At 36.9% G+C, this 72,089-nt stretch overlaps 1 protein-coding gene and 1 pseudogene across 1 annotated transcript; one reads left to right on the top strand and one right to left on the bottom strand.

The window, feature by feature from the left end:
- Window positions 1–11,912: 11,912 nt before the first annotated feature.
- On the top strand, window positions 11,913–15,169 carry LOC145119907 (uncharacterized). The gene is made up of 2 exons (XM_079055674.1): window positions 11,913–14,645; window positions 14,748–15,169. Exons 1-2 carry the CDS (start codon window positions 12,029–12,031, stop codon window positions 15,125–15,127), a joined length of 2,997 nt encoding a protein of 998 aa, XP_078911800.1. The 5' UTR covers window positions 11,913–12,028; the 3' UTR covers window positions 15,128–15,169.
- Window positions 15,170–36,492: 21,323 nt separating this feature from the next.
- Window positions 36,493–41,277, bottom strand: LOC145121380 (mannose-6-phosphate isomerase 1-like; annotated as a pseudogene).
- Window positions 41,278–72,089: the final 30,812 nt, after the last annotated feature.

Raw genomic sequence — 72,089 nt, 5'->3', positions numbered from 1 at the left:
ACATCCCCTAATTTCTCGGCCAGAAAAGACCGATTTAATTTATGCTTTTTAAAATAAAATCAGAGAAATCTTTTCAAAAGATATTGCGGAATAGGTCCCCAATATAAAACATGATAATGTTTATCAAAACCCTTCTTTAAGAAGGTATATATTTCCCATATATATATCAAAACCTCGGGATGTCATGTTCCGATACAGATCAAAAGCATAAACAAGACATTATAAGCCTTACAACAATTATTTATAACTACTGGCCTATAATCCATAAATCACTCATCATCATCATCCGACTATGCTCGGGGTCCACTACCTATAATCATAAAAAGCTGAGTGGGTCAGGCTTGGAAGCCTGGTGAGCATATAGGGTATTCAACCCACAATAAATAAATTTATTGTACTTAAACATCAATCAATCAACCAAATTACCCCAACCCCATTATCTTATTAATTTCTTAAGGGTTTACCCTAAGATTCAACTATCACTCCTTCCTAAGGATTCATCCTAAGGAATGCACAAGGTCACACCATCACCAGGGTTTATACAACAGGGGCTAAATTCATAGCTCTTATTTATTGACAGTATTCACCCCTGTCATACACGTCAATGGGTTTTTAGAGTACTCCAAATGAACATATAGTTCATTACACCTACAGGTTGCGGGCCTGGTAGTGTTCCACAGACCATCTAGAATAGTCCATGGTTGTCATCCCTACTCTGCTGAATGACGGGGGCCAACATTTTGGGTAAGTGATTCTCTCAAATTTCACCACTCACCCTCAACACATGATCAATATTACTGATCATCTCCTTTATCCAACTCACCTATCATCACACACCCATTATTTCATCTACCCATGTTTTACCCAACATTTTTGTAGATAAAAATACATATACAGTTTAAATTATTTAAAAACATGTATAAATCACACCTTCAACATCCAACTCAAATAAACAAACAATAAATATTCACACAACACGTATTTTATGTAAAATACTTCATATCTATGTGTAAGGTGAAAGTAACTACACACTCACCTGATTTGATGAAAATCGGGCAGCAATTCGTTTCCTAAAACGATCGTTTCTAATAAAACCGGGAGTTTTATTGAGAAACCGGGCTCTGCGAAAGGTCGGGCTTCAAAACCGAAAAGATAAATTTTCCAGGCTTCTCGGGCACTTCGTGGCGTATTCCAGGTGTTAGAATCGATACTGGGGCTTCGGGGAATGTTAAGATGAAGAAAATATGGAAAAAGGGGCTAAATATGGCAAAATCTCAAAAGTAACCGGGAGGGTTCGCATACCCTTCTATTTATAGGGTCCGAAGCTGCTGATCGGACGGATTAGAAGAGTCCACGCGGCAGCAGATCCGAATAGTAGTCACGTGGGCTGCGCATGCGAGGGATCAGGTGGCAGTCCCTGATTGGACCGAAGTCTGGGTCCGAAGGTCGGCTAAGGAGGTGGGGTCCGCAGGCGAGGGTGCGCAGGTGGCTGCACGTGCGAAGGCCTCGTTGTCCTCTCCTGATTGGACCGAGGTCTAGTGGTCCATCTGCGAGGCTCGGAGGCTAAGGCGGTGCGAGGCTCGGTCCAGCTGCGAGCTTCGGATTGGGCCTCCCTTCGGTCGAATCAGAATCCGACACGCAGCTAATGTTCATGCGAGGGAAGGCGACATGTGGCTTCGCATGGCTCACCAATTTCGGACACGTGGCACTCTTTCAGCGAAGGTGACGTGGCAAAAATGTGACTATGCGGATTTTCTCGGTTTTTGTGCAAAAACTTCTAAAATCCATAACTTTCGCATACGAGCTCCGTTTTTGACGTTCTTTATATGCACACGTAGGTAAAATTACGCTCTACAACTTCCGTTTAGACTTCGTCGGCTAGTTTTGAATTTAATTTTTATATTATTATTTTTAACAGACCGGGATAGGAAATCCGTTAAAAATTCATAACTTCTTCATCCGACGTTCGTTTTCGTCAGACTTTTTACCGTTGTGCTACTATTTACGAGACCTTCGATTCTCGTTTAGGTCATGTCGGCTAAAAATCACTCGATCTAAAATTCGAGTTTTTAGCTGTCTACTGCTAAGCTGAAACTTCGAAAAATCATAACTTCCTCATACGAAGTCAGATTTGGGCGTTCTTGTTATACCTACTCTCGGTTTAACGAACACTACAAGTTTCGTTTAGATTACTAAGGCTAAAAAGTAGTTTATCAAAAACTCACTTTTTACGACCTTCGGCACCGTGCCGGTTTGTTGCGAAACTTCGACAGGTCATAACTTCTTCGTTATAACTCGGATTTCGGCATTCTTTATATATCCGTAATCCTTGTCACGCCCACCACAAGTTTCTTAATAGATATCGGCTTTATCTAAAATTTAATTTTTGTCGCTCATTTTTATTCTTAATTATTTAAACCCTAATAATTAAGCATAAAACACATAAAACACATAATATTCACATAATTCCTTTTCATTTCTCCAAAATGAGTCACAAAGGTTAACCTAGACCATTATGTCAATATTAATGTCTAGCCTAGAAACACGGGCGTTACACTTTGCTTGCCAATAGGGCTTGAGTGACCTTGAACTTGTGGGTTAGGGAGAATAATTGGAGGAGGTGGAGGAAGTGAAGTTTCAAGAGATTTGGGAAGATCATAGATGTCTGAACTAGACATCTTTTGGGAGATATTCAAGATAGTTTATCTAAAGTCCTTAATATAACACCCAATTTGAAATATTAAGGCTAGGACCCAACACAATACTTTTATAACTTGGAAGAGGGATGTCGTAATCCAAGCTATAGAATATTTGAAGGTAGGTGAATGACGATTCACCAATTTCCACCATAAAAAAACGAAATAAATTATTGGATTTTTAATTGGATTTGAAACTCCTAGATCTTTTGAGATTCATTGAACTGTTCAATGGCATGTTTCAATCTCGAGTGTGCCCTTCAGGTTTTGTGACTGGGATGCCGAGGATCACAAAACAAGGTGTGAAGTAACCATGCAAATTACTTGGTACCCTTAATATTTAACCCTTAATCGATGTGCCGGTTAACCACACGCGCTCCACCGATACTATGATAAACATTAAGTTACCCTTTGCCTACCTTGTTAAGTCAAGCTAGTGTGTCGGTTAACCACACGCGCTCCACTAACTGACTTAAGCAAAGTGCAAAGTGTAATTTCATGGGTTAGCACCTTATTCACATTTTCCTAAGTAACTAAGATTGGGAATTTATAAGTGTTTAGTTACTTAGTATTTATCATTAATACTTTTAATGAAGGGAGATATATAGCCCTTGTCCTACCCGTTCGGCTAACGACCCTCCACCAGTCAAGGAAGCGGTGGGTGAGAGTAGACACCCATTAAACTGCCATTTTATAGGCAGTAACCTTATACCTCCCTTATAGATCGGCTTCGTGAATGAGGCCTACTAACGGTAAGACTGACTTGCTCTTATACATATATATATTATTAACTTATAATATTATAAAGTATAAGGGTTGGATTTTAACTTTTAAAATTCTAAGGGCTTAACTTGGAATTAAAGTATTCATAAGGGAAAACTTTTCAAATTCCAAAACTTGAGGGCAAGTTTTGAAACTATTAAAAAACTATTCAATTCCATAGCTTATGAGTTTAAAGTAGTTTTAATTAAAAAAAAAACTCTTCAAGTTCCATAACTTGAGGACAAGTTATGGAAGACTTTAAACCATTAAAAGAATGTGACTCTTCCTTATTCATAACTTATGGAAAACTTTATGAGTTTTATGAATCTTAAATGTTACTTTTCATATAACTTGAGGACAAGTTACAAAAACACATTTTAGAACCAACTCTTAGATTAATTTGGATTGAAAACAACAATTTCACATAACTCTTCTATTAATCTAAGCAACTCATAAGAACAAGATAATTTAATCAAACTTTTTCATGTAATTAACCTAACCATAAAACTAATACAAAACATGAATCTATTCACAATTATCTTTGAAATTGGATTAGCATGAACATTACCACATCAAAAACACGTTTATAAGTTGAAAAACAGCTTAGGGTAATGTTCCTAGTCCAATTCCAGCTAAAACAGTTGAAGATATGCTGTCTGGGGGTCCAACTCGTCGAGTGCACGAACCAACTCGGCGAGTTGGATGAGTTTTGCCTTGGACTCGTCGAGTCCCTTTATGGACTCGGCGAGTCTGCTGTTCAGACAGCAAAAAACTTCGATTTTTCAGCAATTTTAGCAAGTATAACAAGAAAACAAGCCTAGACTCTGATACCACTGTTGGGTTTTGAGCATTCTAACACTCCTAAGTGTACATGCAACCCTAAATACCTTGGATCTATGTTTTCTCTATTATACATGCAAATATGAATATTCCAAGGTATTACCCTAACTAGCATACAAAACATTGATACTTGGGTAATAAACTAGATAGAAATACATACCTTGTTGATGTAGCTTGACTCCATGTAGCTAGAGAGCCTAGTGCCCCAAGTGTGACACCTCAAATGGTTCACACAACATCACCAACACATGGAATAACCATGAGAAGAAGACACTCATGCTCAAATCGGCTAGCCCTCATATATGTATCACTAGTCCAATTTCTTGAGCTAAAGGGGTCCTTATATAGTGTGCACATTAGGGTTACACCATGTAACCCATGCCTTTACCCATTCCTTATGCTCAATGGGTTTTAATCTCCATGGAGTATCCATGGATCACCACATGGGTTAAATCCAACATAAGGAATCATGGATCATAAGCCCACAATATAAGAATGAATGATTTACACAATCAATCCCCATATATTTAATTAGTCTCCTTTTGATCACTAAATTAAGTCCAAATTAATTCTTGATCAATACTAATTAAATAACATGATTTCATATTAATATATTAGAACTTATAATATATTAATATGTCACAAAATGTCTTCTCCTCACAAACGGTCTATCCAAATGTTCCGATGCCATGCAACCCAAATGGACCATGCCGAGTCGGGTCAAGTACATACCAATTATAGTTATGGACTTAGACACTAATCCAACAGGGAGAACGCAGGGCGTACTGATGCGAAGCCGGTTACGCAAGGCATAGTGTTGAGAACGTGTAGTGTAAGAGCGAAGTTGGGTCGAGGTGCGAGTCCTCGTACGCTGGGCGTACGAGGTGGTATGCGGGGCGTATGAGGGGCGGATTAAAAACCCTAATCTTAGGGTTGTACCCTATATAATCATAATGTTAGCCTCTTTCTTCATTTCCCAAGTCAGCCTCCACCCTTTAAAACCCTAGAAATTATCATTAAGCTTTCATGGTGGCATCTTGAGCTTATGGTGTCCATTTTTGGTACATTTGGTTTATTTCTAAGAAGATGGAGCTTGGTACAAGAATGAGAATCAAGTAGGGGCTTATGGATCTTGATTATGTGTCTCATTTCCAGCTTATTAGAGGTATAAATCTTTGAACTTGATCATTGATGTCTTAGTTCTATCATTTATGAGTTTTGATTCATTTTGGTCCCAAGAATGAGATCTAGTGGTCTTAATTCCATTCTAGGAGCTTTGAGTTGCCCCTATTAGTGTTTCTGAGGTTCAAGGTCCATAAAGTTGGCACCTTTAGAGTTTAAATTCATCCATGCATGAGTTAGAACCATTTCCATGGTAGTAGAGTGTTGTATTTTGAGTTTGGGTTCATTTGGGGCATACAAAGTCATCAAGTCAGTGACTTTATGGTTCTAGACGCTATTTGGGACTCAGATCTATGGTTTGGACTTATGGGCTAAGCATTAAGTGACTAATGGCAGAAGTGGGATTAAGAGGGGAGTATGATGGGCGTACAAGCTAGTACGCACAGCGTACAAGTCATTAAGCGAGTACGCGCAACGTACTGCTGAGTACGCCATGCATACTCAGTCAGAGTGGACTTCGCAATTATGGGCCTTGGGTTGGGCCATTTCTTGGATTAAGTTGTTACGGGCCTTCGTGGACATCTGGAAAACAGGTTTTTGGACCAAGGAAATTATTGGGCTTTAGGATAAGGTCCATTGGAGAGGTTTGGGCCTAATTTAGAAAATTGGTCCATGAGTGGGCCATATTTGGGCTTTGAATGATTATGGGCTAATGGGCCATCGGGATGTCAAGTGTTTCGGATTAGGAAGTCGGTTGGACCTTAAGGTACGACCATGTAGAGGCTTGGGTCCAATTTGGAAAATTGGGCCATTGATTGGTTAATTAACCTTTTGGGCCTTTCAAATTTTAGTTTGGGCCATAGTTTTGGTCAAGGCTAGATTAGGGGTAAAATGGTATTTTTACCCCAGGTTTGAAGTTATGTTTGTGGATTAGAACCCAATTGTTAATTCGGTATTGTTTTGTTTTGTTATTGGTAGTTGAGGATCTGTCAGCCTGCAGCCAAGGGTGTTTCTGTATGATTCAGCAGTGCGAGGTGAGTCTTCTCACTATATCCATGGGTCGAAGGCACCAATGTCGGCCCATTATGTGTTATGTGGTATGCTAGTTGTTTATGTGATATGTGGTATGCTAGTTGTCACTGTGATACTTGCATGGAAGACCCCGGGGGGAGCCCGTGGCACGTGGATATCAGACCATGTGGGGGAGCCCAAGACATTCCAGGTAATGACCATGGGGGAAGCCCTTGGCACTTGGTTATCAGACCATGTGGGGGAGCCCATGTCATTCCAGGTCAAGACCATGGGGGAGCCCATGGAAACTCTATGTATGTTGCATGATATTCTGTGGTTATGTGCTATATAGTATTTGGGGAACTCACTAAGCTTTGTGCTTACGGTTTTCAGTTTTGTTTCAGGTACTCCAGTTTTCAAATGAAAGAGCTCGGGACGATCGCAACGCATACACCCGAGTTTTCCGCAATATATGATCTTTGGGATTAGACTCTGATATTTGTTTTAATTGAAATGTTTTTTAAATGTATTAAACAAATTTACAATAGTGTTTTGGTTATAATAAAAATGGAATTTTTACCTTGGATTTTTGGGTCGTTACACTGGTACGCTGGGCATACTAGGCATTCATGGAGTACGCTGGACGTATGAAATTAGTGCCCAAACCTTATTTTCGTGGTTTGATCCCTATTTAAGCTCCTTAACTTCCCAAAACCCATTCCATTCTCAACCTCCGCCTCTGCAACACCATCCCTTAAAACCCTAACTCTAGTTTGAGCCTTGTGAGAAAAAAGAAAGTGTTTTTAAGTGCTTTGGAGTGCTCATTGTGCATCTTGAAGGATAAGGAGCTCATTGGAGAAGTGTTGGTTGCATTGGAGCTTGTAGATCCATACTTTGTTCACCTTGATCTTTCTTTTAGAGGTATAAAGTTTGAATCTTTATGATGCATTTGATAGATCTAGCTACTCTTGGGTGTTATGAGCTTTTGGTCACTTTAATGCATAAAGTTTAGATCTTGAAATGTTTGTGACCTTGTTATGGATAAAGTTGGAAACTTTATCCATTTAAGCATCATATTGATTCAGATCTGAAGGTTAGAGACTTGGACTTAATGGATTAAGTTGAAAAATATGAACTTTTGGTCCCTTTGAGACTTAAAGACTAGATCTCGGTTGTTTGGACCATTCTAATGGATAAAGTTAGAAACTTTATCGATTATTGAGTTATTAGGAACCATAAAAATGTGATCTTGGTCCTTCTGTTCCTTCCATGCATGAGTCGGTGGTCTTTTATTGAAGTTAAAGATTTAGCGCTTTGGTTTGGGCGCCATTAAGCCATGCAAATTCATAAAGTCAGGAACTTTATGACTTGGAACGTACCATCAAAATCAGATCTGAAAGTTATGCATGTTTTCTTAAGGCATTAAGAGGTTTGGAGATGATTTTGGGCTTCAGCGTCGTACGTTGGGCGTACCATGTTGGTACGCTGGGCATACGCACCTGAAAGGCTTTTTGGCCATTTTTGGGCCTTGAGTCATTTTGGGTTTTGGGCCTTGCTTTGTTGGGCCAAGTATAGGAAGGGTAAAATATTCTTTTACCCATTGTTATGAGAATATATGAATTGGACCTTGAGATATGGAAACTTGTCCTAACTATTAATTAAGGATAATTTGGATGTGTTCAGTGTGAGGAACCCAGTGGCAGTAACATGTGTGTGTTTCAGTTATATCGGATTGAGGTGAGTCTCCTCACTGTGCTTGTGGGTCGAAGGCAATAGTGTCGACTCACTAGATTATGTTGTAGGATAGTAGTGGTCTTTGTGACACTTACTGGTATGCTTGTATGTGCTTGTTGTCTTTGTGACTCATGCTGATATGAATGTATGTTTTATGTATGTGAGGGTTGGTACGGACCCGACACAACTACGTGTTGTTATATAGAGTCATTATGGACTCGGGGTTGATATGGACCTGACACAACTACTTGCTGTCATATGGGGTTGATACGGACCCAACACAGCTACATGCTATCATATAGGGTTGATACGGACCTCACACGGCCACGTGTTATTTTATGTACAAATGTATTGTATGTGGCATTTTGGGGAAACTCACTAAGCTTTGTGCTTACGGTTTTTGTTTATGGTTTCAGGTACTTTGTTTTCAAAAGGAAGGGTCCGACTTGATCGCACTGCATCCCCTGGAGTTTATTTCTGCACTGAATGTTTACAAATTACTCTAAATTTTGAGAACACTTTGACTCTGATCGTCTTTTGGAACAATGAATGAATGGCTTTAACTTATAAAAAAATGAAATTTTTACTCGGTATTTTTGGGACGTTTCAGTAACAATAATCTATGGGTCGGTATTGGTGCCTTTGACCCGCCAAACACAGTAAGGAGACTCACCTTAAACTACAAATAACCAAATCACATGCGTTGCTGCTAACGAGCTCCTTACACTAAACACATCCAAAATATCCCTAATCATAATTAAGGCAATTCCCCATAATCCAATGTCCAATTCATATCTTCTTATACCAATGGGTAAAAGACCATTTTACCTTTCCCATTCCGACCCAACAACCCATGACCCAAAGCCCAAAATACCCATGGCTCAAAAAGGCCCATTAAGGCACCTTGGTGCGTACCCACGTGTACCACCTCAGTAAGCCCGACGTACAGTGCATAAGCCCAAACTCCATTTTTTGTTCTTAATTCCTTAAGACAAAACGTCAATCTTCTAGATCTGATTCTTTTGGGATGTCCTAAGTCCTAAAGTTCATCAATTTATGACTTTGCATGGCTTAATAGTGCCCAAACCAAAGCCCTAAATCTCTAACTTCGACAAAAGTCCACCAATTCATGCATGGAAGGAATAGAAGGACCAAGATCACATTTTTATGGTTCCTAATAACTCCATAATGGATAAAGTTTCCCAACTTTATCCATTAGAATGGTCCAAACAACCAAGATCTAGTCTTTAGGTCTCAAAGGGACCAAAAGTGCATCCTTTTCAACTTAATCCATTAAGTCCAAGTCTCCAACCTTTAGATCTGAATCAATATGATGTTTAGATGGATAAAGTTTCCAACTTTATCCATAACAACGTCACAAACTTTCAAGATCTAAAATTTATGCACTAAAGTGACCAAAAGCTAATAACACCGAAGACTAGCTAGATCTATCAAATGCATCATCAAGATTCCAGCTTTTTACTTCCAGAAGAAAGATCAAGGTGAACAAGGCCTGGATCTACAAGCTCTAAGACAACCAACACTTCTCCAAAGAGTTCTTCTTCTTCCAAATGCACCGAAAACCCACCAAAATCACTCAAAGGCTCAATAATCTTCCAAATGAGGCTAGGGTTTCGAGGAAATAGCTTAAGAGGGTGGAGGTTGGAGGTAAGGAGGGTTGGATATGAGTTAAGGACTATAAATAGGGTCTAAGACCCGAAATTAGGGTTTGATTCTGGGTCGCGTACGCCCAACGTACACGAAGGAACGTTCGCGATCACTTCAGCCAAGTACGCCCAACGTACATCCCTTGTACGCCCAACATACTCGACAAGCATTTAACCATTCTAACTTCCGAAGGACATAACTTCTTTGTTTCAACTCCGACTCCGACGATCTTTATATCCATGGGAGGATATTGAAGAGCTCTACAACCCTATCTAATTACTTTTGACTTAAAACACCTCGAACTAAAATCCTTAATTCATGAAAGGCCCGAACCATCACTTTTACCATTATACCCTTGGGCTCCAAAAACAAAACCTGAACTCTTGGATCACATAATCTACATTAACATCATCCAAATGGGTCTAAACCTCTCTTTCCCCAAAGCCCGAAGCCTTATGATAATTGATCTTCGGGTCACGGCCTCGAACTATGGAACGATTCCAAACAGGGTGTTACACGATATTGAGGGGTTTAATTGAGACTTATAGTAAAGGGTTGAAGATATAAAGAGATGTATTTAAATGATCACAACTTGCATTTATTCACCTAAACCTTCACATAATTAGGGCACCAGCCACACCCACCTCTGTTGGATCTCTTGTGCCCATATTGATGGGTCTGGCCATGGTGAGAGAATGACGTCGAGCATACACGGGGGCAAATCGTAATCTTCGTCTTCTTGAGCTTCGTCTGCAACTTCACATATTATTTGGAAGAGAAAAAAATAGGAGAGGTATATGGACAGGGTGTTGGTGGTGTAAATGACAAAAGGGGCAGATCGTAATCTTCGTCTGTGTCTATGTGAACCGGTCTTCAACGAATCAAAATTTATTCACAAAATCTGCTTTGTTGAAACGCCAAAAGGTTGTGTGATTTAGCTCTTGAACTTTGGTAAGGCGGTCGCCATTGGTGTAAGATCTTCAGACAAACTATTTCGAATTCTTAACTTGTTCGATCGATATCCCTCGGTATCGATCGATATTGAGTTTTGCTTTCTTTGATGTGTGTGTATGAGAGATAAGAAATAAATAGAGATAGAATAATAGGGCTTATCAACCCATCATTCTCTTTTGATCGAATGAAGGAACAAATAAAGGATAAAGGAAGGAGGAACGAATAAAGGAGAAAGAAAGAGGGAGGCGGTGGGTAGGGCTAAGTGGTGGGCCTATTTTTCTTTTTAAATAACAAAAAACAAAAAACAATAATTAAAAAAATAAGGGCAAAAAAGTAATTTCATATAGACTTAACTAGAAATTTTAACAGAGTTAATAAAAAAGACCATTAGTGGGGCAAATTTAAAACTAAAAGGGTCATTGGCGTGCAAGGTTTGCTCCGTAGGGACAGTTTCTAGGAAAAAAATTTCATAGAAATCATTTTAGGGACAAACGAAAAAGAAAAATGACCATTTATGAAATTTTGTCTTAAATATATAAAACACTTTTATTGAAATTTTAATTCTAAACTTTTTAAGGGTTTAAATATGCTAATTATAAATCGTATGAAAAAGAAAAATAGCTTTGTTTTTGTCCTATACTTAAACATGAAAAGTATAAATTATCTTCCATCCGTCCCATATTAATAGTACATGTTTCATTTTTGGTTTAACCCAAAATAATAACGTACTTCTAAAAATAAATATATTTTTTTATCAAAATATCTCTCATAATTAGTTAACTTATCATGGAATTAAATGCAACAAAATGATAAAATTAAATAGTATAATTATCATTTCATTTAATAAAGTTAATAATAATTAATGTTTTTTTAATCTGTATGTTTTTTTTTTGTGGACAATAATTTTGAAACGGAAAAAGTATTTAATAAAATAGACTAGACACATTTACAAACCCTCAAAAAAAATTTACGGGTTTGAAAAAAAATTCTTATAAACAAAAAAGAGAATCTTATAAATTAAGGTGTATCCCACTATATGGCAAAACCTTAAATCAAAATGATGCCGTATTTTATTAATATTATAATAGTCTAAATAAAAAATAAATATATTTTACATATAATGTAAAATTTGAAAAATTAACATAAGTTTAAGGGGAGGCACTTTAGGTTCCCAAAATGTTTACTCTGTAAACTTTTCCCGGCAACACTAACCACTGCTACCGCCGCCGCTTCACGGAGAAATGACAAGAGTGCCACGGCCACCGCCGCTTAACATATTCTTCTCCTTTCTTTTTATCGTAGCAGTCGAGTTTTCTTGTGCGAATTCACAACAGTTCTTGACATCCGAGCGATCCACATTGCTTAGCCTCAAGCAACAGTGGGGGAATCCGCCATCACTGAATACCTGGAACGCCACTTCATCTCCGTGTAACTGGCCAGGAGTTCTCTGCAACTCCAACAGCTCGGTTATTATTCTTGTTCTTCAGAGCAAAGGGTTAATCGGACGTATACCGCCATTCATCTGTGACCACCTACGGAATCTGGAGAATTTGGATCTCACTAATAATTTCCTCACCGGAGAGTTCCCTAGGGTTTTGTATAATTGTTCGAAGCTAGTTGAAATTGATATCGCATACAACGGTTTTGTTGGAAGGTTGCCGGATGACATCGACCGATTATCATCACGACTCAAAACCATTGATATCGGAGGTAATAACTTCACCGGCGATATACCTCCAGCAATCGGCAATTTGTCAGCGTTAATTTCCTTGTACATGTATGGGAACTTGCTAAATGGCTCTATCCCACCAGAGATTGGAAACTTATCTAATCTCTTAACTTTAAATTTGGCATATAACAGATTTACAGCGGCGGAAATACCATCGGAGTTTGGGAAGTTGAGCAATTTGACATATTTATTAATGCATCAAAGTAATCTGATTGGAAAAATTCCAGAAAGTTTGGCGAATTTGTCGAGTCTCGAATGTTTGGATTTTAGTTCCAACAGTTTGGAAGATGAAATCCCTTCCGGTTTGTTTCTGTTAAAGAATTTGAGAATTTTGTTCTTGTATTTTAACGCTTTATCCGGCAAAATTCCGGCCATGATAGAGTCTTTAAATTTGACTGAAATCGATCTCTCTGAAAACAAATTGAACGGTTCAATTCCTGATGATTTTGGCAAATTGCAGCAGCTGGAGGTGTTGAGTTTGTTCTTAAATCAATTATCAGGCAATATTCCGGCGGGTATTTCTCAAATTCCAACACTGAGAATTTTCAAAGTCTTCAGCAACAATCTCAATGGCGAATTACCTTCGGAAATTGGGCTTCACTCAAAGCTCGAAGCTTTTGATGTAGCGGGGAACAAACTCACCGGAAAGCTGCCTGAGAATTTATGCGGTGGAGGTACTTTGTTCACCATGGTTGCTTTCGCCAACAATCTCACCGGAGAAATCCCGAATTCACTCCAGAGTTGTGAAAAGCTTCGTTCAGTCCAACTCTATAACAACAGTTTCACGGGTGAACTTCCTCCAGGAATTTGGACATTATCCAATCTTTCAAGCTTGAGGCTCACTGGGAACTTTCTTTCTGGCGAATTACCGATTACAGTACCATGGAATTTATCAAGACTGGAGATCAGTGACAACAAGTTTTCAGGTCAAATTCCGGAAGGCATTTCTTCTTGGACGAAACTGAATGTGTTCAAGGCTAGTAACAACATGTTTACAGGTGAAATTCCGGCGACATTCACTCATCTTTCACAGTTGTCGGTGCTTCAACTTGATGGGAATTCACTTTCTGGCCAACTTCCGTCAGAGATCAAGTCGTGGAATTCACTAACCACTTTGCATCTAGCTAGAAACAAACTTTCTGGCCCGATTCCACCAGCCATCAGTTATTTGAAACGTCTTCTTGATCTTGATTTATCTGAGAACCAACTCTCCGGCAAAATTCCACCACAGTTAAGCCGTTTGAGGCTGAACACTTTGAATCTTTCTTCCAACAAACTCACCGGAAGAATCCCATTTACATTTGATAACCTGGCTTTCCAGAATAGTTTCTTGAACAACCCGAATCTATGTGCTTCATCCCAAATCTTAAACCTCCATAAATGTTACACCAAATCCTCCTCACGCCCCTCCAAAATCATCGTCTTGTCAGCATTTATCATACTCGTCACCATTCTTTGCACCTTATTTGTTGTGTTGTTCCGACGGCACCTCAAGCATAAACACATACATGATCTCACGATATGGAATCTGACATCATTTCATATATTGGATTTCACAGAATCTAACATTTTATCCTCCTTGACCGAGAATAACCTAATCGGTAGTGGTGGTTCCGGGAAAGTCTACCAAATTGAAATCGGTCGGCGGCGTGGGGAGTATGTTGCAGCCAAGATGATTTGGAACCCTAAAAAACTCGACGATACCCTCGAGAAAGAGTTTTTATCGGAGATTCATATATTGGGTTCAATTCGTCACTCCAACATAATCAAACTGTTATGTTGTATTTCGAGCGAGGATTCTAAGATTCTTGTTTACGAGTATATGGAGAATCGAAGTCTCGACAAGTGGTTACATGGGAAGAAGAGGAAATCACAAGGTGGTTTGGTTCACCCCACGATCTTGGATTGGCCCAGGAGGTTGCAGATCGCCATTGGAGCGGCTCAGGGGCTGTGCTATATGCATCATCACTGTTCTCCGGCGATCATTCATAGAGATATCAAGTCAAGCAATATTCTGTTAGATTCCGATTTCAAAGCGAAGATAGCCGATTTTGGACTCGCAAAGATTTTGACGAGTCAAACCAACACCATGTCTGCTATAGCTGGCTCATTTGGTTACATTCCCCCTGGTAAGAACACTTTGATTTTAAAAGTCAAACCTAAATAACAAGATCTCTTAAGTCAAACTTTTTAAACTAAAGTCAAGCCCTAATTTTACAAATTGATTGCAGAGTATGCTTACTCAAGTAAGGTAAATGAGAGGGTAGATGTATATAGCTTCGGTGTGGTGCTATTAGAACTGGTAACTGGAAAAGAAGCACATGAAGGAGATGAGGATATGAATCTAGCAGAATGGGCATGTAGGAATTACAGTGAAGGGAAGTACGTGGTTGAAGCTTTGGACCCAGAAATTAAGCAGGATGATAGTTACATGGAAGAAATCAGGATAGTGTTCAAACTAGGGCTTATTTGTACAAACACATTGCCTTCGAGTCGGCCACAAATGAAAGAAGTACTTGGGATTCTTCTGAAACTTAATCTCATAAGTAGGAATAAGGTGTTAAAGGAAGGCACTGATATCTTCGATGACAAAAGTGTAAAGGGTTGCTAATGATAGTAAGTTTTATGTTATTATATGCTTCTTCAGGTTAAATATGTTGATGTTTTGTGTGATTAGTGATAGATAGAACCAAAGATCTATTTTTGGTTAGATTGGCTTAGGTCTGACAATCGTGTCGTGTTCGGGTTGGCAGATCATGGGTTGGCGGGTCAAAATATACCAATCCGAACACAACCCATTTAACTATATATGTCACGAGTTGGCGGGTCACAGGTTGGCGGATTTGGAACATAAACTCATATATGATCCATCAACCCACTTATTTATACGGGTTCACAGGTTGACGAATTCGTAGGTCAGATTTGTGTTCGTTGGTCAAACTCCATAAATAAAATTGATAATTAAACTTTGAATAAATTATTGATGCAAATAAATCTAGATTTTAGAAACTTAAGTCTTAAACATCCAAATATAAAAATGTATAATTATCATTAAAAATAACTCACTAAACGTCAACTTAAAGTTTATTAGAACTCGTACCCTCTGTTTTGTCTTCGGCAATGTTCATATCCATGACGCTTGAGTTAGTTTATCAATATCAATATGGGTATCAACTGGATAAAGAAGATAAAAAAAATCAATAAAAAATAATAGTTAATATCAGTAAACAATAAATTATAAAATACTATCTTTTTCTCCAAACAACCAATCCATACTCCAAATTAAAGCTTCAACAATGTCAGGCTTCATGAAACTTCGATATTCATTCAAAACTCTTCCATCGAGACTAAATGTCGATTCAGATGCTACTGTTGAAACGGGAACACAAAGTACATCCATAGTTAATTTAGCTAATTCTGGATACTGTTGGGATTGCAAAAACTCAAGCATGTTAACCAAATGTCAAATGGTCAATGGTATCGGGTATCATGTCCTCTAGTATAAAGTATAAACTGTATAGTGTATAATACTTAATATATTTAAAAAATATATAATTTTTATTATTAAAATTCTAAACGGGTTGGCGGGTTGAAAAACTCAACCCAAACTCATTTATTTCGTGTCGTGTCGAGAATTGTCATGCCTAGATTGGCTGCGGTGTGTGTATATTTAAGAGTGTAGTAATATGATATTTTTTATTTTTATTTTTTTAGAGTTGTTCACAAAAATATCATATTATAGTATTATCTATTTACGTATTTTTTTTTTTTATCTTTAACGAGAAATTGATCATCATTCTCATGGTTATAAGCCCATGAATATGCACAAATCATTTTCTAATAAAAAAACATCTGTTTAACTTTTATGATATTCATTCATTTCATGGACAAACTTTAGTCTAATATGTGACGGATGACTGTGAGTTAAACCCGCAAATTTGCGATATGACTACTTATGTTAACCACAGAGTCAATTTCAGAGATATATGTTTTATCTTTTCACAACAAATATGCTCCTAGAAATAGCCAATGATGAAGACAATAATACTCTCGATATATGCTAGTAGACTGTTTAAAACCTCTAAACTTTCATCTATATAGACACTGACGAATATTATCTCTATTCTCAAAATTTTCGAAAATGGACTGCAATAGAATCACAAAATGGACCGCAATTAGAGAAAATTGTGTTTTGAATAGAATCACAAAAATTAGAGAAAATTGTGTGTTGTCATTAAAATAAAATCACAAAATGGACCGCAGTTAGAGAAAATCGTGTTCAGGTCATTAACATAGAATCACAAAAATTTCGAAAAAAGACTACACTTAGAGAAAATCGCGTTTTGAATGCTTAAATAGTGGAATTTGGAGTGAGGGGTGGGTCACATATATATCATACACCTCCAAATTTTTTACGGATCATAAGTTACGAGCAATTTATGTTGGACTTTTTGGCCTTGTTCCCATTTGCGATAAAGGCTTCTACAAGATCATCTATATGCTCCACATCACACTTTTTATTCATCTTCTCCATATTCTCCACATCACACTTTTTATTCATCTTCTCCATATTCGAGTTAAGGTTTAGAAAAAACTCTAATTACGAAAACCAATCATTTTAGGATTGTTAGATGGAAGTTTCAAACAAGTTTTGAGTATTAGGATGCTAATCTACTTCCACTTATTTTATTCATAACTTGATTTTAAGCATAAATCATAACTTGATTTTAAGCATAAATGAGACATAGCCTCAAAGCTCTAACAATGGTCGAATCCAAAATTAAACTTGTTTTCATGAAATCAATAATGTTTTCAACCTTATTTTAATGTGTATAATCTATATTTAAGCTAAGGAGTCCACCATTGTTTGATGATTACACTTATAGATTTGATTTGAGGATTTCATTTTGACTTAGTACATCAATGGTGATTCAAGCTCTACTATGACTCATTTTAACTTCCGATCGATTAAACTTTATGGAAATGTCATCAGTTTGATGCACTAAGTCAAAAATTGAATCTTAATTGCTGATGATATAGGTTTATAAAAAGATTGATGAAAAATTGGATATTGTATAATTTTCAAAACTAAACCAAGCTTTGAATGTTTAAATTATTGGACCATCAGTTTTAAGTCATGGATTCATGTGTAATTGAGCTTCAAAGGTCTAATAACATGTTCGGGATATTATCAATGATTATTAAGACAAGTAGAATCAACACAGTGATCATTTTTATAATTTTGTATATAAAAACTTGATAAAATCGTTGACATGTATGTCTAAATAAAATTTTACAAACTAATTTATAGACTATTGTTTGACTTATGAAACATTAACCTAGAAAAGTTTAAAAATAAATTAACTCACAAGCTAGAGACATGTCAAATATAGTGTGAGTAAAATTTTCAATAAAAACTTTTTCTTTGATTCAATAACTATTTTTAATCAACTATTTTTTATATGTTTCATTTATGTACTTTAAAATATAGATTATTAATAACAAATAACACATAAATAATAAACAATTCAATTAAATAATCAACACCCATCCTTAAATAACATGTTGTTCTTGTTTCACAAATTATAATTAGTTGACTTTAAATACTCATATATTAAAGAAAACAATGAGTTATCTTAAGTCTTATATTAATAGTCTCATAGTCCATTACTAGTTTCCTTTTTTAGCTTGGTCGTTTTCTAGTTAATTTGCAAAGTTAAACCCCCTACTTATTAATGTAACACTAGGTTTTGGATTTGCTTCATTATTCGGGGTTGCGACCCAATCTTCAGTTGTCCTGAAGCTTAGGGCCTTGGGGAAGAAAGGTTTTGGTCTTTTTGGATGTGGGTATTATGGTTTAAGTGATCCAAGTGTTCGATGGTGCCTTCTGTCACATCCCCAAACCAGAACGGCGGAAACGTTCGGGGGCGGAGGACGTCATGTACAATATCATAACAATTGAATAGTAAAGAAAGTACACACCACCATAATATATATTTGAAAAGTGTACATGATTGTTGTATTACATGATTCAAAAGTCAAATATAATATGATGTTACAAAAGATATTACTAACGCCGGAGCATTAGTCCCCAAAAACAATTGCTAACCTGGTTTAGCGATTTCCTGAGAATACAAGTTATTTCAAAGAAAAAGTGTCAACAATTAAGTTGGTGAGTTCATAAGTATATATTTGTATGCCATTCGAAAGTTTCGTGTTTGTTTTCCAGAAAATCCGATATTTTCTCATAAAAGGAGTTATGAATCTTTGTTTGTATAATATGGATGTATTGAACCAGGAAAAACCTATATTTTCCTAACAGTGGAGAGTTGTCTCAAATGTCCAAGACTATGATTTTGTAAGTAAATATGTCATACTTAGAATAATGATCCATAGTTTTATTAGTAAACAAAATTATAAGAATTTTGTAATTTCACACAGGAAAAACCTATATTTTCCTAATAGTGGAGAGTAGTCTCAAATGTCCAAGACTATGATTTTGTAAGTAAATATGTCATACTTAAAATAATGATGCATAGTTTTATTAGTAAGCAAAACTATAAGAAGTTTGTAATTTGGCGTAAAAGTAATTGTAATATTACTTTCCCCGCAAAAACATAAATACCATAATAATTGTCTATCCTGTGAGTTTTCATAACCGTACTATGATGGGTTTGCCTGCGGCGACGTTCTTCAGGCGTCGAAGCGATATGATATTTGTCACCCCGCGGATTATAGCTAACAGTCAGGGCGCGGGATCATCAGTCCCGTATAGATCTATACACACGTATCACGTTCTCACAACAGAGACTCTAGTTATAAAACAGGGCTTTCTAGTGGTACCTTGACAGGTATGGTGAAGACGATTGACTCACATATTCTCAATTAAGTCATGTATTTGGAAAGATATATGAATGATTTCTGAAATGATTACCCTATCTACAGTGTTAACATAGGCATAATAATGAGTTGCATTTTCTTATATAAACATGATGTTATAGTTGAAATGGTTACTCTTGGTATGATGTAGTATGCAGATATATAAATAAAACATATTTCTATTTATAAAACATATTGTACCCCATGAGGGTAAAGTTGCGATGTATGATGTTTTGCATGATAATAATTTCATAAGATAGTTAAAACAACAGTATGAAAAGTATAGCAAAAGATTTGTGTTTCACACGAGTTTAACCGTATGTTTACTTGTATCCCCCCCCCCCTTAAAAGCGTTTAAAAGCATTTGAAAACTTAGTGATAGGGGTATGAACTCACTTGGTTGAAGTGGTAGCTTGGAGAAGGTGAGACAAAGATCGAGCAGAACTTCGACTGGAGAAAGCTGATTTCTCGGGATTCTCGGGAATCTCGGGAATCTCGGGAGCGTAACACTTACTTCGAGACTTGGACGTGCAAACTGGGATGGCTTCGAGGGGTAAACGCAGAGCATAAGCACGAGGAAGAGAGGAATTGAGTATTAAACCCGGAACCCCTTGGGTTCTATTTATAGGCTGAAATTGGGGTCTCACGTCGTGAGTTTTGCTAATTCACGTCGTGAGTTTGTCCCGATTCGCTCATGGCATGCGTCATTGTCAATTGGCTCTGAAATGGTCAGTCAGACTGTTCACGTCGTGAATTTTAGTGTTCACGTCGTGAACTCTGAAAATTCTGACACAACGTCGAAACTCGTGCCTCGAACTTCAGAAATTCATATCTTTCGCATACGAGCTCCGTTTTCGACGTTCTTTATATCCACGCGTAGGTGAGATTATGCTCTACAACTCTCGTTTAGACTTCGTCGGCTAATTTTCACTTTTTTTTTATATTATATTTTTAACAGGCCGGGACAGGAAAAGTCCGTTAGAAATCCATAACTTCTTTATCCGATGTCCGTTTTCGTCAGACGTTTTACCGTTGTAATACCATTGATGAGATCTTCGATTCTCGTTTAGGTCATGTTGGCAAAAAGTCTCTCGATCTCTATTTCGAGTTTTTAGCTGTCTACTGCTATGTCCGAAACTTCGAAAAATCATAACTTCCTCATATGAAGTCAGATTAGGGCGTTCTTTTTATGTATGTTTACGGTTTAATGATATCTAAGACTTTCATTTAGATACCTAAGGCTAAAAAGTATTTTATTGAAATTTCGTATTCTACGCTTAACAGTGTTTTGCCGGTTTTGTTGCGCATTTTCGATTGGTCATAACTTCTTCGTTATAACTCGGATTTTTGTGTTCTTTATATTTTTGGAAACCTTGTTACGATATCTACCACCTAGTATACTCAAACTGAGCTTTTTGAACATTTCATTTTTGATGTTATTCCTATTATATTAAGATAGGTTACCAAACTCGACTTTGGATCGTTACATTGATTCGAAATATCGGGTTGTTACATCATCCCCCCGTTAGAGGGAATTTCGTCCCGAAATTATTTACAAGGTAAGTGTCTATGGACTAGGGAAGAGATGCGGGTACTTTGTTGCATTTGATCTTCTCGCTCCCAAGAGAACTCAGGTCCCCGCTTAACATTCCAGCGAACCTTAACTAATGTCATGCGACTTTGCTTTGATCGTTTGAATTCCCTATCCATGATCTCGATGGGTCCTTTCATAAAGTTAAGATTTTCATTCAGTTCGATTTCCTTGAGTGGAATCACGAGAGTTTCATCGGACAGACACTTCTTCAGGTTAGATACATGAAACACCGGATGTACCTGGCCAGGTTCGATTGGAAGCTGAAGTCTATAAGCTACTGGACCAATCCTCGCAGTAACCTCGAAGGGTCCTATGTAACTTGGGTTTAGTTTTTCACGCTTCCCAAAGCGTATCATGCCCTTCCAGGGTGAGACCTTCCGTAAAACGCAGTCACCAACCTGAAATTCCAAGGGTTTTCGTCTTTTGTCGGCGTAGCTCTTTTGTCTATCTCTTGAGGCTTTCAGTTGTTCACGGGTTTGGACAATCTTTTCAGTTGTCTCTCTACTGATTTCCGAGCTAGTGAGAGTGCTATCAGGGACTAGGCCTCTCGCCAACTACGTGTCACCCACTTCCGCCCAGCACAGAGGTGATCTGCACTTGCGGCCATAGAGGGCTTAAAAAAAGAGCAGTCTTGATGCTAGTGTGATAACTGTTGTTATACGAGAATTTCAACTAACGGTAAGTGGATGTCCCATGCTTTACCGAAGTCTATTAAACAAGCTCGTAACATGCCTTCTAGGGTTTGGATAGTTCTCTCACTCTGTCCGTCAGTTTGTGGGTGATAGGCTGTACTCATATTTAGCCTAGTTCCCAAGGCTTTTTGCAGTGATTGCCAGAATCGTGATGTGAATCGGCTATCTCCGTCCGAGATAATGGATATCGGCACTCCGTGAAGTCGTACGATTTCCTCGATGTAAGTCCTTGTCAGTCTTTCCATCTCATCGGTCTCCTTGATTGGTAAGAAGTGGGTAGACTTGGTTAACCTGTCGACGGTTAATGCAAAGGGTCTTTTCGTAGCACATGGAGATGGTATAGGTAGTAGGACTACTTTGGTAATTACTGGTGGAATATCGCAACATGATCCCTACAAAGTCCCTCTACCCTCGCTTAGTGTAAACAAATCGTATATAGTTAAGATTGAGACGATAGTCGACTGAGTAGCTCTGCCCTAAGTCCAAAATCAACCAATAAACAGGAAGTAAAGCGGAATTACTTACTCTAAGTCTGCAAAATCTTAACAATGTATGACCCTAATGTTATACTAAGCCATCCTAGCTCACCCTCATGGATCCTAAGTTTTTATACGACTGATGTGATAATTTATGATTTTGATTTAATTGAATAAAAATTTTATGAAAATTTGATGCTTAATTATTTTTATTTGGAAAACGTACCAAAATTCAAGTAGATTCCCTGTTGTTTCCTTATAACTCGTCGTTAAACTCCTCTCGTTCCTCCATCATTCCTCTCTGTCGGGCAATCTCTCTTAAAGTGCCCCTTTTCACTGCATAAATAGCATACTGGATCTACTCCAACATTGGGGATTGGAGTCCTACAGTGATCGTTTGTGTGCCCTTTCTTCTTGCACCTATCACAATACATCTCTCGACAGGCTCCGTAATGATGGTAGTTGCACCTTTTGCATTGTGGGAGGTTTCTTAAATATGGTGTTGTCGATGTTGAGGGAGTAGGGCTAGTGGGGGTAGGGATTGCTACCTCTTGTTGCCTTTTGATAGGCCCTTGAGTCGAAGTGCTCCCCTTTTCATTCCAGAACTTTCGTTTCATGTTTTTAGGTTTGTGGGTTGGAGTATTCTTGTAGGTAGACACTCGTTGGTTTCCTTGGTTGTTACTAAGATTTGAATTGTCAACACCATTTCCATGTTTACTAGCATTACTTGTATTCCGATGTGCCATGATGACTGTCACGGCGGCTGTGACCGCAGCTTGAAAAGTAGCTGAGTCTATATGCATGAGTGGTGTTTCGTTGGTTGGTTGGTTATTTCCATGTGAAAACATGATTCTGTTACATGATGTGAAACGAGTTGGTTAGATAACTATGATCGTTGTTAGCTGGATTCTATAAGTATAATTCCCCCATCCTGTTATTCGGTTTCTAATGTTTCGACTTACATCCCTATGATATATTTATGAATGAGGGTTGAAATAGGTATCGTATTTACGTTAAGTTTTAGCAAATTAGGGTATAGATGTTGAAATCTTAGGTCGATCTAGATTCATGGGTTTTGGAAGAGGGTATCTCTCTTACTATTTCTAGTTATGAAGAAGGATGTGATACACCTATCTCATAGCACGAGTAATATAATCACCAATTCACTGGGTAATATTAATTATTAATTATGCATTTGACGCATTAGGTTCTCTACCACCTCCCATGCTTTACGAGTGGTTTCCTTTGTTATCTGTCCTATTTTTGGTGGTAATGATTTGTTATCTCCTGGTGTCTATATAGGGTGTTCTTGATTTTCTCAGGTGTGTTGAATCTCTGTCAATGTTTTGATTGCCCTAGTTGAAGTTGTAGGTATTTGATATCCTATGGTAACTGTCTCTTTATCTAAAGGGTGTAGGTGATAGAAAAGTTGGATTTATCGAAGGATTGGTCTGTTTGGTTAGCGAGACGACATTTTCCTGCTATAGGGTTAAAGATGAAACGGTGGAAAGACTTCAACAAAGTTTCCAAGTTCAATAACATTGAACTTCCATAGATTAGGTCAACAAGGATAGTGTAGTGAGTTGCTAAAACAGTTTATGACATGAATTGTTTACATAGCCAAAGCATGGATTGATAGTGATGATCTTTAAAGGAAACAAGAAGTCTGTCATAATAGTTGGTGTAGAAGTTACATAGAATTCGGAAAACTTGAACTTGGAGTAGGTCTACAATACACCACACATGGAAAACTTGACAGCATAGAGATCTAGTGAAACAGCACTAGCTAGACAGGAAAGTTTACATGACAAGAGTACTATTCGGAGTACATACGAAGGTTATTCCATAACCCAAAATAAAGAGTGAGTAGAGTGCCCTCTACTCGTGATGGGAACTGCTTGGATGAGCCTTTTTTTCTGATAACTGACGCTTCATCCCGTGCATACGACTTTCATACATTGCCTGGTGTGCTCGAAGTTTTCTGACTGCAGTTTGAGTTGTAGTTATCTCTCTCTGTAGAGCTTCATTATGGTTCATGGTTCTTCCATGAGCTGACTCTAACTGTCGGATGCGAACAGTATTGACTCCGATGTTTGCATCATTCTCCACGATTCGTTGGATAGCTGCCCTTCCTTGCTCATCATTACGAGCAACCCGGCGAACCAGTATAGGAAGGATTCTGTCTGCTGAGCCTCCCTCGCTTAGGTTGTAGAAGCTTCGGTCCCCATTGTACGGAGAGAGTTGACCCTGTTCGAGGCTCCACCTATTCAGGTTTACTGCCCACAGAGGTGTTGGGCCTTGGAATCCTGGTCGAGGATTAGGATTTTGGATTGGAGTCACTAAGGTTAGTTTATTGGCTCCGAGGTCAGTGTTGGGGCCTTCTTGCATTCCTTCCCCGAATTCTTCTTCGTCCAAAATCTCCTCTGGATCCTCCTCTGGATCATTCCCAATCCATCCTCCATCGCTTTGGTTCGGGTAGTAGGGGTCTCCGGGTAGATGGAAACCAACCATTGTATCTGCGCGAGAATAGGGATAAGAGAATTGTCTAGAAATTAAAACATGTAAATCTGAACATGTAGGTTAAACTATTGCATTAACAAAATACTCCTATAGTATTCCAATGTTATGTTTGATTCTAAAGGTTTATGTTTGGTAAGTTTTAGACTTGTTGTCTATTGCAGCTACTCCCTGGCATACGTTAGTCGGCTCTCGGACAAATATAGTTGATCAGGCTATATTCATCCCAATTCCGATTACATGTTCCAAGGCATACCTGCACTGCACAACTTATCTATAATACTGCTATATTGTTTTCATTATGATACTAACCCTGATATATGTTGTATGCATGTATACTTTATAATAATTTCATTTTAAAAGTATAACTCTCAGTCAGAGTGTTTTTGCTCAGTTGTGTTTATAGTTGTATATCAAAAATGGTTTTGATATACTTAGTTCACTATAAACAATGCTCTGATACCAATCTGTCACACCCCCAAACCAGAACGGCGGAAACGTTCGGGGGCGGAGGACGTCATGTACAATATCATAACAATTGAATAGTAAAGAAAGTACACACCACCATAATATATATTTGAAAAGTTTACATGATTGTTGTATTACATGATTCAAAAGTCAAATACAATATGATGTTACAAAAGATATTACTAACGCCGGAGCATTAGTCCCCAAAAGCAGTTGCTAACCTGGTTTAGCGATTTCCTGAGAATACAAGTTATTTCAAAGAAAAAGTGTCAACAATTAAGTTGGTGAGTTCATAAGTATATATTTGTATGCCATTCGAAAGTTTCGTGTTTGTTTTCCAGAAAATCCGATATTTTCTCATAAAAGGAGTTATGAATCTTTGTTTGTATAATATGGATGTATTGAACCAGGAAAAACCTATATTTTCCTAACAGTGGAGAGTTGTCTCAAATGTCCAAGACTATGATTTTGTAAGTAAATATGTCATACTTAGAATAATGATCCATAGTTTTATTAGTAAACAAAATTATAAGAAGTTTGTAATTTCACACAGGAAAAACCTATATTTTCCTAATAGTGGAGAGTAGTCTCAAATGTACAAGACTATGATTTTGTAAGTAAATATGTCATACTTAAAATAATGATGCATAGTTTTATTAGTAAGCAAAACTATAAGAAGTTTGTAATTTGGCGTAAAAGTAATTGTAATATTACTTTCCCCGCAAAAACATAAATACCATAATAATTGTCTATCCTGTGAGTTTTCATAACCGTACTATGATGGGTTTGCCTGCGGCGACGTTCTTCAGGCGTCGAAGCGATATGATATTTGTCACCCCGCGGACTGTAGCTAACAGTCAGGGCGCGGGATCATCAGTCCCGTATAGATCTATACACACATATCACGTTCTCACAACAGAGACTCTAGTTATAAAACAGGGCTTTGTAGTGGTACCTTGACAGGTATGGTGAAGACGATTGACTCACATATTCTCAATTAAGTCATGTATTTGGAAAGATATATGAATGATTTCTGAAATGATTACCCTATCTACAGTGTTAACATAGGCATAATAATGAGTTGCATTTTCTTATATAAACATGATGTTATAGTTGAAATGGTTACTCTTGGTATGATGTAGTATGCAGATATATAAATAAAACATATTTCTATTTATAAAACATATTGTACCCCATGAGGGTAAAGTTGCGATGTATGATGTTTTGCATGATAATAATTTCATAAGATAGTTAAAACAACAGTATGAAAAGTATAGCAAAAGATTTGTGTTTCACACGAGTTTAACCGTGTGTTTACTTGTATCCCCCCCCCCCTTAAAAGCGTTTAAAAGCATTTGAAAACTTAGTGATAGGGGTATGAACTCACTTGGTTGAAGTGGTAGCTTGGAGAAGGTGAGACAAAGATCGAGCAGAACTTCGACTGGAGAAAGCTGATTTCTCGGGATTCTCGGGAATCTCGGGAATCTCGGGAGCGTAACACTTACTTCGAGACTTGGACGTGAAAACTGGGATGGCTTCGAGGGGTTAAACGCAGAGCATAAGCACGAGGAAGAGAGGAATTGAGCATTAAACCCGGAACCCCTTGGGTTCTATTTATAGGCTGAAATTGGGGTCTCACGTCGTGAGTTTTGCCAATTCACGTCGTGAGTTTGTCCTGATTCGCTCATGGCATGCGTCATCGTCAAGTGGCTCTGAAATGGTCAGTCAGACTGTTCACGTCGTGAATTTTAGTGTTCACGTCGTGAACTCTGAAAATTCTGACACAACGTCGAAACTCGTGCCTCGAACTTCAGAAATTCATATCTTTCGCATACGAGCTCCGTTTTCGACGTTCTTTATATCCACGCGTAGGTGAGATTATGCTCTACAACTCTCGTTTAGACTTCGTCGGCTAATTTTCAATTTTTTTTATATTATATTTTTAACAGGCCGGGACAGGAAAAGTCCGTTAGAAATCCATAACTTCTTCATCCGATGTCCGTTTTCGTCAGACTTTTTACCGTTGTAATACCATTGATGAGATCTTCGATTCTCGTTTAGGTCATGTTGGCAAAAAGTCTCTCGATCTCTATTTCAAGTTTTTAGCTGTCTACTGCTATGTCCGAAACTTCGAAAAATCATAACTTCCTCATATGAAGTCAGATTAGGGCGTTCTTTTTATGTATGTTTACGGTTTAATGATATCTACGACTTTCATTTAGATACCTAAGGCTGAATAGTATTTTATTGAAATTTCGTATTCTACGCTTAACAGTGTTTTGCCGGTTTTGTTGCGCATTTTCGATTGGTCATAACTTCTTCGTTATAACTCGGATTTTTGTGTTCTTTATATTTTTGGAAACCTTGTTACGATATCTTCCACCTAGTATACTCAAACTGAGCTTTTTGAACATTTCATTTTTGATGTTATTCCTATTATATTAAGATAGGTTACCAAACTCGACTTTGGATCGTTACATTGATTCGAAATATCGGGTTGTTACACCTTCGAAGGTCAAGGGTATAATCGTAATTTGATAAGTTGGTCCTTTATGAATTTTGGGTTTTTGTTCGGGAAGTTTTAAGGCGAAGATGAGTTGTTAGAAGCGTAGAGCTTCTCGCCACCTTTCTGTGGATATAAGTTTCGTTGGAAACGGACCTAAGATGAGGAAGTTATGGCAATTTGAAATAATTGACAGATTTGATCCTTAATGGAAAAGGCTTGCAATTCATTCCCATGCGTGCATGGTTAGTGACGCATGCCTGGGTGGGTATGCCCAACGTAAGCTGGGGTACGCCCAACGTAATGAGTAGAGTGACAAACCCTAAGTTTTAGGGTTTGGGCACTATTTAAGCATCCTTATGAGCTCAAGGCTCTTTCATTTCTCATCCTCCATTGATTTCTAGTGTCATTTCGGAAACCTAACCTCTTATAGAGTGTTCAAGAGACCTAAGGGTGCATTTTGGTGTGTTTGGCTCATTTTCAAGGAAAGGGTGCTTGGTGCTAGTTTGTGGTTCAAAGGAAGATTTATAGATCCAGACTCTTGGCTTCATTTCCAGCTCATTTAAGGTAAAAAGTTCTTATCTTGACTTCTTCTTATGCTAGTTTGAGCTTAGGGCAATATTAAGGGCTTTTATGGTGTATTAAGTTCTCCTTGTGAGTTTGATCCACTCCAGGAGCTTGAGTGATAGATCTTGCCTCTTCTGATGTTGTTAGTTCATAAAAATGCTTGCTTGATGTTTAAGAATGGTCCATGCATGTTCTAGTTGGATTAGAATGGGTCTTAATGGATTAGGATGGTTGTTGAGTCCCATTAAGTCATGCAAATTCATAAAGGTGCCGACTTTATGCATTAAGAGCTTTATTTTGAGGTTCTCTGAAGTTTGGGTGCAAAGTGCTTAAGTGATTAAGCCAGAAAATGAGTTTTGGATTAATCCAGGTTAAGCCCCGTGTAACTGGCCGTACGCCCATCGTAAAGATTTGAAGTCGCGATTTGGATTCATCGTGTATGCCCAACGTAGCTGAGCGTACACCCCGTGTTCTTCGTTCAGCTAGGTTTGGGCTTGTTGTGTTTTGGGATTCGCATCTTTGGGCCACCTTGTTGCTTTGGGCCTTTAGGGCCATCTGAGATCAACTGTTAGACTAAGGGAATTATGGGCTTAGGATAAGGCCCATATGGAGGTTGGGCCCAATTTGGAAAATTGGGCCATTAGTGAGCCTTTGTGGATCTTTTGGATTTGGGCCTCAGTTTTGGTTCATGTTGGGCTAGGGAAATGGTCATTTTATCATAAGTATGGATTATAGACCATAGATTGGAACCCAATTGCTAATTGGGTGTTATTCTGTTCTAATAGCTCGGGGAAGCGTCGGGGGAATAGTTAGGGATTTCTTTCAGTGAGCTTCAGCATTCGAGGTAAGTTTCCTTACTGTTCTATGGGTCGAAGACACTAATGCCGGCCCATTTGGTTTATGTATTATAGGAAGACTCGGGGGTGACCCTTGGCATTTTGTATGAAAGACCAAGAGACGGCTCCTGGCAATCTATATGCAAGACCAGAGTGTAACGCCCGTGTTTCGAGGCTAAGCATTAGTGTGATGATGTAATAGTCAAGGTCAACCATTGTAACCTATTCTGAAGTAATTAAAAAGGAATTATTCGAATATTATGTGAATTTATGTGCTTTATACTTGTTTATAATGATATAATAAATTAAGAATGAAAATAAGCGACGAAAATAAAAATATAGATAAACCTGATATCTATGAATAAAGTTGTAGTGGTCGTTACAAGGATTCTGGAGATATAAAGAACGCCGAAATCCGAGTTGTAACGAAGAAGTTATGACCTGTCGAAGTTTCGCGACAAAACCGGCACGACGCTGTGTGATGTAAAAAGTGAGTTTACGATAAAGTGATTTTTAACCTTAGCAATCTAAAAAAAAGTCATAGTATATGTTAAACCGAGAGCATGCATAAAAAGAATGTCCAAATATGACTTCGTATGAGGAAGTTATGAATTTTCTAAGATTTGGCATAGCAGTGTGCAGCCCGGAGTTCGAATTTTAGATCGAGCGATTTTTAGCCGACACAACCTAAATGAGAATTGGAGATCTCATTCATAGGAGTTCAACGATAAAAAGACAGACGAAAACGGAGTCTATATGTAGAAGTTATGAATTTTACACGGTCGTTTAACAATGTAATCTTCTTATACTGTTAAATTTAAAATCGGTCGAGAATTAGGCGACCGAGTCTAATCGAAAGTTGTAGAGTATGTTCCCACCTACTCGTGGATATAAAGAACGTCGAAAACAGAGCTCGTATGCGAAAGTTACTGGGTTTAGAAGTCGGCAGGGTGCTGCAGCGAAGTGGGTGACGTGGTGCAATCTGAGTCATTGCTTTCTCTCCACTAGATGACGAAACGTAGCACCAAGTTGACGAGTTGGACCAGCAAATCGACGAGTTGGAGGCCAGAAACTCAACGAGTTGGGCCAGAAACTCGATGAGTTCATCACTTTTTCAGCCTATAAATACCACCCGAAAGTTCCTTCATTTTTCACACTTTTTACCCTTTCTTTCCCTCTCTACTCACTCTCTAAACCTCCCAAAGCATCCCCAAAAGCCTAGGAAACTTCCCTAGAACTTGAAGAAAGCCCCGGAGTGCCCGGAGGCTCCGAAAAAAAGAGTTTTTCAGTTTGAAACTCTGCCGGCGCATAACCCAGTTTTCAAGCAAACCTCCCGGTTTCGTCAAAGGAAATCATATTTTTAAGGAGCGAAGCGCTGTTCAAGTAGGAATCACCACCATATCAAGTGAGTGCATAGTTACTTTCATCTTACACATAGATATGAAGTATTTTATATAATTTATGTGCTATGTATGCATATTATCTGTTTACTTGAGATCTGTGCTGGATGAAAGATTTAAACCTTGTTTTTCAGATCTAAACTGTATATGTATTTTATAACTTGAGATCTATATTGGATGAAAGATTTAAACCTCGTTTTTTTAGATCTAGACCGTTTTCTTCAGATCTGAACCGTATATGTATTTTCTTTTCGATTCTAAACTTTTTCTTCAAATCTGAACCGTATATGTATTTTCTTTTTAGATCTAAACTTTTTCTTAAGATCTGAACTGTATATGTATTTTATATCTACAAATATGTTGGGTAGAATATGGGTAGATGAAATAGTTGGTGTGTGATGAAAGATGAGTTGGAGGATGAGATAAGAGGTGATATATAACATGAGATGAGGGTGAGAGGTGAAAAATGAGAGAAGCCTTTACCCAAGCGTTGGCCCCATCATCTAGCAGAGTATGGATGACAACCACAAACTATTCTAGACGGTTCGATGGAACACTAGCAGGCTCGCAACCTGTAGGTGTTGTGAATGATATGTTCACCCGGTGTACTCTAAAAACCCATTGAAATGTATTGCAGGTGGACCCCTGCAAATAATATCGTCGATAAATGAGAGCTACAGACTTAGCGCCCGTTGGATGAACCTTGGCTACTATGGATTTAGTGCATGTTGTATAAACCCTGGCGACGATGGACTTCGTGCCTATTCCTTAGGACAATCCTTAGGAATGAATGAATAAATAGCAGCTGATTCTTTGGGTAGATCCTTAAGAGTAAAGAAGATAATGGGGATGAGTAATTGGGTTGATTGTTTGATGTTTAAACATAATAACTATATTATTGTGGGTTGAAAACTCTATGTACTCACCATGTTTCCCAACCTGACCCACTCAGTTTATTTGTATCACAGGTGTCGATATAAAGCTATACTACACCGAGAGATTAAAGAGATGTAGATCACTAGTGTAAATGAATGTAAGTTCTGTTTATGCTTATGTTTCTGTATTGACGATGACATCCCAAAGTTTTAAAATGAATAAAATACATTTCTTCGGAAATGCTTTGATAACGTATTTATCATGTTTTTCTGGGAACAAATTCCGCAACACTTTTCTTTAAATAGTTACTATGATTTGAAAATAAAGCATAAACAAATCGGTCTTTTCTGACCATGAAAATGCGAATGTCATAGTTGGTATTAGAGCATTAGTTTAAGCGAACTAGGAATTTGTAGGATTTCTAGACTTAAACTTAGAATGCTAAGCGATGATTGTGAGATGTGTGTATACCATATTTTAGACACAAGCACTAGTTTATTTTAGGAAAGATGCCTAAAATGTTTTTGTGTGCTAAATGATTTATATTATAGCTATAAAGATACCCTATATGCTATTATTTGATCGGATCTATGGTCTGTTGCCGACCGGATCTGGAAACTTTATGTGTTCAGATTTCTAAACGTTTAATTACGGTATTAGAATTGGCATATAAATTTTCTGAGTAATAAGGAGATTTATACGTCCATCATAAATAAATCCTTTCCATCTAAATTCTCGTCACTACACACCGAACGTTTGATTTTGGTGTATAGATCGACATGGTGAGCACTCGAAGCGCATTCGGAAACGGTAACCCACAGCCTGAGCCACAAGTGATCGAGCGTGCATCAGAAGTAGCAGTTGCACCTGAGCCAATCACGATGGCAGGAGTACAGGAAATGGTGCGGATGATGTTGGATCAACAGATGGAAGAGACAAGGCGTTTACTTCAACAAAGTAAGGACGAATTTACTGTGCCAGTACGTCAGGCGCCTACTCTTGAGGCAACCATATGGGTTGCTAAGTCTGTCGAAGAAATGATCAACGATAGGACCACCAACAATGTTGAAGTGGCCGGAAGAGGAAATTTGAGGCGTCTTCAAGGTCCAATAAGAGCAACATGTTCTTAAAGTCTGGCAAAGGAGGAGGTAAAGAAAAATGGTGCGAGAAGTGCAAAAATAAACACTCTGGAAGGGATGTGACTTGCTTCAAATGTGGAATGACTGGGCAATACGCCAATAAATGTATATTTAGCAAGAAGGTGTGTTATGGATGTCGGGAAGAAGGGCATTTATCTAGGGACTGCCCGAAGAAAAATGAAGCAGCAAGAGCGAATGAACCTACAAAGCCAAAAAGCATCTCAGAAAATCCTTGACAAAGAAGGCGACAACGCAAGGAATCACGAGTGAGGATTTTATATCCGAAAGTCAAGATATGAAGTAGCCATGTAGATAGTACCACATGGTGTAGCCTATTAGAGTCATAGTATAGGGTGAACTTGAACGCCTATGTAATCGTTTCAAGAAATAATATAAACCCTGGTTTTGTTATCTGATGTGTTAAATGATTATGTGAAATTCTGGAATGGTGACTTGGAAAACTGCGAGACAATACTTGGGACGAGTATGAGTAGGTGTGAATGGTAGTAGAGGCCTATACTACCGGAAGCACAGGACTCACACTTGGATCAGGGAAGGTCACAAGGTTACCAAGAAGCTAGTAATTGATTCCATTTTGTTCATATCTGTCGTTACCATCGATTCGGTAATGACTAAGAAGATGATTGTTATTCCGACCCAAGAGGTCATATTGAATCGAGTCCGACTAATATGAGTATGTTATGTGGTTCAGAGAACCAAGTTCGATGTAGTATCCCACTCAAACTAGAAGATTGAAGTATCGAAATCGTTGTTAAAGTAAGAAGCTTGTAGCTAGAAGTACTACATGCTAGAATGTGATATTATCAAATTGGAACACGAAGGAAGGTATAATTCATTCAGGAACTCGACTCTAAAAGACTTGAGTCTAAGCAGTACATTATACAATAAGAGGTCATTAGAACATGACCCATCAGTCTATTATGGAAATCAAAGGAAAGAACTTATCTTAAGTTGTTAAGGAGAAGGAGGAGTCTCAAATAAGGATCGAGATTATGACTTAAAGGTCACGATTGAAAGTCCAACATGGGATAGAGAGTGGGTGCAAGATCGAGCACCGCCTGCAGAAAAGAATTCAAAAAGTTAGATACTTATTCGAAGGAACATAATAGTTACGGCTATTACCTAAGATGAAGAGATAACGTATGGAGTCATTATACAAGCCCTGTATTGGTGATGATTCTGGGACAGAGTTGAAGACACCGTAGTTTATAGCGATGCATCTGGAGTTGGGTTGGTTTGTGTTCTGACCCAAAGAGATAAGGTGATAGTGTATGCATCTCGACAATTGAAAGAGCACGAGATGGCTCCTAGCACTTTGTCTGTAAGACCCTGGGTTTTGACCCTCGGTCTGGCAAGGAAGACCATGATACGGCTCGTGGCATAATGGCAAGACTATGGTTGGCACATAACACTTTTTATCGATTACTGGATATGTATGATATGTATGTCTCGTTTGATATGTATGATATGTTGTATTTAGGGAACTCACTAAGCTTTGTGCTTATAGTTTGTGATTTATGGTTTCAGGTAGTTCCGGTTCGAAAGGGAAGGGTCCGGTGTGATCGCAGCGCATACACCCGTGTTTTCCGCAATACGTGATTTTGGGAATGAACTCTGATAATTGTTTTTTTTAAGATGCTATTAAATGTTTGAATAAAATTTACATGAGTGTTTTGATTATAATAAAAATGAAAATTTTACCCTATGATTTTCGGGATGTTATAATTGATCCTAATGCCATATTAAAAAAATTTATGGTATTAGAGCGGGTCTAATTAATTTGTCTCATAGACCCTAATTGGCGACTTCAATATGGTTGCTGGAGATGATACAACAACATCTGAAACCGATGAAAACGCCACCGACACAAACTCCCCACATTACATACATGCTCCTGGATATTCGAGACGACAAATACACGTAAACGAGGTCCTTAGAGACAATAATTAGAGCGACTGGTCTCAAGATACGTTGGTCTTCCTGTTCCCCAAAAACGAAGAAGGTTTCGTTGATTGCTCCATAGAGAAATCAGAAGAAGCTTTGCCCAACTAATTGGCCTTGATGCTATGTGATGCAATGATAAAGGGTTGGTTGACCACGACTATAGAGAAGAATATCAGGAGCAACATAAAGTATGCAAATACTGGAGCAGAGATATGGTTGGATCTTCAAGAAATATTTGGAAAGGAAAGTGCATCAAGAGCCTATGAACTAAAACAATCCTTCCCCATATATGTTGGTTTTGATATATCCCACTAAACCACGTGGGAAAAAATTCAATATATCTCCCATCCCACATTGTACTTGCAACAAATATGCATGACATTGGAAAACTATTGAATGAAGCAAAAGAAAAAGAAAGATTGTATGAGTTATGATGGGATTTAATAGTGATTTAAACACTATTAAAACTCATAAATAGTGATTTCAATACTATTAGAACTCATATCTTATTTATGACACCAACCCAACACTTAGGACTGTTTATCACTTGGTGGCTGGAGATGAACAACAAAGGGAAAATTCTACACGAAGAAACCACCAACCGATCTCGCTGCCTTCCATACATTCACCCCTAACCATTGGGATAACATTACAAATAAACCACAATATAAACCAACCTAGAAAGACACAGAATACAATAACCATAATGAAGTAGAGCACTACAATTTTTTTGGAAAAGATGGACACAACCGTGAATGATGTTTTAAATGAATAGGTTATCTAGAGTGGTGACCAAGTAAGGAAAAACGCGTATAGGAGACACCCAAGGCAACTTGCATAGACCCAAAACCAATTCCTATTACTGGATTGTCCACTGAACAATAAAAGAATTTTGAAGTATTTCGCCAAGGATGAGAGAATGGCTAGGATCAAGGCCATGCCTACAGTAAAGTCCGATATGTTGATCCAAAGCGATGGGTTGTAAATTTGGGTGTTACCGAACACATAACTTGCAAGCTTGTCTCATTGTCTGGCTTAAAAACAAAACAAGAAGTATACTTGAGACTCTTATTTTTATATCAAATGGAGATACAATAATAGTTGACGGAGGTGGAATTGAGATAAAAAAGTCTTATGCATTCCTGATTTTAATTGCAACTTGTTATCTTTTAGCCGGTTAAGTAATGATCTCCAATGTGCAATGTGTAGCAACCTTCTTTCATGATTTTTTTTTGTGTTATACAGAGTTTACAATCGAAGAACCTGATTGGCATGAATAAGTGCAAGGCGATTATTGTGTTAAAGCTGAGCACACTAGGTTACATTTTCCAACCAGTTCAACAAAAACAAGTAGTTGTTTTGAGTTATTGCATTGTGACATACGTGTAATTAAAATATCGAACACCTTTTTTTTTCTATGTCAAGTTATTTTTTTGACAATCGGAGATGACTTTAGTAGAGGTGTTTGGGTCTTTCTACTTATACATAAGCATGAAGCTAACATGTTTAGTAAATTTTCATCATTATCAAGAATCAATTTGTGAGGTGTATCAAGAAGATTAGGTGTGAGAGACTTCTATGTCAGAGCAATGAATTTTATTGGAAACAACTTGTCCACATACACCCCAACAAAATAGTCATGTTGTGGAATGGAAACAAAAACATTAATTTTCTTGGGATCGCTAGGGCTTTTCGGTTTGAAGCTAACCTTCCCACTAAGTTTTGGGGAGAGTGCATCCCGACGTCTACCTACATCATAAATGGACTGCCCTTTAAAGTTATCGAAAACAAAACTCCATATGAAATTCTACTAAGTTATGATCACATGAAGGTCTTTGGGTGTCTAGCTTATTACAGAAGTATCGAGACAAAAGGAGCTAAGTTTGGAGTCTTCTTGACTCGTGAGTGATTACTGTCACATAACAACATAACCTTAAACATGAGTGATTACTATCACATAATTAGCAAAATAACCTTAAACATATACTCCTATATTATTGAGACATACACAAACTATCTGATCAGTCGTCCATCCGTCCATTCTCATCTCATGATCTCACCTCATCATATCAACCGGGTTGGGTTCATAAGAAGCTTATTATTCACTCCACTTCTATACAACTCCAATTCTGTTTCTGTACTCACACAAACCTCTGTCCATACAGGTGCAAATAAAGTCGAACCTTCCCACACTCTTTCTTCTGATGATGATGTCAGCATCAACCCCTCTCCTGATACAACCACAAAAACTGCCGGCCCCATGACAGCCGGAAAAACAACTGATGATCCTCCGGTCAACACACACCGATCAACCTCAAACTCCTCAAATGGGGGTGTGTACCTTCTTGTATACGGATTCAACGGCACCCCTTTCAAGATCTCAGGGGTTGCGTGATCATACATGCATTGCATGTTTAAAACAATAGTTTGTCAATTACCTAAAATGCCCTTGACTTGAGGAAATGTATGTGAAGTTAGGTACCTGGTTATATGTGAGCATGGAACTAAGGACATTTACGTCCATGTACTTTGGAGTAAGGCCAGCTCACACCACATTGTCTGAAGCCGCCATGCACTCCACACACTCACCGGTTAAATAAGCATGTGGATCGTTTGCTCCTATGTATAAAGCTTCACCCGGGTTTAATATCAAATGGTTGAGTAGTAGAGCTGCTAACACACCCACGTCATTAGGGTATTGCTTCTCAAGCTTCAACACTAGTTCTTCCTTACTACTTAACTCCCTTGTCTGATAATAAAACGAAAAAAAAATCATTTAATTGCAAATAAGACCTCGACAATTTAATAAAAATACAATTTATACCTCCTTTTCCCTGTTTAGACGACTAATCAATCTGGACAATGATGTGGAAATGGCGTCCCGGTCAACCGACATGAGTTTGGTAAATATTGACCTGCAGAGAACTCGGTCTTCTTTTACTTTTACCTCCCCATTTTCAATTTCATTAATGCCAACTAACTCATTAATCTCGGGGACACTTTCAAGGACAACATCGAGTTCCTATGATCATTAATCACATCACAGGATTCTTAATTTGAGTAAGTTATATATATATATATATATATATATATATATATATATATATATATAAGGCAAAGTTTAAACGAAATTGTTATAGGAAATACCTCGGAAGTAATAAACCCACATAAGGCTTGGAATTGTGTTAATGCTAGAGCCATTTCAGGCTTATGGTTTGCGTCTTTATACACATTTGGTTGCAGCTTGTGAAGAAGCCCTGCTAATTCCTTATCTGGATGGGCTTGTATTGACAAGGATCGACCCACTGAAAGGACCTGGTTGTACACACGTGTACTTATTCTATTAATGGTAAGATAGCAAGTATATACATGACAAAATTCATTAATTATAGTAAGAAATAAAAGAACAAATATTGGTTGTATTTAATTGCTGGAGGTGAGCTGTATTTTTTCAGATTTTCTAAACTTATCTTTCAAATTTTATAGATTTTGGAAATTAAGGTTGTTGCAGATCAAGCCATTCTTCATCATATTACAGATAAGAGAAATTAAATATCCTCCTACTTTTTGTTCCTACATATCCTCCTACCCAATGAAATGGTGACATGTGTAACATTTAATGCTTATTTAATGAGATTTAATGATATTTTAGGATACTCATACAACACATGTCATCATTTAAATGGGTAGGAGGATTGGTAGGGTTAAAAGATAGGAGGATATTTAATTTGTCTTTTAGTTGTTATGTTTTCTAAGCATTTCAAGTTAAGGTCCAATAAAACATAAGTCAAACACAAAATCATAATTGGTTAACTGCAAATTCCTTTAATACTATAAATAACTTTAAATGGTCATTATAACAAAAATAAATGGCGATTATATATATATATATATATATATATATATATATATATATATATATATATAGAAGTAAGTTCAAATAAAAACAGTAAGCAGTGTGAGAATGTAAAAACAATATGTTTATGTTATTATTCTGTAATGAATGTTGTATACGTGTACTGTTGAAGTAATTCTAATATGAATATTAACGTTTGATTATTCATATATTCATTAGAATATTATTATTCTATTATAAATTTATGTATGTGTATTTTTGTAGTAAATTCTAATTTTAGTTTTAACCCATGACTATTCATTTATTCATTGCTGAATAATGACATAAAATTGTGGATACAAAATTCATTGCAGAATAATAACATAAAAATAATATTTTTACGTTCTCACACTATTTACTGTTTTTATTTGAACTATCCCAATATAGAAGTAAGTTCAAATAAAAACAGTATATATATATATATATATATATATATATATATATATATATATATATATATATATATATATATATATATATATATATATATATATATATGAAACGACCAAATTTTATTAAGACTCACCCAAAATAGCAAGCGACTATCGAGGAGCGAGAGTCAAACATACAAGCATATTAGAGAAATTTAAAGGAGATCGGGTAAGAACAAAAGTCTTCCTAATTATAAATAACACCTTTTCCGCTGCACTTAATCTACATATATACCATCGCCTTGATGTTATCCACTACCCCATTTGGATTAGTGAATCTTGTCTGGAATAAACATTCATTGAGTGCTCTCCAAAGCCCCCAAAACATCCCATAATTAACAAATTACATTTAGTCACTCCCTTGTTTTCGAACACCAACCCCAATTTGCTGCGTATTGAACCATCTCCTCTATGTTTTGAACATTTAATGAAGTAATACCACACCAAGTGAATATGCTTTTCAAAACAGTGGCTACAAAAGGGCAGTTGACCAACACATGTTTCGCATATTCTAACCCGCCTATGCAAGAACTACATGAGCATGGTTAATCTTGACACCTCTATGTGTAAGGGCCATAACTGATGAGATTCTACCAAGCGTAGCTCTCCTGATAAAAGTTATGACTTTATGGGTATTAATTTACTCCATGTGATTCGAGTGTGGTTATTCGTGGCTGATGATTTTATTTCAATCTTCTTCCTTAACAGATGCATGCAATATACACCGTAAGGTGCTAGTATGCAGGAGGTTTGGTCCACCTGTTTGGATAGTAACTAACCCTGTAGCTACTAATAGGTTATCCACATGGGAGGCTAAACCAGTAGTCAACGGACATGACTTCCATTTCCCATTAAATCTCCCTGCCTTAATTCTTTCAGACACCTTACATGATTTGTTTCTTTCAGTCTCAAGAGTCTTGGATATACTATTTTTAATTTTTTAGAACCTGGCAATATGCCTTGCCAAAATTGCGTATTATATGCTGACTTTATTATTTATCGAAATATACCATTGAATCTAAAACCCATCTCCTTAATATCCTTTTTCACACCATCAATGTTATTCCATCCTCCTTTTATTTTCTTTTTAGCTAAATAATCAACCGGTGTGTTTTTCAAATTGTGTAGACCAACAATGAATTTGGCCAATAATGAAGATGATTCTTATTTGATTCTCCACCACCACTTCAATAACAACACCACATTTAATGCTTGAATTGATCCCACCCCAAGCCACCAAATTCCTTGGGAGCAATTACTTTATCCCATGCAACCCAGTGAATTTTGTTATTTTCTTTATTCCCTCCCCACAAAAACTTCTTCCGGATCTTTTCGAGTGATTCTATGATACCGATTGGGGCTCTAAAACATGACATGTAGTAAGTTGGAAGATTTCCCAAGACCGCCTTAATCAACGTAAGTCTCCTACCAAATGACAATGTTTTAGACTTCCATCTAGAAAGTTCGGCTTGGAATTTATCTATAATTGCTATCTAGTTCTTTATCAACTTCATATTTGCACCGACCGACACCCCAAGATACGTAAAGGGGAGGGAGCCAGCCTCACACCCCAGAATTTGTGCCTACCTTCTGTTTTCTCCTGTGGATAGACTAACACCAAAAACCATGACTTTATGAAAGTTTACCTTCAATCCTGCGGATAAATGAAAACACTTAAGAATAGATTCAAGATTTTTCAGCTTATTTCTCGACCATTCCCTTACAAACAATGCGCCATATGCATAAAAAAGGTGTGAGATTAACATACCATCACTAGGTACTTATATCCCTTTGAATATGCCTTTGTCAACTGCCGTTTTCATCACTGCATTCAACCCCTCCATCAATATTATAAATAGAAAAGAGGAGAGTGGATCCCCTTGTCAGACTCCTTTAGAAACGTTGAACTCTTTAGTTCACAATCCATTTATAGCCACCAATGATCTCGAGAAAGACAAGCAACCACGAATCTACGACCTCCATTTTACTCCGAACCCCATTTGAGAAAGAATCGAGTCAAAATATTCCCATTTAATGGAATCGAATGCTTTATCAAGGTCAACTTTAAAAGGCAGGATGTTTTTCTTGATGCTTTTGGCCCATCCACATAGTTTTGTTTACTAACAACGGTCCATCGAGTATACTACACGCCGCTATATATGTCGATTAAGCCTCTCCCGCTACCTTACTCACTATTGTCTTTATCCTTGTGGCATGTAATTTCGAGATTATTTTATACATACAACTAATCAAGCTGATTGGCCTATAATCACTCAGGGTGGATAGGCCTTTGACTTTTAGAGCGAGTGCTATGCAAGATGAGTTGCAACCTCTACCTAGGGTGTCGAACTAGTCAAAATGACGTACAAAATTCTTCACATCATCAACGAAAACAACCGAATATATATTTATAAATTTAAAGCTCAGCCCATCTGGTTTCGAGGCTTTGTCTCCACCACATGCCCATACCACCTTCTTAACTTCATCGACCGATAATGGGGCTTTTAACCTGATGGTGTCCATCATATCGATAGATTTGATGTTAGGGTTGATGAGTTTGGATCGAGATACCCATTGTTCTCTAAATTTGTTATGGAAAAAATGGAAGGCTTCATTTTTGATTTTGTTGACACAGTCGACCGTCTTCTGTTTATCGTTAGACTCGCAATTATGTTTTTCCTTTTATTCTTATTGACGTAGACATGAAATAATTTCGAGTTTTCATCACCATCTACCATCCATATTGTTTTCAACCTTTGCTCCATATCCATCACATTCTTCTTCTCGAAATCCAGAAGTTTTTGTAGACCGTTCTAGTTTGTTATTTATTGGTGGTGAGTTCTCGAGATTCAACCAACTTTTGTAGTTTTCTAATTGTTTCTTTTGTACTATTCAACTCCTGGTTCTCTTTCTTTTGTTCTTATCTTCTCTATTTTCTTATTTCTTATTTTAGAATGTTTCTGTTTCGCTGCCAAGTAAACATCAACACTACCGTACCCATGGAATCCTACCTACACGTTATGAAAAACCCGATATAAACCTTCTAACATCAGCCATGAGTTAAAAAAATTGAAATATGGGGTGATCGAAATCTCCATATTTAGTGGAGAGAGTAATTGGGCAATGGTTTGAGATTTCTCTAGGGTGAGCAGTAAATATCAAGGATGGAAAGGAATTAATGAAGTTTGCGCACGCCTGGAATCTATCGAGTTTACTGAGTTTCATATCAACTTTACTCATGAAAGTGAATCTTTCACCACCCATGTTGAAGTCTTTAATATTCACACATCGTATGAATATATTAAAATCAATAACACTAAATGGGTAGAAATGTGATTTAAACCACTCCTCATTCCTTCGCACCTTGTTAACGTCACTAAAGATTAACCATTTGTTGGATAAGGTGTCTAAGTCCATAACTTATTTGGTATATACTTGACCCGACCATGCATGGTCCATTTGGGTTGCACTTCACCCGGACTATTTATATGGATAATATTATGAGAAGAGTATATTTGCGGCTTATTAATATATTATAAGTTATAATATATTAATATGAAATTGTATTATTTAATTAGTATTCATCTTAAATTAATTATGAATTAATTTAGTGATCAAATGGTGACTAATTAAACATGGGCTATTATATTTATATAGTGTGGGCTAACACTCATTATGGTAATGGGCTAAGCTTATATGGGAGTCCATGGATGATCCATGGAGCTCTTAACCATGGATCCTTGGAAAGGAAAAGACATGGGTTATTAGGGTTTACCCTAATCATGTGCACTATATAAACAAGCGTGTGATGCATGAAATGACACCCTAGTGTGTGTGAAGAAAGGTGGCCGATTTCTAGAGCATAGATATACTCTCTCATAAGTTTTCCAAGTTTGTGGTGATTTGTGATTTCCATTTGAGGCATTCACATTGTTGGTGCTTGGCTCTCAAACTCCTAAGGAATCAATTCACAAACAAAGGTATGTAATTCATCTAGTTCTTTTATGTTTAAAAGTTCCCCTTGCCATGCTAGATAAGTTATAAACCTTGGAAAACAAATTTTGCATGTATTTTAGACAAACATAGATCCAAGGTTTATTAGGGTTGCATGTACACTTAGGAAGTGTTAGAATGCTCAAAACCCAACAGTGGTATCAGAGCCTAGGCTTGTTTGTTGATACTTGATGCAAAATTGTGTTAAAAATCGAAATTGTTTGCTGTCTGAACAGTGGACTCGCCGAGTCCATGGGGGGACTCGACGTGTCCAAGTGAAAATTCATCCTACTCGTCGAGTAGGTTCGTGCACTCGACGAGTAGAATGAACTGAAAGCAGATTTTCGACTTTTGTTGCTGGAAATGGACTAGAAACATTACCCTAAACTGTTTTGGTGTTTTAAAACCTGTTTTAGATGGTGTAATGTTTATGCTAATCCATTTACAATGGCTTATATCAAAATTCCATGATTTTATGTGCGCATATAATTCTTGAAATCTTGATGATCATGTTCATGTTCTTATGAGTTTAGAAAAATGATAGGAATTATTTGCTGAATTGTTTATCATTAATTCTTGATCATTTATGTGTTTTAATGGAGTCCATAATTTGTCCTCAAGTTATGGATATCCAAAGGTCACTTTCTTTTAAACACACATTTAAACACATAAGTTACATAAAAATGAAGAGTCTTCATTTTTATGAACCATTAACTCATAAGTTATGAAATGAAAAGTTTTGAAAAGTTTCAAAACTTGCCCTCAAGTTTTGGAATTTTTAAAGTTACACACACTTTAATATACTTTAATTCCAACCCTTAGAGTTTTAAAAGTTAAAATTCAACCCTTATACTATTTATAACATTAATGGTTAATTATTATATATATGTATAAGATCAAATCGTTTTACCGTTAGTAGGCCTCATTCACGAAGCCGGTCTATAAGGGGGTATAAGGTTGTTGCCTATAAAATGGCAACTTAATGGGTGTCCATTCTCACCCACCGCTTCCTTGATCGGTGGAGGGTCGTTAGCCGAACGGGTAGGACAATGACTTTAAATTCTCATTAAAAGTATAATGAATATTATAAAGTAACTAAACCTTTTATAAATTCCCAATCTTAGTTACTTTAGGAAAATGTGAATATGGTGCTAACCCATGAAATTCACACTTTGTACCTTACCAAGTCGTTGGTGGAGCGTGTGTGGTTAACCGGCACACTAACTTGGACTAGTAAGGATCACGAAGGGTGACTTAATGTTTATCATAGATCGGTGGAGCGTGTGTGGTTAACCGTCACATCGATTAGGTGATAATATTAAGGGTACCAAGTGAGTTTGCATGGTTATTCACACCTTGTTTTGTGATCCTCGGCATCCCAGTCACAAAACCTGAAGGGCACAATCGAGATTGAAACATGCCATTAAAAGTTCAATGAATCTCAAAAGATCTAGGAGTTTCAAATCCAATTAAAACTTAATAATTTATTTCGTTTTTCATGGTGGAAATTGGTGAATCGTCATTCACCTACCTTTAAATATTTTATAGCTTGGATTACGGCATCCCTCTTCCAAGTTATAAAATATTGTGTTGGGTCCTAGCCTTAATATTTCATATTGGGTGTTATATTAAGGACTTAAAATCAACTAACTTGAATATCTCCCATTGTAGATGTCTGGTTTAGACAACTGTGATCTTCCCAAATCTCATGGAAATCATACTTCTCTACCTCCACCTCCTCCATTTATTCTCCCTGACCCACAAGCTCGAAGACTTGAAAAATTCAAGGTCACTCAAGCCCTACTAGCGATGAAACATAAAGATGGAAGACCTGTGTGCACTCATGTCTTAGGAATGAAGTCACACTTTGACAGGTTGAGAATGTTGGGTGTCGTTGTCCCAAGGAAGTTGGCTATTGACTGGGTTCTTCAGTCACTTCCAGAGTCATATAGTGAGTTCATTCAGAACTACTATGTGATAAATCACGACATGACCATAATAGATCTATCTTATTTGCTTGTTGCTGCTGAGTCAGAAATGATGTGGCGCAATGGTCAAGCAAATATGGGTGGAAGGTCTATTCTCAAACTTCCATGGACATGGACAATGGTAACATTGGAAGTCCAGAAAAGCCTTTTCTTCCCAATGGAAAGGGATCGACCTTGGTCGACCCTGTTGACCAAAAGGCAAAGGGAAAGGCTAAGTCTGTGATAATCTCGTGTACCATTCCCAAAGAGTCTATATGTTTTTATTGTCATGAGAAGGGTCATTGGAAGCGAAGCTGCCCTGAATACGTAAAAGATCTGAAAGAAAGTAGAAACAAAAGGTTTGACTCTGCTTCAGGTAAGTCCACTATCTAACTCTGTTAAGTTCCTTATTGATGATTCTTAATACAAAATGTGACTCGGTTACATTTTTGTCACACCCCCAAACCAAGGATGGCGGAAATGTCCGGGGGTGGAGGACTTCATGTATAGTATCATAACAACAATTGTAATAGTAATTCAAGCAAACACAACCAACATATATATAATTGAAAAAGTTACATCATTGTATGAATTACATGTTTACGAATCAATTACAATATGTTGACAAAATATGAAATAGTAGACGCCTTAGCGTCCCATCCTCAAAAGCACTTGGTTACCTGTTTAATGATTTCCTGAGAATACAAGTTGTTTGAAAAAGTGTCAACACAAAGGTTGGTGAGTTCATAAGCTTTTGTTTGGTATTATTAAAAGCCTTTCGTTTGTAAAAGTAGTATTTGTTTTAGAAACATCCAATATTTTCCTTAAAATGTATATGTAGTCTTAAATCCAAAGACCGAAATGTATAAGTAACTTTTCTTACTTATAATAAATAATGTAAGTTTAAATCGACATAAACTCGTTTAATTTTAATGAAGTTCCCGTAAATTCCAATATTCATTAATACTTTATGTGAGTTTATTAAAGCCTTTTCTTGTAAAAGTAGTGTTCGTTCCAGAAAATCCAATATTTTCCTTAATGTGTAAATGTAGTCTTAAAACCCAAAGACCGAAATGTACAAGTAGTGTTCGTTCCTTATAGTAAAACAATGCAAGTTTAAATCGACATAAACTCGTTTGATTTTAGTGAAATCCCAGTAAATTCTATGTTTGTTAATACCACAGGTGAGTTATTATAAATTGAATCGAATGTCTCACAGAAGTCATTAACGAATTTACGTGTAGTGTAATGAAAACTTGGTACCGTATGGCCGTACCTCGCTTAATGAAAATATCCTTTGTATAAATGTACCCTTTTTAAATGTATGTGTTATGTAATGTTTCATAAAGTCATTAACGGAATTTCGTGTTATGAAAACTTGGTACCGTATGGCCGTACCTTGCTTAATGAAAATATCCTTTGTATAAATGTACCCTTTTTAAATGTATGTATTATGTAATGTATCATAAACTATACCTATTATAGTTTATCAACCAAGGGTAGTACGTAGTAATGTATGCAAACTATATTCAAAATAGTTTATTAAATGTTTGAATGTATCGGTTGTACTTTGATTATAATCACTTGTTATTCTTTATATTTTATATGTCCAAATCCATTTGTAAACTGATGTGTGTCTAAATATTAAGATAAAATGTCATATATTGCAATAACATATAATCACATAAAGATATACACCTTGCTCAACATGTTACAAGGTGAAATGAAATTGACAGCAACTTTTTGTTGTATACAGTTTCTGTTACTGTTCTTAGAAAATTTATAGAAAAATCATCAAAGCTCTAAATCCAAATCCGCAAATTCTGAGAGTTTGGAATATGAGTCTAGTTTGTTCGTAAATTTTATCATGATTTTTAGTGATCTCTAACAGAGGTGAAAATGTTTATAATCACAGACTGGTCCGGGTTTGCCTCTGAAATGATAGGCAGTTTTGTAAAAATCACCATAAATTGTAGAAAAATCATATGGAGATGTGCAAGTAGCCATTTTAAAGCTAAGAGTTTGATCTACTTGCACCTGGAACAGTTTTGAAAACTAAAATATTTAAGTTGACCAAAACAGTCCGTGATCGAAGTTCATTTTTTTCTGATGTAATCTGATAGAAAACGTTTAATTGTGTTCTTGATGATTTTACTTGTATTCCCCCCTTAAAACTTAAGAAAAACATGTAAATGTAGGGGTATGAACTCACCTTATGTGATTTCAGTAGATGAAAGTGAGATAGAGGAAGTGTTCAACCCAAGAACACTAAGAAGATGTCTTGATGATTCGAGAATCTAACACCGAATAAGATGGAATTTGTGTAAGATATCAATGATTTGAGTAGAATGGAGTTTAATAATTATGTGAACGATGAAGATACTTACTAATTGAAGAAAGAAATCCCTGGAGAAAGCCTTGAAGTTCTTGAAGTTGAGAGAAAAGATGAGAGAATTTTGGAGAGTGTTCTTGGTTGCTAAGTGTAGAATGAAAGGGCTTTTAAGGAGAATGAGGAGAGAGGACCAATCCTCCAGCTCTTAGAACGTGCGAAGAGCTGGAGATAGGGTGTAAAGGTCCACTAAGGTGACAAGGAGTAGTGGGAAAGAGTGGCTGATCATAGAGTGAGGTGGTGGTGGCTTGCTTTTGTCATAAAATAAGGAAAAGCAAATATTCCCTCAATAATTAGTCCAACCACCAATTCTTTTAATACATTTTTTATAAAAACCCTGGAGATTTATATATTTTGGGGCCTTAGTTTATAAAATAAAGTTTTGGGTGAAAATTCCCCGTTAAAATAATGAAAAACGGAGTTAAAACGAAGTCGTAGTCGAAAAACCGGTAAAAAGGGGCCGTCTGCGAGACCTCTCGCATGGGCTGTCTGAGAGGCTTCTCATGCGAGGCTTCTGTCCTGAGAGGCTTCGGTCCTGAGAGGCTTCGGTCCTGAGAGGCTTCTAATGAGAGGCTTCGGTCCTGAGAGGCTTCTCATGAGAGTTTTCGCTTCTAATAGGAGGGTTTTGGTTCCTTAAGGTTATTTTACCCGTTTTTACCCCGTTTCAAGTGGTTTTTGACCCGGTTAAGGGTCGGGATGGCCCGAATGATTACAAAAAGTTAAAGTAACTTTTGAGAGAGATTTGGGAGAGATTTGGGAGAGATTTCAAATAGAAAGAGATAGAGTGAAAACGATTTAGAGAGGTTTCGTTTGTGATTAATTTGAGTGTCCGGCTTCACAACGCAAGGTTCGTAAACCCCGTTAAACCGTGTTTTAGTGTCGTACACACTCCCGATGAGTGTGCAATAATTTTTTTATCGTTTTGGTTCAATGTTTACTGCATTTGAGACTTAGGAAATTCAACACACGAACTTTCCAAATAATGTTTCTCTCATTAAAATATTGCATTGTACAGTAATTACATAGTGTAAACCCTAATATACAAGGGTTAATTGAGTCGATTGGTTTTGACTTGTTGACTTTGACTTGACTTAATTTTGACGGTTGTCACATCATCCCCCCGTTAGAAGGAATTTCGTCCCGAAATTTGCATTTGACTGGGACATCAAGAGTTTGGGAAAAGATGTGGGTATTTTTGTTTCATTTGATCTTCGCGTTCCCAGGTGAACTCAGGCCCTCGTTTAGCCTTCAAACGGACCTTCACGATGGGAATACGACTTTGTTTCGTTCGTTTGATTTCCCGATCCATGATTTCGACTGGTTCCTCCACGAAGTGGAGATTTTTGTTAACTTCGATTTCGTCGAGTGGTATTACGAGTGTCTCACCAGACAAACACTTCTTTAGGTTCGACACGTGAAATGTGGGATGTACTTTGTCGAGTTCCTGAGGTAATCGAAGTTTGTATGTTACTGGCCCAATCTAGCAAGGATTTCGAATGGCCCGATGTACCTTGGATTTAGTTTCCCGCGTTTGCCGAATCGTATCATTCCTTTCCAAGGGGAAACGTTTAGTAGTACACGATCACCCACCTGGAATTCCAAGGGTTTGCGTTGTTTGTCTGCGTAACTCTTTTGCCGATCTCGAGACTCTTTTCCCTTATGATTTCAGGGCCAGTGAGGGTGCTATTAGAGACTTGTCCTCTAGCTAGCTGTGTATCCCCCACCTCAGCCCAACACAGGGGTGATCTGCATTTGCGACCGTAAAGAGCTTCGAATGGAGCGACTTTGATGCTAGTATGATAGCTGTTATTGTAGGAGAATTCGATAAGCGGTAGATGGGTATCCCATGCTTTACCGAAGTCTATCACACAAGCTCTTAACATGTCTTCCAACGTTTGAATGGTTCGTTCGCTCTGTCCGTCGGTTTGTGGGTGGTAGGCCGTACTCATGTCAAGCCTAGTTCCCAATGATTTTTGTAGAGACTGCCAAAACCGTGAGGTAAATCTACTATCTCTATCGGAGATAATAGATATCGGCACACCATGGAGTCGTACAATCTCTTTGATGTACGTTCTAGTCAGCTTCTCCATCTTGTCGGTTTCTTTTATCGGTAGGAAGTGTGCTGATTTGGTCAATCTGTCTACGATTACCCATATGGTGTCAAGCCCGCCCGATGTCTTAGGCAGCTTGGTTATGAAGTCGATGGTTATTCGTTCCCACTTCCACTCAGGTATATCCGGCTGTTGTAATAGCCCGGATGGTTTCTGGTATTCGATTTTGACCTTGGCGCAAGTCAGGCACTTGCTCACATAGGTAGCAATCTCAGCTTTCATGTTCGGCCACCAGTATAATTTCTTGAGGTCCAGATACATCTTATCCGACCCGGGATGGATGGAGTATCGAGTCTTGTGTGCTTCATTCATGACGACGTCTCGGAGTCCACCGAACTTCGGTGTCCAAATCCGGTTCATGATATAACGTGCTCCATCATCCTTGACTTCTAAGTTTTTATCCATTCCCCTTAATGTCTCTCCTGCCACCTTTTCTGGTTTCAAAGCTTCCAGTTGAGCTTCCTTGATTTGTATGGTCAGGTGGGAATGGATTGTCATTGTTAAGGATTTTACTCGGCGGCCCGAGTACTCCTTCCTGCTTAGAGCATCGGCCACTACATTGGCCTTGCCCGGATGATAACGAATTTCGCACTCGTAGTCATTCAGCAACTCTACCCATCTCCTCTGTCGCATGTTGAGCTCTTTCTGATTGAGGATATGCTGAAGACTTTTGTGATCAGTGAAGATAGTGCATTTCGTGCCGTAGAGGTAGTGTCTCCAGATCTTCAAAGCGAATACTACTGCTCCTAATTCCAGTTCGTGCGTAGTATAATTAACCTCGTGCGTCTTAAGCTGTCTTGATGCATACGCGATAACCTTCCCTCTCTGCATGAGCACACATCCGAGGCCTTGATTCGAAGCATCACAGTACACTACGAAGTCTTCGGTTCCCTCTGGGAGAGACAAGATCGGTGCTCTGCATAGGGCTTGTTTTAACATTTGGAAAGCAGCTTCTTGTTTCCAAGTATATGACCGTTTGTAAAAGTTTCACACATACTAATTTAGTCGGGACATAATTAATATATTTATGTTTTAAAAAGATCTTTATCGGTTACTTCATTAGTTGCAAAGTGCATACCAGTCATATGTGATTAAGATATAATAGTCCTTCGAATAGATGACCCTAACTCCAAGACCACAACCAAACAAGGACAGGAAGTGAAACAAAGATACATAAATTCTAAGTCTATAGCATCTTAGTTACATATGACCTTAGCGCATCCACTTAGCAGCTATTGATCTATAAATAAAGACCTATTTAATTCTCAGATAATTTATTATAGTAACACAAAATACTCCTATAGTATTTGTAAATGTTTAGTTTTGAGTTCTTAAAGTATCCTTTGTAGTGTGTTATTAGGTTTGTTAGATTTGTTGCCCATCCAGACCATCCCCCGGTATATGCAAGTCAATTCCCGGACAGATATAGTTGATCAGGCTATATCCTTCCCAGACTTAATCCACATATACTAAGGCATACTCAAAATGTTCAACTCTTCTTCTTTTGCTTTATGTTTTCGCTAGTTATGATACCATGCGAGCATGTAATGTATGTATGTATACTTTAATCAAGAAAATCATTTATTTTCTAAAAGTATATTTATTTGAAAAATGCACAAATCAGAGACTATTAGTCCCAATTGTGTTTATAGTTTGTATATCTTATGTGGTTTGATATACTTAATTCACTATAAACTGTGTTTTGATACCAATCTGTCACACCCCCAAACCAAGGATGGCGGAAATGTCCGGGGGTGGAGGACTTCATGTATAGTATCATAACAACAATTGTAATAGTAATTCAAGCAAACACAACCAACATATATATAATTGAAAAAGTTACATCATTGTATGAATTACATGTTTACGAATCAATTACAATATGTTGACAAAATATGAAATAGTAGACGCCTTAGCGTCCCATCCTCAAAAGCACTTGGTTACCTGTTTAATGATTTCCTGAGAATACAAGTTGTTTGAAAAAGTGTCAACACAAAGGTTGGTGAGTTCATAAGCTTTTGTTTGGTATTATTAAAAGCCTTTCGTTTGTAAAAGTAGTATTTGTTTTAGAAACATCCAATATTTTCCTTAAAATGTATATGTAGTCTTAAATCCAAAGACCGAAATGTATAAGTAACTTTTCTTACTTATAATAAATAATGTAAGTTTAAATCGACATAAACTCGTTTAATTTTAATGAAGTTCCCGTAAATTCCAATATTCATTAATACTTTATGTGAGTTTATTAAAGCCTTTTCTTGTAAAAGTAGTGTTCGTTCCAGAAAATCCAATATTTTCCTTAATGTGTAAATGTAGTCTTAAAACCCAAAGACCGAAATGTACAAGTAGTGTTCGTTCCTTATAGTAAAACAATGCAAGTTTAAATCGACATAAACTCGTTTGATTTTAGTGAAATCCCAGTAAATTCTATGTTTGTTAATACCACAGGTGAGTTATTATAAATTGAATCGAATGTCTCACAGAAGTCATTAACGAATTTACGTGTAGTGTAATGAAAACTTGGTACCGTATGGCCGTACCTCGCTTAATGAAAATATCCTTTGTATAAATGTACCCTTTTTAAATGTATGTGTTATGTAATGTTTCATAAAGTCATTAACGGAATTTCGTGTTATGAAAACTTGGTACCGTATGGCCGTACCTTGCTTAATGAAAATATCCTTTGTATAAATGTACCCTTTTTAAATGTATGTATTATGTAATGTATCATAAACTATACCTATTATAGTTTATCAACCAAGGGTAGTACGTAGTAATGTATGCAAACTATATTCAAAATAGTTTATTAAATGTTTGAATGTATCGGTTGTACTTTGATTATAATCACTTGTTATTCTTTATATTTTATATGTCCAAATCCATTTGTAAACTGATGTATGTCTAAATATTAAGATAAAATGTCATATATTGCAATAACATATAATCACATAAAGATATACACCTTGCTCAACATGTTACAAGGTGAAATGAAATTGACAGCAACTTTTTGTTGTATACAGTTTCTGTTACTGTTCTTAGAAAATTTATAGAAAAATCATCAAAGCTCTAAATCCAAATCCGCAAATTCTGAGAGTTTGGAATATGAGTCTAGTTTGTTCGTAAATTTTATCATGATTTTTAGTGATCTCTAACAGAGGTGAAAATGTTCATAATCACAGACTGGTCCGGGTTTGCCTCTGAAATGATAGACAGTTTTGTAAAAATCACCATAAATTGTAGAAAAATCATATGGAGATGTGCAAGTAGCCATTTTAAAGCTAAGAGTTTGAACTACTTGCACCTGGAACAGTTTTGAAAACTAAAATATTTAAGTTGACCAAAACAGTCCGTGATCGAAGTTCATTTTTTTCTGATGTAATCTGATAGAAAATGTTTAATTGTGTTCTTGATGATTTTACTTGTATTCCCCCCTTAAAACTTAAGAAAAACATGTAAATGTAGGGGTATGAACTCACCTTATGTGATTTCAGTAGATGAAAGTGAGATAGAGGAAGTGTTCAACCCAAGAACACTAAGAAGATGTCTTGATGATTCGAGAATCTAACACCGAATAAGATGGAATTTGTGTAAGATATCAATGATTTGAGTAGAATGGAGTTTAATAATTATGTGAATGATGAAGATACTTACTAATTGAAGAAAGAAATCCCTGGAGAAAGCCTTGAAGCTCTTGAAGTTGAGAGAAAAGATGAGAGAATTTTGGAGAGTGTTCTTGGTTGCTAAGTGTAGAATGAAAGGGCTTTTAAGGAGAATGAGGAGAGAGGACCAATCCTCCAGCTCTTAGAACGTGGGAAGAGCTGGAGATAGGGTGTAAAGGTCCACTAAGGTGACAAGGAGTAGTGGGAAAGAGTGGCTGATCATAGAGTGAGGTGGTGGTGGCTTGCTTTTGTCATAAAATAAGGAAAAGCAAATATTCCCTCAATAATTAGTCCAACCACCAATTCTTTTAATACATTTTTTATAAAAACCCTGGAGATTTATATATTTTGGGGCCTTAGTTTATAAAATAAAGTTTTGGGTGAAAATCCCACGTTAAAATAATGAAAAACGAAGTCGTAGTCGAAAAACCGGTAAAAAGGGGCCGTCTGCGAGACCTCTCGCATGGGCTGTCTGAGAGGCTTCTCATGCGAGGCTTCTGTCCTGAGAGGCTTCGGTCCTGAGAGGCTTCGGTCCTGAGAGGCTTCTAATGAGAGGCTTCGGTCCTGAGAGGCTTCTAATGAGAGTTTTCGCTTCTAATAGGAGGGTTTTGGTTCCTTAAGGTTATTTTACCCGTTTTTACCCCGTTTCAAGTGGTTTTTGACCCGGTTAAGGGTCGGGATGGCCCGAATGATTACAAAAAGTTAAAGTAACTTTTGAGAGAGATTTGGGAGAGATTTCAAATAGAAAGAGATAGAGTGAAAACGATTTAGAGAGGTTTCGTTTGTGATTAATTTGAGTGTCCGGCTTCACAACGCAAGGTTCGTAAACCCCGTTAAACCGTGTTTTAGTGTCGTACACACTCCCGATGAGTGTGCAATAATTTTTTTATCGTTTTGGTTCAATGTTTACTGCATTTGAGACTTAGGAAATTCAACACACGAACTTTCCAAATAATGTTTCTCTCATTAAAATATTGCATTGTACAGTAATTACATAGTGTAAACCCTAATATACAAGGGTTAATTGAGTCGATTGGTTTTGACTTGTTGACTTTGTTTGACTTTGACTTGACTCAATTTTGACGGTTGTCACAATTTTGGTGTCTGGCAGGATCAAGCAAAAGGAAGGACACTTAATAAAAGGAGTATGCTGAATCTGATAGCGAATATGGATGGTTCGAAGATCGGATTCTTGAGCTGCTACATAAGAGTTATGATAGATTGCTAGAAGATATGTAATAGCATAGTTTTCATTTAAAGTTGCATTGTAAGGAAAAAGTTTTTCCGCATTTATAAATAAATAAAATTTTGTTTTATTTATTATATCTCCTTGCAATGGCATTTTATGAAAAATTGATGTTTGTATGGTTCTAGCAATAATGGAAATGTGCATTTGATTCTTTCATTAGTGGTAGTGTCTATATTTATCAAATAAGGAAAGATTCTCATCACCCAAGGTTTCAATTGGACTGAAACTTGGAATCATGCAGGTTGTATTGCATGATGAATGAGAATTTTCATTTTTGGAAAGTTAAGACTAATTCCCTGACCACATGTATATGTGAGACAGGTGAAAGACTAAAGGATCGGGTACACTGGGTGTGTGCAGGTCAAAGTCCAACACAAAGATCGATAAGACTATTCGTCATGATTTACTAAAGTTTAGTAAATATGGTTGTACCTACAAGTTGAAGTACAATTCTGAAACATTGGAAAAGTTTCAATGTATGGTAGGACGAATGGGAAGAATCAAATTGGGCAGAAAGATAAAAGTTTCTCAAATCTGAAAAGATGGGAGAGTACTTTAGTATCTTGTTTTATGATCATCTTAATGATCAAGAAACCATGTCACAATTCATCCTCTAAGGACATCTTAGTGAATTTTATGGCTAAGAAGAGGATTCATGAATTGTTGGAATGGTTAAAATCAAGAAGATGAATCATACTTCGTTCCAAAAACAAGTCTTAGAGTCATACTCCAAGATTGTAACTTGAGTGACACATCTTAAAGAAGGTTTATAACACTTGTCAAATGTAAGAGTAAAATGTTTTCTACTCTTGTACATTTGAAATTGGTAAGTTGTGATGTTTTGGATAAAACAAAGACCAACTGACATCAATTGTGTGAAGTGTTTATCTTGATAAGAATTCGCACGAACTCTTGAATGTTTGTTTGGTTGTCAAGGAATGATTCTTGACAAAGAGAAACTTGCATGTCAAGAGGACAGTGGGAGTCTTAAAGGTCTTCAAAGTTTCAAGAGCTAATCAAGGATAAAACCTATAGTTTATCGCTAGCACACGACTTGAGGTTTGTAACCTATCGTGTTGACATAATTCTTGTTTCTGTGCCTATTCCGGTAAAGTTGACTATGTATGTGAGTTATGTGAGTTCTCAATTGTGTACATAACAACTTGGAAGCAATGGTGGGCCCTTGGGCTACCAAGAGGCAAGAAATCAAGATTGAACAAGTTCAATCCATATGATTTTGAGTTTGTCACTAACCTTGTCTTGTGATTAAGGTTTTGACAAATTCATATGGATAGGAACACATACATCATAAAATCTAAGTGTCATAAGGTTTCTTTCCGATTCATGAAAATGATGGTGAGGAAACGCTTTCACTAAGTAGATTTTAAGTAGATAGCAATTGTGTTGTTTGCATTCTCAAAGTCGTTAGTGGAGCTTGTGTGGTTAACCGACACACTAACATGGACTTGTGAGAAATGGCAAACAGGTCTAAACATTATGATTACGGCATCCCTCTTCATAATTGTTTAGACACACATGTGAGCTATCTAAGGAAATATGTATGAGTCTGAGAAGCTTAGATAAAGTTTTGTCGAAGCATCTCGTATCAGAAGTCTGAACTTTGGTGATGAAAGTCAACTAAGTATTGATTTCTAGAAGTAGATTTCTGAGTACATGTCAAAGCTAGTGGGAGCATAATTGTTGTGCTAAATGATTATTATGCTAGTGGGAGCATAATCAATTATGATGAGTATTGTTAATTATAGAAAACAAGAATTTCACCTGGAAAAAGGTTGTTTTGCTATAATTAAGGGAGAGGAGATTATACTTCATTTCAATCCTAAAAGTTTAGATTGAGATTTCAATCATCTTTAGTCAAGGATATATATATGAATTTTATGTTGGAATGGTTCAGCATAAGGAAATTCTATATATATTGCGTTCTCAAATTCGATTATGATTACGACATCCCTCTTCATAGTCGATTTTTGAAAACATGGAAAATAAAAAAATATTGTAGCAAAAGACTGATCTAGTATCAGGTCTTTATGTGAGACATCGTGAATCGTGTCCCATATGCTTCGGGTATAGGATCGGTCACATGTGCTATAATATTCATCCTTTCTAACTTTTCCAAATGCTTAGAGCATTAAGAAGGGAAAAGTATAGAATTGGATAAGACTAAAATGATTAAGCAATTGTCGAGGACAATCTAAGGTTCACCAAAGATTGGTTGCTCAGGGACAGTTGGAAGTATAGTGTTAAATTTTGGAAGGACCATATGGATATATTCTGAAAAGAGGTAGCTCTTGTTCAGATATGATAATCAAAATGGGAATATGGAAATTTTCCATATTGGGAGTTGGATATTAAGAATCTATGAGAAAGTTAGAAACTTTTATGCAAGAAGGATGTTCAAAGCAATGTACTTTGAATATGGGACTTCGTTTCCATAGAAGTGATCTCCTTTGGAATACTCTGTAATGACTGTTGACAAGTTTTGTGACTTTTGTGCATAGTCATTGCAAGAGGATCAATGCATATAAGTTTGGAATCTAACAGATTACAGTAAATGACAAGAATTTGGTATTCTTTCATTTACGGTAAGGATTTGGTACTGTGAAATGAACATCATTGGAATCATGTTCAATTGATCTACTTCACAAAGTAAAGATCATAGACAAACATAGTGTGCATACTTGGTGTATGGCATGACTATTGTTTAGAAAACATAGTGTACATGCTTGGAGCATGGGACAACTATTGTTTTAATTCAAGTGTTAAGTTGATAAATCAAAACAGAATAATGTGGAATCAATATGGTGATGAATAAAAGGTGTTTTATTTATATTCATAAGGGCTGAGACCATATTAATTCAATTATTCTTGTGTTTCACTTTGCATGTTTTGACTTCCATAATAACTAGGTTATTCTTTCCGAATAATTAAGTTATTCAAACCATCCACAGCCGGTCATATGTTGGAAGTAGATATGAATCAAGACTGTCATGAGTTGGTTGTAGAGGTCTAAGATGTTGGACATGGCTACAACACTCATGAGTGCTCATAAGTTATGAGTATTGGATTCAACCCACGCTCACTTGCATCACTTCATGGAATTCATCTCGAGTGATCGTGAGACGGTAATATCATATAAGTCTTCAAACCTAGAGATATGAGTTGTTACCTATGAGTTGGTTGTACATTGATTGCACGAAAACGCATCAGTAACTCGATGTTATAAAACTTGCCTTTGTGTATAATTCAACAAGTAGTAGAAACAAGTATATGAGTCGAAGTTTATCTGTTCCTTCTAGTCCTTGGAGGATTAGAAGCGATATTTGGGCCCCTCGATGATTTTGTTTTGACCTATGTACCGGGCCCGGTCAGAACTAAATTGATGTGTTCGATTAAGTTCTTTGTCAAAAAAATCAGAAATCGGGAAACAAACTGCTAGACAATAAGTAAGACATTGTTCCATGTATTTGTCCGGCTGATATCATGAGAGCAGAGGATTATATGATCACTTATCTAAAATGGCGCTTCATAGTTCAACAGAGTTTTCGAGAGCTACGATTGCCGGTTGGTTCCTGAAGTCATATAGGCAAATATAGTTATTAGACTTATCCAAGTGGGAGACTGTTGGATAAGGTGTCTAAGTCCATAACTTATTTGGTATATACTTGACCCGACCCGGCATGGTCCATTTGGGTTGCACTTCACCCGAACTATTTATATGGATAACATTATGAGAAGAGTATATTTGCGGCTTATTAATATATTATAAGTTATAATATATTAATATGAAATTGTATTATTTAATTAGTATTCGTCTTAAATTAATTATGAATTAATTTAGTGATCAAATGGTGACTAATTAAACATGGGCTATTATATTTATATAGTGTGGGCTAACACTCATTATGGTAATGGGCTAAGCTTATATGGGAGTCCATGGATGATCCATGGAGCTCTTAACCCGTGGATCCTTGGAAAGGAAAAGACATGGGTTATTAGGGTTTACCCTAATCATGTGCACTATATAAACAAGCTTGTGATGCATGAAATTACACCCTAGTGTGTGTGAAGAAAGGTGGCCGATTTCTAGAGCATAGATATACTCTCTCATAAGTTTTCCAAGTTTGTGGTGATTTGTGATTTCCATTTGAGGCATTCACATTATTGGTGCTTGGCTCTCAAACTCCTAAGGAATCAATTCACAAACAAAGGTATGTAATTCATCTAGTTCTTTTATGTTTAAAAGTTCCCCATGCCATGCTAGATAAGTTATAAACCTTGGAAAACAAATTTTGCATGTATTTTAGACAAACATAGATCCAAGGTTTATTAGGGTTGCATGTACACTTAGGAAGTGTTAGAATGCTCAAAACTCAACACCATTTTCCTGTTTTTTCCCTTTTAATATGAAGTAGATCACTTCATAACTCCTTTTTTTACGTTGGGGTGTGAGGACCATAGATGTTTGTAAAGATTGTGTTTCATGTGTTCCCAATCCAACTACCGATAACAATAAGATAAAATTGATTCTTCAAGACCTTAGTATTTTGAAAATACTTCGTGTCCCAAATTGATACCAGACCTCTCGACCTTCCACTCGTGTCCACACCTGAGGTTAGAGAACTAGTTGATTCAAATGACATTGCCTTACCTATTAGCAAGATATAGTAGAGTTAGAGCACCTCCCAAGTTTTATGAGTATCATCTAACTGTGGAAGGAGATAAGTTGATTAGCGATAAAACATTGATCAATTTGGATAAGCCTAATAGCTATTGGGAAGCAATGGTGGGTCCTATGGCTGCCATTAGAAGAGTCTAAGGATAGTAAAATTCAATCCATGAAGGATAACTAATTTTGAAATTCGTTGATCCAACGCCTAGTCTTATGATAATTGGTTGTGATTAGATCTTCAATGTGAAGACTAACATGGATAGGAATGTACACACATTCAAAGATAGTATGGTGGAAATGAGTTTCACTCAAACTCAAGAAATTGATTATGAGGAAACATTCTCACCAGTAGATGAGAAAGGGTCTGTTTGGTTATTTGTTACTATTGTTGCCTTCTTTGATATCGAATATGGTAAAGCGGATGTTTAAATGACTTTCCTCAATAGGAAACGTTCAAAGGATATATGATATGTTCTGAAAGGATTTAAACATACAAAGTACCCAAAAGAGGTGTGTAATTTAAGCATACAAAGTACCCCAAAAGAGGTGTGTAATCTTGAAAATTCTATTCGTAGATTTAAGCAAGCATCCTGTAGCAAGAAATTTGTTCTTCCATGAGAAAGTCAAAGTGTATTGTCTTTCTAGAAGTTCATATTATTCTTGAGTACATGTCAAAGCTAGTGGCAATGTCGTTGTCTTCCAGGTATTGCATGTTGATGACAATACTACTCATAGGAAGCATTGTCTCTAAGTTGCAAAGTGCAAATGCTCGAGAATTGTTTCGCTATGATGGAAATGGAAAGCGACATTCATACTTGGTCTTTGGATCTAAAAGTATAGATTAAAATGTTTAATAGGGTTCAGTCAAAGCACAATATGTTGAAAGGTTTCACATGCTTGTATTATATGATTGATCATGAATGTTATGACTTGTGCTTGTTCTGATGTCTCATATGTTTTGAGCATCGTGAGATTGTGTCAAAAATTGGCATGATTGAATTCCTAGACAACTATCAATAACAATTTTGAGGTATTGAAAGATACCAAAGGATGGTTGCTTGTAAACAGTAGAGAACATGATTGAGAAGAGTTATAGAGATGACTTTGAGTCATGGTCTAAATGAATATTCATTTTAAGTTGTAACATGAAAGGTTTCATGTAGGAGATGGTGGTAGATTCAACAGTATGAGTCGAATTGCTTTAGTACAAGTGAAGCATCCAAGGAGTGTACCTGGACTAGAAAACTTCATAGTTGACCTTGCCTTTTTTTGTGTAACAATTTCCATTAGAAAAATTATGTGAAAGAGCAGTCATATTGATAAAGATTCTTGAGATCATAGAAGGTAAATGCATAAAAGGAGGAAATTCCACTACATCCAAGAAAATGTTGAGGATGGGGATCTAGTTGTCAAGTGAATATCTTTCCGATGATTTGTTCACAATAGTGGTGACCAAAGGAGAACATTATATACGTGCTAAGATCATTGGCATAAGAAATGTTAACAAGTTTAGTCGTTAAGTCGATTACCCCAAAGCATTTATACAATAGATAAATTTGTAATTGTTGTGGTGATTAAATAATAGAGAATTATTTATATTCAAAGAGTGTGAAGCCATAGAACGATTTGTTTATTATTGTATTTCATTTTGTGTGTTACTTCCTGAATATTAATTTATTCGAAATGGCACAATCAGTGATACTTTTGGGAGTAAGTATTAATTTAAGACTATCATGAATTGATATTAGATTGTCCATAGGGATTGGACATCACATAGGGATTGCTGCAATATTCATGAGTACTTAGAAAATAGAGATTTTGAGTATTGGTTAAACTCGCGCTTAGAGATTACTTCATGGATTTTATCCCGAGTAATTCTAAGATGATAATATCTATTATTCTTCAAACAGAGATATATAATATAACTCATATTTTGGAAATCAGTTGTACATTGGTTTACTCCAACGCATATCGTAACTAGGTGTTATAAAGTGTAATTTCATCAATGATTTGGTGAGTAAAATGTATGATTGTATAGTCAAAGTTTATTCGTTCCTTTTTCCTTAATAGGAAAAGTGATATCTTTGAGCCCCTCGATGATTTATTGCTGATATCTGAAGTGATTGGCCAAGCCCAAACTAAATTGATGTTTTCAATTAGTAGTCTGAATTCAGTCGTAATAAATTGGGAAATCTAGAAACAAAATCTTGGACTATGAAAGTGATTCTGATCCATGTCTCATGTCCATAAGATATCTTGTAGAACGAAGGGATAGTTGATCATTTATCTTAGGACCAACGTTTAATCAGAGTTTGGCAGTGTCTTTGGAAATCACTCTTTACTGGTTATTTGGAGTTGTACTTGCAGTTATAGTTAGCGACTTATCCAAGTGGGAGATTGTTGGATTAAGTGTATAAGGTCCTAACTAAATTGGTATAATGTTGATGAATAAAAGTAAAGTCCTTTTTGGGTTGCCCTCATAACCAGAACATGGCTTGGATTGATCAAAGGAGAGAGATAAATGATTTTTTAATTTATTATGTGATTAATAAACTAATTAGAAATAGTTAATAATAAATATGAATTAATTAAAGATAGTCATAATTAATGAATTATTAATCAAAATTAATCTGGAATTAATTCGGGAATAATTAAAGGTGCAAGGATGAATTGTAATTGTTTAATAATTGAACAAAATAAGCAATTATAGAATAGTCCATGGCATGGACGGTTTTTGGAGCATATTTAGGGTTTTCGGAAGCCTCCCGGTTGCTGATAAGGAAATGATTTGAATTGTGATTATATCTATTATTTAATCATTCAAATCTGACTTTGTCTGCAAGTTACCTAGACTATAAATAGGAACCTTGGGGCACCTAATTTCATGGCTCTCTCTACCTAAAGGGTGGAGAACGAAATTCTCCTCCTCTCTCACCTCTCTCCTTCAATCCTAGGGTTTCTTGAGTTTTGAGTGTGAACCATTAGAGGCTTGCAAACTATTGGAGCTAGGTTTTACAAGAATATAACACGATATGATTAGCTTGATTGGAATCAACAATACCTATATATTCTTAACCATGAATTTTGATTTATAGGGTTTAGTTTGTGTTTTTCATAAGTATGTTGCTATTAGATGTGAAAAATACGTAGATCCATTTTAGGTTGCATGTACCCTTAAGAGTTAAGTGTAATTCTGCATGTATAATGATTTTGTAACCTAAAAATCCCAATAGGTTTACCCCATGATCTTGGATTGTCCAAGGCGGCTGTAGATCGCAATTGGAGCAGAATAAGGGCTATGTGATCGAGGTCGTCATCTCAATAAAAAATAACCTTAAAAACCACTAGATAGCTAGGGTAAGTAATGATCAAATCACGAGGAGTTTGTGGTCAAACCTTGTGTTAAAATAGACAAATGGTAAAAACTAATGCTTGCAGTTGTCACAAAATCAAATTAAACTAAAACTAAACTAAACAACTAAAAATTTTTATGTTGCGAGAGGTTGTTATAACAAATACAATGAATGACAAAATAAGATACTTCCGGTTCAGTTGTTCAGATGGTTGGACAAACACAATATTCTTCCCTTAAATTCCAATTTAATTACCTAGACATAATTAAGGTTTACTCACATGCAACAAATAATTTTAGGCACACATAATGTTGATCCAACTAAATGTCCTACATCATATGTCTAATTGGATTAGGAACAATTAGTGGGCTGGCGATAATATGTCTTACGATTACCCATTACAATGTTAAGCATATAGTATTACAAATTCAGAATAATGTATGTGGATTCAACCAATCATCTTAGTTCCTAAACTAATTGAATTCGAAATGATTAGTGAATTAACAATACACTATCTTAGTTCCAATACCAAATACAATCATAAACCTAATTCCAATTATTGTAATTAAAAATCATAAGTTTAAGCATGAAATAACAACTGAAATTGACTAGAATAAAATTAATGTAACATCCCGACTTCCAGGTATAATAATTATCTTCCTTGGTATGATTTTCTTTTTAACTCGGCGAGTTGGTATCCTCAACTCGGCGTGTTGAAGGATTTAAGCTGCGTATTTTCTTGAACCAACACGGCGAGTTGGTAGCCTCAACTCGACATGTTGGCGGTTGATTATGAAACCCTAAATTTTAGGGTTTTGCACCCTATTTAATCTCCTTAAGTCCCTAGGGTTGATCCTTTATCAGCCTCCAAAACCTTTTAGCGGCCCTAGTGAACCCTAATCACTATTCCCTCTCATTTTGTGAGATAGTGTGGTACTTTTGGAGCAAAAGAAGAAGAATTTGAAAGAAGGAAGCAAGGATCTAGCAAGCAAAGCTCTCATCTTCAGTTTGGCCTATTCTAGACCTTTGTAAGTGTCAAATATCCGATTTTTATTCCTCTATGTAGCTAGATCTTGAGTTTTGTCCCTTTTTCTCCTTATTCTTGGATGTTGCTATGGATGGATTTCATGAAGGTTGCAACTTTATGAATCTCCATGTCAAGGTGACCTTATAGTGGTTTGGATATGGTCTTTAGCCAAGTCTTGATGCCATGCATGGATTTTAGGTCATATTTTCCCCTTTTGACCCATTTTGTGTTAAATACATGCATTGGACATGCATGTCTATAAAGCACCAACCTTTAGGACGTTTTGAGGCTAGAATCTCTTCTGGATAAAGTTAGGTTTTAGATCTCAAGGATTTTGGTGCTTAATGGTTAAGCCCTTGAGTCTTCAAGCCTTGTGGAGGGGTTTTTGAGCACTTGGAGTAGCCCCAAAGGATAAATTTGTAAACTTTATCCTTTTAGACAATATTTGAGTTTAGATTTGAGCCATAGAGTCCCTAGAATCGAAGAATCTACTGAATGTGTTAAGCTGGGGGGGGGGGAAACTCGACGAGTTTTCCAACCAACTCGGCGAGTTGGCTAGGGTTTTCCCCGACCTTTTGAGTACTATAGAAACTCGACGAGTTCATTGGTTCACTCGACAAGTTGGGTCAACATGGATTGTTGACCTTGACCGTTGACTCAGACTTTGACCATGGTTGGCCAAGTTTGACTTTTGAGGGCAATTTGTGTATTTCGGGATTTTGATGGAATTGGTTACATGGTGGTTGTAGGCATTTGAGTCGGGAGCTGAGATTTGGAGTTAGACCTTATCAGTTCTGCACTACTTGTGAGGTGAGTCTCCTCACTGTACTTGCGGGTCGAAGGCACCAAGGCTGACCCTTTGGATTTGATATCCCAATGTGCATGCTATAGTGTTGTAGTAATATGTTAAGTCGGTATCCTGGTATTTAGGATGTTGCTATGCTTAGTGATCTGTGAGATTTTTTTGTCTGTTTGCTGACTGGTTAGTAGTATGTTATCTGTATTATGTGCACATGATTGGTTGGTGGCCGAGGATTCACTGCTTTGTGCGTAAGCCAACAGGCCGATACATTCCAACCCTAGGGTTGAGGGCCTAGGGTATTCCATCCCGAGGATGATTGGACCCATAGTATGTTGACATTCCATACCGATGGTTGATGGGCCTTGGGTATTCCATCCCGAGGATGATTGGACCCATAGTATGTCGGCATTCCAACCCAATGGTTGAGGGGCCTAGGGTTATCCAACCCGATGGTTGATTGGGCCCATAATATGTTGTTATTATAATTGTGCTTTTTGTTATGTATTGGTATTTTAGGGGAACTCACTAAGCTTTAGGCTTAAAGTTTGGATTATGTTTCATGTACCTCAGTGGATCGCGGAAAGGCAAAGGCGTGATCGTGCACCTCCTCATGTTCTTTTTTACGATTTTGGGATTCCTCTGATGTGAAACTTATTTTGAAAACAAATTGTAATAAATGATGGTTTTGTGGTTGTTTAAAAAGCTTAAAATTTTCAAGAATTTTATGAATGTTACAATTAATAATCAAAACGTATTCATCCTAACATCATCCAACATTCCCGGAAGTGACCTAGATGGTTTATCCATCCATAGACTTCACAAAACACACAACTTGAATAAAAACAATAAAATTCATACTAAATTCATAAACCAAAATAAAACAAATGAAATCTAATGATCAATCAGTTATGGATTGATGAAACCTTAGAGATGAAGTAATCAAATCTAGAACTGGATGGAATTGATGAAGATCCACCAGTTGAATGATTTTCAAGCGTTAAATGATGATGATCTTGATGATTTATCGCCTTGGATTATGAAATTGATGATTAAAGACGATTTTGGAAGCCTCCAAAATTAGGGAAAATCGTAGGGGAGAAGCCCTCCTTCGATTAGGGTTGCATGCACTTTAAATAGGTTCTGAAAAACTGATTTCAGGGCATTTTTCTGCGTTGGCGTCCTAGTAGGCGTCTTTGACGTTATGTTCTTCAGGCTTTCTGTCTTCCTTCATTTACATTGAAAAATGTCCTAAAACGGATTACCGACCTTGGGCACGTCCGTTATGTCTGACGGGCGTCCTTCGCAAGTTCCAACGTTTTTCGTGACTCCCATTGGCGTCCTACTGGGCGTCCTTGACGCCTAACACACTTCGATCGTCTTCCGAGCTCTTTTCAGTGATGGAAATGACAGAATCAGCAAAAACATAAAACATGAAAGTTGTAGGAAATTTTGTCTAGTTTTCGAAAAATCTTGATTCAAGTAAATCAGAGCCCCCGATATTGAGATATGATCAAAACATTGAAGAGTGATCAAATCTCCTAGCAAATTTTTTCTTCATAACTTTGCACAGTTTGTCCTCATGCTTGTTAGCTTCTTTTTGAACGTTTTTTTTCTTGTAGGTTCCACCCACTTTTAGACTATATAATCACTTACACATAATGTTGAACATTCTATCAAAATAGTGCCATTCTTGGTCAATCACACATTAATTCAACAAATTTAATACAATTTATTATATTATAAAAATAGACCGATCAAACCTCCCCAAATTTATTCCAAACTCGTCCCGAGGTTGGGATGAAATAATTAGTGTAGTCTTAATCTCTAATCCTAAGAAAAACTCAATGGAGTCACAAATTCCATATATTTTATCAAAACATTCTCAAGAAGGAAGATATATCGATTTTATGTCTAAATAGTTGCTCATCCGAAACTTTTGAAAACATAATAAATGTTATGCTTATTTCACTTTGGTATTTGAAACTCTCCACTTTTTAAAAGCTTTCCAACAATCAACCTCTTGAGTAATTAGTTGAACTCATTGCCATAAGTTCTTTTCCAAGGTTCACCAACAGAGTTAGCGCGGTCGGTAACACTTAGTGGACCAACCCATACACTCCCACTATCGAGGGTTCACATATTATTTCACATAATGTCTTCCACTTGAACTTTTATTCATATTTATCTTGATTGTGCATTATTCGAGTTCTTTGATGGCTTCATCAGATTTGATTAGATTCGTAAGATTTACATGAGATTGAATCTTGATGCTTGGAAATTATTCGATATGTTCTGACAACATTTGGTTGTGTGAAACAATAATAGTCCCCTCCTAACCCCAAAGGCGCATGAATAAGTAATACCAAGTACTAAGAGTATGATGACACATATTTTTTGGTTGGGTCCTCAATTGAAAGTTCGTAGGCTCAAGCCAAAAACCTTCATTTTTCAAACACTTGGGTGTTTCACATAATAATAATTTTTTATTTTTATATTTTTCCCAAACCAGCTTAGCAACCCATAAAATCAACATTACATAGATAGTTATGACTCGATGTATGGAATTCCTATCATTTCCCATCTTCATGAGTTACATTTAAGATATAAAGAGACTATTAACACATCACATATTCCATAGAACCAACCCAAGGGAATTAGATAATCAAAGTAGAGTTTAAGGAGTGTTCATTTATGCCAAAATTATTATCCGAATAAAATTCATCAAAACTAATAAAAAGAATACAAATGAGGAGGACGACACACCTGATAGTACCGGTGGTAGAGATGGTTTTGTGTAACACCCGATCCTTGCAGGTAATATTCTTCATTTAAATTAATGTGAATTGTGAAGATTGGTCCTATGTGGGGTGTAGGGTTATCTCCTACGTAGCACCTAGGAGGGAATCATATTACAGAGACTTAGTGATTTACGCCCTACGTAGATCAAGCTACGCAATGCGTAGTGACCCAGAACCAAAACCCTAATTTTGGGGTTTTAATCCTTATTTAAAGGCTCTAATACCCTTGAGGCCTTTCCATCACCAGCCTCCATCTTCCCAAACATTCCCTTTGAAACCCTAATTCCCTTTTGGTGTATTTTTGAGTTTGAGAGTGTTTTTTTTGTGCATTTTGAAGAAAGATGAAGGTGGTGGAGTTGCTTGGAAGCTTAAATCAACATTGGATCTAGAATTTCCTTTCCTTCATCTATCTCCAAGAGGTATAAAGTCTCCACCTTGATGAGTTTTATGATAGATCTAGCTTTGCTTTAGGTTTTCATGCTTTTGTCCCCATAACCATGGTGTATATGAGTAAGAGCTACGCCAGACCATTGAAGTGTCATTTCCAGATGTTTTTAGGGTTGTTAAGCCGTAAAGATGAGATATTGGTCACTCTCATCCATCAATGCATGTGTTTTTCAGCTTCGAGTAACCTTTTGGACTTAGGTTATGAGTTTGTGCCCTCGGTATGCATGCAAATGGATAAAGTCAGAGACTTTATCCATTAAGACGTTTGTAAGAATGGAGATCTAGAAGTTGGAATAGATATTGGTCTGAATTAATGACTTAATGAATAAGTTAAGGTTTCAGGGATTACATAGGGCGTAATTTCCCTTACGCGCGGGGGAGGGGGTAGCCCTATTTTTCCCCGATTTTGCCACCTTGGGCATCACGCAGCACGTAGAGTTGTTACTGTAACATCCAAATTTTAAGGCTAAAATTTCATTTTTAATTAAGTAATCATGTGAAATCATTTATCAAACATTGCTAACGTTATATTAATTCATAAAACCATTACGCCGTGTCTCAAAAACATATCATCGGATAATAGTAATAATCAGAGTACAATCCCAGAAAACTCAATGGGGAAATCATGCGTGAGTGTGATGTGCCGCTACCGCGTCGGCTCCTTCCCCTTCGTTGAAGAGGTACCTGAAACAAAACTGAAAACTGTAAGCACGAAGCTTAGTGAGTTCCCCCATCATACCGCATACCATACTATAACATACTGTCAGGCATATCTGGGTGCCCGACCTACCCTGTTGAGCATACCGAGTGCTCAACCTACCCCTGTCAGACATACCGGGGTGTCCGACCTACCCCTCGGTCCTAACAACCGAACTTGGGGACTATTCCCCTCCTACTATCACTACCACATAAAACATATCATACTAGCACATGCCGGGTCGGGTCAAGTCTTACCAATTATAGTTATGGACTTAAACATTAATCCAACAGTCTCCCACTTGGATAAGTCTAAAACTATTATTGCGTATGACTTCAGGAACCGATCAGCAATCGTAGCTCTCAAAAGCTTCTGTCGAACTCTGACCTTGTCGATGAACTCTGACCTTGTCGATGAACTCTGACCTTTGTCAATGACTTGTCCATTAGATAAGGGATCATATATTCCTCCATTCTAGATATCATATGGACTGAGACATGGATTATAATCATTCTCTCTGTCCATTTGTTGTTTCCCGATTTTCGATTTATGATGACTGACTGATTGAACAAATAAAATCAGTCCTGGCTTGGCCAAGCACTCACATGTGTCATCGCTAAATCATCAAGGGGCCCACATATATCGCTTTTATCCCGAAGGTAAAAGGAATGGATAAACTTCGACTCATATGGCTTATTCTACTACTTGTTGAATCATACACAAAGGCACGTTTTATAACATCGAGTTACCAATGCGTTTTCGTGCAATCAATGTATAACCAACTCATAGTAACAACTCATATCTCTAGGTTTTAAGAATATAAGATATTATCGTCTCATGATCACTCGTGATAAAATCCATGAAGTGATTCCAATGAGCGTGGGTTGAATCCAATACTCAGAACTTATGAGCACTCATGAGTGTTGTAGCACCACTTTGTCCACCAACTTGGACCTCAACAAACCAACCCATGACAGTCTTGATTCATATCTACTTCCAACATATGACCGACTGTGGATGGTTTGAATAACTTAATCATTCAGGAAGAGCGACTTAGTTATTCTGGAAGTCAAAACATGCAAAGTGAAACACAAAAATAAATGAATAAAATATGGTATCAAACCCTATGAATATAAATAAACACTTTTATTTATCACCATACTGATTACTCATTATTCATTGTTTCGGTTTTATCAACTTTATACTTGAATTAAAAACACTAGTTGTCCCATGCTCCAAGCATGTACACTATGTTTTTCTTAAACAATAGCTTTGCCATACACCAAGTATGCACTCTATGTTTGTCTATGATTCTTACTTTGTGAAATAAACCAATTGAACATAATTTCAATGATTCTAATTTCATACTCCCAAATCCTTATCGAAAAATGTGAGAATTTCAAATTCCTATCATTTATCGAAATCTGTTTAGATTTTAAACTTATATGCACTGACCCTCCTGTAATGAATATGTACAAAGTCACAAAGACTTGTCAACAGTCATTATAAGGTATTCCAATGGAGATCAACTCCATGGAAACTAAGTCTCATATTCAAAGTACATTGCTTTGGACATGCTTCTTGCATTAAGTTTTCTAATCTTACACATATAACTTCCACCTATGGAGACAACTCCATATTCTCATTTTGACTATCACTTCTGAATAAGAGATGCCTCTTTTCAGAATATGTCAATATGGTCCTTCCAAAATTAGCACTATACTTCCAACTGTCCCTGAGCAACCAATCTTTGGTAAACCTCAGATTGTCCTCGACAATTGCTTAATCATTTTAGTCATATCCAATTCTAGACCTTTTCCCTTCTTAATGCCTCTGGGCATTTGGAAAAATTTAGAAATGACAAATATTATAGCACATGCAATCGATCCTGTACCCAAAGCAAAAGGTACACGATTCATGATGTCTCACATAAAGACATGATTCTAGACCAGTCTTTTGCTACAATATTTTTATTTTCCATGTTTCAAAATTTGACTATGAAGAGGGATGCCGTAATCATAATCGAATTTTGAGAACGCAATATATAGAATTTCCTTAAGTTGAACCAATCCAACATGAAATTCATATATATATATTCTTGACTAAAGATGATTAAGGTCTCAATCTAAGCCTTTAGAACTGAAATGAAGTATATCCTCTCCCTTAATTATAGCAAAACAACTTTTTCAATCCCTGCAGCCTCACGAATTGAAACTTTTGTTTTCTATAATTAACATTGCTAACTTGCAACACTAACAATAATTATCATGCTCCCACTAACATGATGATTATTAGCATAACACTTATGCTCCCACTAGCTTTGACATGTACTCAGAAATCAGCTGGACTTCTAGAAATCAATACTTTATTGACTTCCTTACCAAAGTTCAGATTTCTGATACGAGATGCTTTGATAAAACTTTATCAAAATCATACACCTTTCCTTAGATAGCATGCATGTGTGTCTAAACAATTTCAGAACTATGAAAAGGGATGTCGTAATCATAGTCTCAATTGTTTAGACCTTTTGCCATCTGCTTCAAATCTACTTGGTGGAAGTGTTTCCTCACCATCATTTTCATGAATCGGAGAGAAACCTTATGACCCTTAGATTTTATGGTGTATGTGTTCTTATCCATGTGAATCGTCAAAACCATAGTCACAAGACAAGGATAATGACAAATCCAAACTCATATAGACTGAACTTATGCAATCTTAACTTCTTGCCACCTGGCAGTACAGGGCCTGCCATTGCTTCCAAGTTGTTATGCAACCAATTGAGAACTTTCAGAACTCCTATGCAAAGCCAACTTTAACTGGAATGGGCACAGAATATGTCAACACGATAAGTTATAAACCTCAAGTCGTGTGCTAGTGAAGAACCTCAGGTTTTATTCTTGATTAGTTCTTGAAATTCTTTTTAGGATCTTTAAGACTCCCACTATCCTCTTGACATATAAGACTATCTTGCCAAATATTCAAGAGATAGTGCGGATTCTTTATCAAGACAAACACTTCACACAATTGGCCTTAGTTGGTCTTTGTTTTATCCAAAACATCACAACTTACCAATTTCAAATGTACAAGAGTAGGACACTTTTACTCTTACATTTGACAAGTGTTTTAAACCTTTCTTTAAGATATGTCACTCAAGTTACAATCTTGGAGTATGACTCTAAGAATTGTTTTGGAACGAAGTATGACTCATCTTCCTGTTCTAGCCATTTCAACCATTCATGACTCCTCTTCTTAGTCATAAGAATGCACTAAGATGACCTTTAGAGGACTAATTGTGATATGATTTCTAAATCATTAAGATGATCACAAACATGATACTAAAGTACTCTCCCATCTTTTCAGATTTGAGAAACTTTTATCTTTCTGCCTAATTTGATTCTTCCCATTCGTTCTGCCATACATTGAGACTTTTCCAATGTTTCAGAATTATACTTAAACTTGTAAGTATAACCATATTTACTAAACTTTAGTAAATCAAATAGTCTTAACGAGCTTTGTGGTGGACATGACCAGTGCACAAGAATGTGTACTCGATCCCTTTAGTCCTTCACTTGACTCACACATCCATGTGAACAAGTAATTAGTCTTGATTTTCCAATGCTTGAAAGTTCTCATTCATCATACTATTCATGTAACATCCCAAAAATACCAGCTAAAAATTTCATTTTTATATTAGGTTAATTCATAAAAACATCGTTACAAAACATTCATAATATTAATTTATGTCTGAGAACCGGTAACATCATAGTAAAATATTCAGAGTACATCCCAGAAAATCCATAGTGCGGAAAACATGAGAGTGTGTGATATGCCGCTACCGCGCCGGCTCCTTTCCCCTAGCTGAAGAAGTACCTGAAAACAAAACTGTAAAACATAAGCACGAAGCTTAGTGAGTTCCCCCATAATACCACATACCCTGCAATCATATAATGAACAACTAAGAGATACGGGCCTCGCCCACACCCATAGAGATACGGGCCTCGCCCACACTCTACTAGCTAGGAGATACGGGCATCGCCCGCACTCTGCTATCCATGGAGATACGGGCCTCGCCCACACTCCGCTACTAAACCATAACATACAAGTATCACACAGACAACAAGTATAAGCAATTCTATCATACTGGCATATATCA

This window comes from Lactuca virosa, chromosome 6, assembly GCF_052849685.1.
Source record: "Lactuca virosa cultivar CGN04683 chromosome 6, Lactuca_virosa_CGN04683_v6, whole genome shotgun sequence".
Taxonomy (NCBI): Eukaryota; Viridiplantae; Streptophyta; class Magnoliopsida; order Asterales; family Asteraceae; genus Lactuca; species Lactuca virosa.
Note: the sequence above shows the minus strand (reverse complement) of the source record. Positions and strands in the feature narration are given on the sequence as shown.

What these genes read in the sequence shown, in the direction of transcription:
- LOC145119907 (XM_079055674.1), top strand. Translation starts at nt 12,029, where the DNA reads ATGACAAGAGTGCCACGGCCACCGCCGCTTAACATATTCTTCTCCTTT. An exon ending in ATTTGGTTACATTCCCCCTG is followed by an intron (nt 14,646 to 14,747) that starts GTAAGAACACTT and finishes AATTGATTGCAG; the next exon opens with AGTATGCTTACTCAAGTAAG.